This window comes from Danio rerio, chromosome 21, assembly GCF_052040795.2.
Source record: "Danio rerio strain M-AB ecotype USA chromosome 21, GRCz13ab, whole genome shotgun sequence".
NCBI lineage: Eukaryota > Metazoa > Chordata > Actinopteri > Cypriniformes > Danionidae > Danio > Danio rerio.
Genome location: NC_141041.1, coordinates 36687101 through 36759189, shown reverse-complemented (window position 1 = coordinate 36759189; position 72089 = coordinate 36687101). Strand labels below are relative to the sequence as shown.

General features: G+C 38.2%; 2 protein-coding genes and 1 long non-coding RNA gene across 20 annotated transcripts in view; 1 reads left to right on the top strand and 2 right to left on the bottom strand.

Annotated features, from left to right (window-relative positions):
- The window catches only part of LOC147838905 (uncharacterized), a 6522-nt gene extending 3412 nt beyond the window's left edge, over nt 1–3110 (bottom strand). Inside the window, exons 1-3 of the long non-coding RNA XR_015520496.1 lie at nt 1920–3110; nt 399–1606; nt 1–29 (exon numbers count right to left, since the gene is read on the bottom strand). The exon at nt 1–29 is cut by the window's left edge and continues 1193 nt beyond it. This is a non-coding gene — a long non-coding RNA (uncharacterized LOC147838905). The remainder of the gene's footprint in view (nt 30–398; nt 1607–1919) is intronic.
- Nucleotides 3111–18798: 15688 nt separating this feature from the next.
- slc34a1b (solute carrier family 34 member 1b) lies at nt 18799–65157 on the top strand. Of its 18 annotated transcripts, none has more exons than XM_087301536.1 (11): nt 18956–19066; nt 23688–23817; nt 23978–24121; nt 27231–27342; nt 27442–27637; nt 29636–29728; nt 29815–29893; nt 30694–30861; nt 34716–34832; nt 43036–43160; nt 48764–49539. In XM_087301536.1, exons 1-11 carry the CDS (start codon nt 19025–19027, stop codon nt 48848–48850), a joined length of 1293 nt encoding a protein of 430 aa, XP_087157662.1. In that variant the 5' UTR covers nt 18956–19024; the 3' UTR covers nt 48851–49539. The 18 variants fall into 18 exon arrangements, with proteins under 18 accessions (XP_087157655.1, XP_087157662.1, XP_087157656.1 ...); XM_087301530.1 differs by lacking the exon at nt 48764–49539 and adding an exon at nt 62766–65157 and having other exon boundaries at nt 18964–19066; XM_087301526.1 differs by having other exon boundaries at nt 18964–19066; nt 48709–49539.
- Nucleotides 20710–23756, bottom strand: LOC141380028 (uncharacterized). Its single transcript, XM_087301724.1, has 6 exons — nt 23423–23756; nt 23170–23270; nt 22950–22999; nt 22813–22845; nt 22671–22709; nt 20710–22242 (listed from the first exon to the last, which is right to left on the bottom strand). The coding sequence occupies exons 1-6, from the start codon at nt 23455–23457 to the stop codon at nt 22183–22185; spliced, it is 318 nt and encodes a 105-aa protein (XP_087157850.1). The 5' UTR covers nt 23458–23756; the 3' UTR covers nt 20710–22182.
- Nucleotides 65158–72089: the final 6932 nt, after the last annotated feature.

Sequence of the window (72089 nt, the reverse complement as noted above, 5' to 3'; positions counted from 1 at the left end):
CAGCTCTAAAAAGCTTTTACGGCATTGCACTTTTGGTCCCACTTTATATTAAGTGGCCTTAACCAATATGTACTTACACAGTAATTTATATTTTGTTACAATGTACTTATGGTGTAAATACATGTATTTACTGTGTACTTGTCCTTGATGTATGTAGTTACATCTGTAATTAACTTTTGTAATTACATTTGTAAATACACTGTTGACCATCCCTTACACCTTAACCCACCCTTAAACCTACCCATACCACCAAACCTGTCCATAACCCAACCTCTATCCCAACTCAAGAGCACCACAAGTGTTCACAAATACATTATAAACACAGTAAGTACATTGTATTTATTTGTTTATGTAAGTACATAGTAGTTAAGGACACTTAATATAAAGTGGGACCGCACTTTTCAGCCCATCAATATGGAAATAGCCAACAAACATCTACAACTGCAAACAGAGCCCTGCTCTCCCCGAGACTTACATAGCATGCTTTAAGGGGAAGCCTTGCAAAATAACTACTCTCCAACAAGAATAATCATTTTGTTAGAAAGCAAGACTCGCAAAACGAAAATATTTTAAACCATTTTAAAGACACAAACACTATGGATTTAGTGTCACCTGTTGAACTGTAAACAACCAGAGATTATAACAAACCAAATAAACCCATCTCTCAAGCTTGCCGCCCATCCACAGGTCTATAACATTTTAACAGCCTGGGTAACTCGATTGCAAGGATTAAAGCAATCCAATCCGTAAAACATTAGTCCACAACATATTTATATGTTGATAAACATCCATCGATACACTGCTGTCATCCCAACTAGTCGCTGGACTGTTTTCAGTAAAATAGCATCTTTCAGACATAATCACTTGTAATTTCGTCAACAAAATGGCCGCCAAACTTTGCACTTTTGATTGACACTTCATTGAGCCAATAGTTGGAAGAAGTGTCACCGTCCAAGAGCTCTCAGAACATGAGATGGTCCCGCCCTCTCTCCCGATGTTTATTAACAGACAAAGTTGCAAAGACTTTAGCTGCGTCCCAAATGGCACACTATACACTATGCACTCATGCACTATGTACTTATGCACTTACACACTCAACAGGATAGTATATGTATGTAGTGTCGTCCCAAATGGCACACTAATGTTTTTTTCTAAGCCAAAATTCAAACTGTTTCCCTAATGACGTTTGACGGTCACCAATTCAGTGAAATAAACGACTAAATTATCAAATAATACCTGCAATAAATATAACTGCATTCACCATCGGGAGGCGCTATAATCTCTCGTAGGAGAATTTTGCTTTCACGATCCAAAATAAATAAAGTTATATAACATGTGCACCCAATTGCTCCGCCCCTTCCGTTACATAAGCAAACCTGCGGTCGTTGAGTTTACACACGTCATTTTATCGGCTGAATGAGTGCATCATTCAGGTAATTAAAGTGCACTTATTATTTTTAGAGTTTTTCAGTGTGAACACACTACTTACACTATTTATACTACAAAATGGCGTAGAATAGTGCATAAGAATGCGATTTGGGATGCAACTTTTGTGAATGAATTGGGCCGGTTATGCTTCTGATTTTAATCATATTCAGATTCCAAACTTAATGTTATTTAATCATGGAATAAAGTTAAGCCCATAGCAAACAATCCATTGACAAAGTTTCTAATAATGTTTCAATGTATGTTTCAAGTTTAAATTAAATGTCAACATCCTTTTCAAAGTAAAAAAAAATAAAAAATAAACAAACAAATAAATAAACACCGCCATTTCTGATAGCCATTTAACTTCTAAAAATTACCCAGCATATGAAATATTCTACATATCAAACTTAGAAGTCAGATAGTAAAATGCCACAGGGATTTAAACTTATCCCTTCACCTACTCCTCCTTAAAGAGGTATTTCCAGGACCACCAGCGAAGCCATGCTTCTTATCTTTAGCTCTGTTTTTCTCCACCATCCCGTGGGGGGATGAATGTCTACCAAGAAATTGTAAACATTCTTTAGATTCGTGTAAATATTCCTTACCTCGCTAGAGAACTGCGTTCTCACCCTGACACTAATTTTTCTGACTTTCTCATTTCAGGTGTAACCCATGGATTCCACCCGGGCTTCTCAGCTCTCCCTTCCACTAATCTTTTGGTCATAATCTTCAATCAGCGATCACTGATTGAACCCGAACCTGTTGATCATCTTATTTAAAAAAAAGAGATTGACAACCACTTTATGATTGGATCATTCTCTGCCCCACCATTCAAGATTTCATGCATTTGTCCCATAAGCAGTGCAACACAAATTCTCTGACAAATGGATTCTATCTAATAATTTAAGAATTCCCCATCTCATTCAGCTTTTAGATGATATTCTAATCATATCTCCCCCCCACATCACCTCCAGCCAAACAGAGATCACCCCAAAGGTTTTCGCCAATCTAGGTATTCCTCTCGCAAAAGGCTGGACCCAATACATTTATCAAATTTCTAGGCATCAACTTGAATTCGCACTAAAATTCCAAGCATCCCTACTTAGAAAATTGACTGAATTTCTCTTTCCCTTATATTTTAAGAAGACTTGAATAAAACACATAATGTTATCCATTCTCGACCACCTAAATTTCACAATGCCAATTTACCTCAAACTTGCCTTATCCAGATCCCTACCACAGTCCACGATTTAGAAGATCTCTCCAAACCCACCTGCAATGAACTCAGCTTATGGATTGCTTTCCTTAAGCAATGGAACAGCTGTTCCTTCTTCTGCAGTGATTGTTTGCACCCCCATTAGATATTAGCCTATATACTGGTGCTGCCCTATCAGTTGGGTTCGAAGGTTACTCAGAGGCCACTGGTTCGCCACCACATGGCCCCCTCAATCGATTTCCAATCCAATGGTCCACCTTTAGCAATCTCATTCATTGTGATGAGGAAGACACAGTATAATGCATAGAAAAAGGCGTTACTACTCACCAACCTTTAATGCTACTTTTAAGACATCTTATTTGGACATCAGCCAAAAAACTATTTATCATGTCTGCTAAACACTTACCAGGTTGCAAAAACCAAATCACTCACTCTCTTTCTCATTTTCTTTTCAAAAATTCTGTTCATTGGATCCAGAAGTGGACCCCTACCCAACGCCTGTCCCTCCCTTTCCAAAAATGACATAACCTTAAGCCACCCCTTTATAACCTCCACCAAACCCCATATCGCTTATCCTCCAAGTAGTAGTCCTCGGAACCCTTCCGTCACACATCACAGCATGGAACATATTCAAACTCAACCCCTCACTACAACCCACCAAAGCAGATCTAATTTTGTTTAATGAGGAAAGAAAGGGTTTCCTCATACTGCAAAGTAAGATAGATCAATTTGACAGAACATTTCATTTACATCTTCAACATCCCTGCCCTCACCCATCCCCTCCAATCCCCCTAGCCCCCCTTTTTTACTGACCACTCTAATCGTCCAGTATCATGACTGGTTCCAGAAACACCTCAAAGTCCTTCGCCTCTCAAGATTCCTTCCTGAACCATTTTCTAGCCATTCATTCAGAATTAGCATGCCACCAAAGCAGCCATTAACAGGCTATCCCAGCATCAGATCCAGACCCTGGGTCGTTGGTCCTTTGAAGTTGGTCCGCCTCAGTCTTTTCATCTCAGAGAACTCCAGTTGGTTCTATTAAACCTTTTACCCCAATATTGGCCACGCTTTTATCCTCTAGCTAAAGCCATCAATCTGTCCATTCTTACCAACCCCCCTTTATGGCTCAGACTCCCGCAGGAGTAAATATGAGCTTTGGCTCTTGCAGAACCTCACCTATCACCTTCACCTTTCTGTTCCCCCTGCCAGCATTGAGTTCTTCCACTGTTCCCTCCTAGCTCTTTATCCCTTGCCTTTGACTCTCATGTAACTTCCTTGCTCCATCAGCATAAACCTAAGCCCAGACTCCCACAGGGGTCAACACAAGCTTTGGCTCTTGAAGGGGCCACACTTCCACCCTCTCCTTTCTGTACCCCTGCCAGCGTTAAGTGCTTCCGCTGTTCCCTCCTACTGTAGCTCTTTACCTCTCGCCTTTGACCCTCATCTAATTTCCTTGCTCCATCTGCATCACCCTAAGCTCAGACTCCCACAGGGGTCAACAAGAGCTTTGGCTCCCGCAAGAGCCTTACCTATCAACCTCACCTTTCCGTTCCACCGGCCAGCATTGAGTACTTCCACTGTTTCTCTCCCAGCCCTTACCCCTTGCCTTTGACTCTCATCTAACCTCCTTGGTCCATCTTAGCATCACCCTAAGCTCAGAATTCAGCAGGAGTCAACACAAGATTTGGCTCTGGGAAGAGCCTCACCTTTCACCCTCTCCTTTCTGTTCCCCCGTCAGCGTCGAGTACTTCTGTTGTTCCCTCCTAGCTCTTTACCCCTTGCTTTTGACTCTCATCTTTGGCTCTTGCAGGAGCCTCACCTATCACACTCACCTTCCTGTTTACACTGCCAGAATTGAGTGCTTCCGCTGCATAAGTTTACTTATTCTCTATAGTCATTCACCAGTGTTTACATCATTTATTCTGCATTGTAGTTAACTAGCATTCATGTTTATTATATTCTGTATTTTGCATAGTAATCATGTTACCTCCAATGGCTCTCCCCTGTTCTTTCCCCCTGCCAGCGTTGTGTGCTTCTGCTGCTCTAGAATATTTCTTATTACAGAGTTTGTATATTCTGTATAGTAATTGTATAGGATATTTGTATTACTTACAGCTGCTTCCCCCCCCCCCCTTTTTTTTTCCTGTGAGTATCGAGCGCCTCTGCTGCTTTAATTCATTTATTCTGCATAGTAGTTTACTATTATCTTTCCTGTCTTATATTAGACATGAAACTTAATAATTTGCTTAATAATTGTATAGTATATGTGTTACTTCCAGCTACCTTCCTCCTTTCTTTTCCCATTCCAGTGTGGAACGCTTCCGCTGCACCAGTTTATTTGTTTTTCATATAGTCATTAACCAAATGTCTACATTATGTGTATTATATTGTGTATTTCTGCATAATAATCACGTTACTTCCAGCAGCTCTCCAATTTCTTTTCCCTTGCCAGCATTGAGTGCTTTTGCTGTTTTCTTCCAGCCTTTACTCCTTGCCTTGGAGCATCACCATAAGCTCATACTGCCACAGGAGTCAATATGAGCTTTGGCTCTCGCAACCCTTCTATGGTCTCTTTAGGGTTACATTTAATTTACAACAGTTCAGTGGTAATCTGTTACTTGGGTACCTCATGTCCTCCCTCTGTTGAGGTATTGTTCCCACGTGGTTAGCTGGTGATCAGCTCTTTGTCCTGTAAGGCTTGGAGTGGGGTGGAGTCTGTCGTTTCAAGTTTTGAGGCGACAAGAGGACTAGTTGTGTTGACTTCTGGTTTTGTGGTGCACTTAACTAAACTTTCGACGGGAAAGAAAGAAAGAAAGGTATCAGGGACGGGAATGTCTGAGCTGTGTGGGTAACCCATTTTTGTCTGGGTCCAGGTCTGTTCACAGAACCTGAAGAGAAGCTCCTGAGCTGGAAAGAACGACTCTCTCTCTTGGGGTCTCTCCTTTTCCCCTGTCTTTGTTCTTGTGTTCTCTGCAAGCCGGCCTTAGTCTTATAGTCCTGTGTTGGGAAGCTTGGTGACTTGCATACGCGTTCTGGGTGAATGTTAATTCTGTTTTTTAATAAAGTTTCTTAAAATGTTAATATGTTGTGTGATGGTGTGATTCAGCTGATTGATATTGGGATCAACCAAAATGTGATGGTGCGGGGCTGTGGTGGCGGATGACTATTCACCGTAGCAGGTACGTGATGGCTGTTTAACTGGCTGGGTAATGGGGTTTAGCAGCATTTAATCTGTGTTTCTCATGTCATAAAGCTATTATTTCCTGCACCTCCACTGTATTCTTGTACCTGACCAACAAGTGCTCTTAACGCGTCTGATTTATGCGCCCATTGTTAAGTGAGGCACTGCTATGATTGGTGTTATCATTAAAATGACTATTTTAATGGTTTTGTTTGTGCCTCTTCCTCCGTAGGATTCTCCCTTTTTTTCTCTTGATGCCCTTTTTTCTATTCCCTTTTTCTCTTGCATGATTCGATTTATTAGGTTTCATATTTCTCGCTATTGCCGTGATTATCGGAGATCATTTGGGTGTGTGCTACTGCAGTTTATACCACACTGCTAACGCTAATGCCGGTGTTGCTGGCTAATGATCGGACGCCACCAACGCAGCTGTTTAAAGGGGACTGCCCTTTTTTACTCACCAGTGTGCCACTTTGTGCTCCGCTTCAGTCATTCGTTGTTTGTTTATTTGTTTTAGATGTATTGATTTGTGTTAACATTTAGTAGTGCTTTGCTTTTGTTTTGTGAATATTATTTGTAGTTTGCTTTTTGTTTTGTCTCCAATTTATGCAGAGCATTTATTTTGTTTTTGTTACTTAGATTTTCTTTTTGTGGGTTTATTGTTATTGTTCATTATTATCATTACTTTGATGATGAGTGTCAATTGTCTGGATTCAGAGTGTGTATGTAAGACGTTGTAATCACAGCTGTAGCTGTCTCTCAACCAGATCATAGCAAGTAGATTTGTTAACCTGATTGATCCACTTAATGATGTCCCTTTAAGTTATTTGCAGTTATTTACTTTAATTTTGGTTATTTTAGGAATTGAGGCTTCTCCCGGTGGATTACTGGTCTTTTTCCAACTCGTGGTGGTGGTTCTTTATCAAGTGCTGTGGGACACTGAGTGCTTGATAGTGTGCAACGGTGGTTGTGTTGTATTAAATAAGTCTTATGTATAATTTGAAAAAAGGGAAAAAACTTCAATTCTAAAAAAAAAAAAATGTTTTTGACGTGATTCGAGCACAGGCCATCTACACCGCAGCCGAACGCTCAACTGCTGGTCCTTCCCCTAATCCCACTGCTAGCGGGCCTCAAAGTAAAAAAAGAAAAAATAAATAAATAATAAAATAAAATAGATTAAAAAAATATATATATATCTGTATTTTTAATAAACCTTTGGGCGCCAGACAACATTAACTTGCCAAGTAATACATTAAAACCCTGGATAGCTCTGGATAACCCTGGATAAAAAGGAAATGAGAAAATAAAGATAACTCAACACCCACTTTTAAATGTTGTCAACTGTTATATATTTAACACACTGTACAACGAAAAAGTTTCTAAACAAAATATATATATTTCATCCCTGTTCAGTCTTAGATAAAGATCTATAAACAAAATTAACACTTCATAGGTAACAACAAAAGAAAGCAAGCAAACAAACAAACAAACAAACATAAACAAACAAACAATTCAATAAAAATGTGTAGCTGATATAACGGAAACAGGAGAGAAAAGAAATGTAAAGAAACCCTGTGTAATGGAGTTGCAATGTGTGTGTGGACTGTGTGGGTGTATGAATAATTGCAAATGAACTAACGTTACTGAACCAGGGCAAACAACGGCGATCTGCACAGGTCCACCTTTTCATGCGATTCCCAGGCCCCTTGCACACAATCACCAGTGAAGTTGCCTGGCCACCATCTCCACAATCACTTTCACAACATAGTCTTTGTCTTTACACACTCAATCGTCAAAACCAACAGCTCTCCTCCTTTCTACCTTTCTTCTCTTCTTTCTTCAATTCTTCACCACCAATTACATGGAAAGAAAACAACAACAACAAAAAAATATTTTCTCTAGCCTTTTTCTGCCTCTTTTATCATCTCTTATTCCCTACCTGACTTTCTGCTTCCTCCCGACCCTGGAAGTATTTTTCTGGAAGCTCCAGGAAGCGCAGGTCAAAGCAGCACCCCCTAGTGCCACTTAGAAAAAATGGGAGAGCATCACATCTCACCATCACATCTTCGAGTGCACCGTGGTGTGTGCTTGTGCTATGGTAAAGTCAGTCTACTTGTATCCAGTCAATGGGAACCTCAGTCCTATGTTTTTGATTGTTGTTTATTTTTTATTATTGTTTTCCTTTTTATTTAATGATAAGAAGTGGGAGATTTTGATGTGTTCTACTCTCTGTGCCTTTTTGAGGGAAATAAACCTGTGAGCTTTTGTAATTGAGTTATTTCCCTGGGTAACTCCCAGAGTGGTGTAGTCGGTAATTTTTATCCAAAGATAGTTCTAACTCATCTCCATACCTTTGTCACAGTTGCACACGCATTTACATAAAATGTTAACAATTGTTTATTACACCAAATTAGCTTTGCAGGGACATCGAACATGACGTATCTATGTTCTTGTGTAGCTGTGGTAGTTTTAAAGATCAATTGCAAAAGCATTAAAACATATATTAATACATGAGAAAATGACTTGTTGCAAAACACCTGATTACACACAAAGAGGGGATAAAGGTTTACATTAAATGCATAAGCCTTTAAGCAAGTTGTATAAAATGGTGTATGTAAAAGCTTTCTTTAATTTTGATCAGTTTACTTTTTCTAATACCTCATTATACGTTTTTTAAAATGAGGTTTAGGATACTTACGAAATATTCCTTTTTTAATGGATCTTTTCAAATATGGACAAACCCAAGGTTAAGATATTTGTTTTAAATAAATTTATTTTACACTTTTATTCCCAATGGTTGGGTTTATCGATATTTGACCCAAAATTAGTTTACAACAACCCAACATGTTTTAGAATTGAATAAAATCTCAAATTTTGAAACCTTAATTTGACAAATATAAATAGGGAAGCTGGTGATATAATGATGGAATTAATCTCTATAAAATGCTGGGCTGTTGTAAAAAGTTAACTTTAAGTTTAATTTGAAAAACATCCCACTGTTAGCTTTATCAATGTTTGACCCAACGACAACCCAACATGTTTAGCGTGAACTGCATTTCAAACCTGAATTTCTATTCCAAGCACCATTTATTTCTTGTTTGTTTTTTTCCAAAGGCCACCAGCTTCTGTCTATTGCTAACAACCATTCCAGAGTCCCCTGACTGATAACAGACAGATACAGAGTGTTCCCATCATGAGCTTTCACCCACTCCAAATTATTTCTGCTTATTTGGCACTGAAAATTACTGTGGGTCCAATCATTAGTGCTATTTCTCCATTGTCACATCACCGCATGAGTATGACTTGATCCTGAGGGCTGCTTTACCCGGAGCACAGCGCAGGACACCAGAAATAATGTGCTCACACTGACACTTTATGATAAAACCTATCAGTTGTGTCAAGCTTTCATTTCACTGGTCGTGGGTGAACATGTTTGCCAGCTGGACATGGCCTGAATTATACAGTAGGAACATTTGGGGAGAAACAGCTATTTTTATTGAACTCGTCTTTGTTGTTAGTTGATTATTGCGAATGTCTGACTAGTTTTTGTGAAAACAAATACTGAAAAAATAAAATAAAAAACTTATAAGGAATATATTGAGAGATTAAGTAATTATACAGTTATTTTTATATGCAAATGTAAATAAAAAAAAACTCAGCCTTTAATCCTTTCAGGTCCTATTTTTTATTTTTGTATTATTTTGAAGTCACTTTGAGGCTTTTTTATTTGACCAAAAATATAATATAACATTTTAATTGTAAACTAAATGTTCAGCATAATTCATCCAGAAATCATTCTATTTGCAGAATTTTTAAATATGCTGATTTTGCTATCAATTATTATTGGCTTTCAAAATATATAAATATAATCATAAACTGCATTGCAGTGGCGCAGTAGGTAGTGCTGTTGCCTCACAGCAAGAAGGTCGCTGGTTCGAGCCTTGGCTGGGTCAGTTGGCATATCTGTGTGGAGTTTGCATGTTTTCCCTGGGTTTGCGTGGGTTTTCTCCGGGTGCTCTGGTTTCCTCCACAGTCCAAGACATGCAGTACAGGTTAATTGGGTAAGCTAAATTGTCCACAGTCAATGAGTGTGTGTGGATGTTTCCCAGAGACGGGTTGCTGCTGAAAGGGCGTCCGCTGCGTAAAAACATGCTGGAAAAGTGGTTATTACGCTGTGATGACCCCGGATCAATAAAGGGATTAAGCCGAAAAAGAAAATGAATGAATGAATAATCATGAATCAAAACTAAATATATCTAGCACTAAATTCATTCTTTTAATAACTGAATTATTATTTTCATTTTTTTTTGTGAGCACAATTTAGTGCACAGCATGCCATTTTATCTGATAAATGTAGGAAGTAATTCCAAAAGCTGAAGCTTATACGTCGAGCTCAGTGGTTAATCAGCCGGAATCAGCTAAAGTAACAAGATGGTGACCAGTAAGACCTAGCTGTTACTCAAGTGGCCATGCCCTTAATTATGCTGACTTATTGAATAAATGAATTAATTAATTTATATAACAGGGACATGCACAAAATGACATTAACCTCAAAGAGGAAAGATGCATTGTGCCAGGTTATAGCAGGATTGCTATTTTCCACCTGCAGTCCCTGGACAAGTCAAAATTAAACCATAATATCCAATTAATTAAAAAGTCAAACACACAGGCATAATCACATATAAGCTTGAACACTGACAAATCGAAAACATCTCACTTAGTGTGTGCAAATTTGATTTGACAAAAACCACCTTATAGTCAGGTGTAAAAATTATGTTTCATGATGTTTTCTCTAATTTGGAATATATATATATATATATATATATATATATATATATATATATATATATATATATATATATATATATATATATATATATATATTTTATTTTTATTTTATTTATTTTTTTAACGATGGAGCAGAAATATTGTGAATAATTAAAAAAACAAAACATATATTGGAATATTTAATACTATTATCAAAATGTAATAGACTATGTTTTCTTTTAAGATATTGCAGTGATGGCTCAAACGGGATATACATTTTAATGAAACGGATGAGTCATAAAAAATTCACCCTCTCACAGTTGTCATGAAGGGTAATATTAGCTATACGTGCCAAAACCATCTTTTGTACCATGCTGTAAACATGTATTTGTCAGCTGTAAAATTGGCCAATTTACCATTGCAGTCAGTGAACATCTAGAGTTCCTTGAGCCAGCCTCCAAAGGCGAGTCGATGAATTGCAGTTTCAGTTGACTTCACAAGGGAGAGCGGGATGTTGCCGCTTGGTTTTACGCAGCGGATGCCATTCCAGCCCCAAAAACACCCATACACTCTTGTATTCACACACAAACACTATGGCCAATTTAGCTTATTCAATTCACCTATAGCACAGGTAGTGGAGACTGTGGGGAAAAACCGGAGCAACTGGAGGAAACCCATGCAAACATGAGGAGAACATGCAAACTCTACACAGAAACGCCAACTGATCCAGCATTAATGATCGAGATTTTGAGGATTAACAACACAATCTCATGGTAATTCATAACTTTTTGATTTAGTGGCTAATTTGTTTGAATTTGTACGATCTCATTTGTACAATTTAGTACATGTTAATCCCTCAGTTGGTTTAGGGGTTGGGTTGGGTGCCATGCATCCTTTTTGTAAAATCGTACAATTTCATAATTTGTACAAATTAGCCACTAAACAGACAAAGCGTAAAATACTTGCAGTTGAAGTCAGAATTATTAGCCCCCTTTGATTTTATTTTTCTTTAAACAGAGCAAGGAAACTTTCACAGTATGTCTGATAAATATTTTTTCTTCAGGAGAAAGTCTTATCAGTTTTATTTTGGATAGAATAAAAGCAATTAAAAAAAACATTTTAAGGTCAATATTATTAGCCCCTTTAAGCTATATATTTTTGGGTTTTTCTACAGAACAAACCATCATTATACAATTGTAATATTGTTCGTTGTTGTTGAGGGAAGAAGAAGACAGGGTCGGCGATTCAGGTAAGCAAATGCTTTTATTAATTGCAAACGCCACCACACATGTAGCAGTGAGTGTGTGTGTATATGTGTGTTCTCTCTCTCCTCCCGGCTGCTCCTTCTCTTCTCCTTAAGAAGGGTGTCTCTCCGGCTCAATCACTAGAATAAACAGGTGTTATTTATTATTTCTGATTGGCCTGCTGATTAGCCGCCGGGCTCTGAGCATGCTCTCCCCCCTCATTGGGTGTTTGATCATGCTTACCTCTCCACATACCCCCACCGCCCGCCTCAGGCCGGGGAGCCGTCCGGCCTGCAGCCCTCCCCCCCCCCGCCCTGGAGAGGAAGTCGGCTACAGCCATCTGCACCCCCGGTCTGTGGATCACCTTGAATTTAAAAGGCTGTAATGCTAGATACCAACGGGTGATCCGCGCGTTGGTATCCTTCATACGGTGGAGCCACTGGAGAGGAGCATGATCTGAACAGAGGACGAATTCCCTGCCCAGGAGGTAATAACGAAGAGTGAGAACGGCCCACCTTATCGCCAAACACTCCTTCTCTATGGTGCTGTACTTAGCCTCACTCTTACTGAGTTTGCGGCTAATGTACAGCACCGGCCGTTCCGCTCCTGCCACCTCCTGGGAGAGAACCGCCCCCAGACCCCGATCGGATGCGTCCGTCTGTAAAATAAAGGGGAGAGCAAAATCAGGAGCGTGCAATAGCGGCCCCCCGCAAAGTATAGATTTTACCTTTGAGAAGGCCTGTTGGCACTGCTCCGACCATTGGACGGTATCCGGTCCCTCCTTTTTAGTGAGATCGGTCAATGAGCTGACAAGGGCCGAATAATTAGGGACAAAACGCCTATAATATCCTGCCAGCCCCAAAAACTGTCTCACCTCCTTTTTGGTCTTAGGTCTCGGACAGGTTGCAATAGCTGCAGTCTTATCAATTTGGGGCTGCACCTGCCCGTGACCTAAGTGGAAGCCCAGATACCTTACCTCCACTCGCCCAATTGCGCACTTCCGGGGGTTGGCCGTGAGCCCGGCCCGTCTCAGCGCTGACAATACCGCCCTCAAATGTTGCATATGCCGCTGCCAGTCATTACTGTAAATGATGATGTCATCTAAATAAGCAGCGGCATATGCTGCGTGAGGGCCGAGTATTTTATCCATCAGGCGCTGAAACGTCGCTGGTGCCCCAAACAGCCCGAACGGAAGCGTCACAAATTGGTGTAATCCGAACGGCGTAGTGAAGGCTGTTTTTTCGCGGGATATTGGAGATAAGGGGATCTGCCAATATCCCTTCGTTAAATCCAATGTCGAGTAATACCGAGCAGCACCTAACCGGTCGAGCAACTCGTCAATACGCGGCATTGGATAGGCGTCGAATTTCGACACAGCATTGACTTTTCTATAATCCACACAGAACCGGACCGAGCCGTCCGTCTTAGGTACCAAGACAATCGGGCTGGCCCAGTCGCTGTGGGATTCTTCTACTACTCCCATTTTCAACATATTACTCAATTCTTCCTGAATCACTTTTTCTTGTGTTCAGGCAGGCGATACGGCCGGGTCCTAACGACCACGCCCGGTTCGGTCTCGATGTGGTGCTGAATTAAATTAGTTCGACCGGGTAGGGGTGAGAACACGTCAGAATACTCTCGTTGAAGGTGTCGGATATCGATGAGCTGGCTAGCCGAGAGATGATCGCCCCCGGTGACCAGAGCGCCCGGCCGCTGTCGGCCGGTGCTCTCTGGCCCCAGGTCATCCTCATTTGTAACCAGCGTAGCCAGCATCACCTCCTCCGGCTCCCTCCACTGTTTTAACAGATTAATATGATATATTTGACGTGAACCAGCCCTATGCGAACGAACTACCTCATAATCGAGATCGCTGACTCGTCGTGTGACCACAAACGGCCCTTGCCACTTGGCGAGTAATTTAGAGCTGGAAGTGGGTAGCAGTACAAGTACTTTATCTCCCTGTGAAAATTTACGGAGTTTAGTGCCCTTATCATATCGCCGGCGTTGGTCATCCTGGGCCTTAAGCAAATTCTCTGTAGAGAGCTGCCCCAGTGTGTGGAGTTTTGCTCTAAGGTCCAGAATATATTGAATTTCATTTTTACTATTAGAAGGCTCGTCCTCCCAAGCCTCTCTAACAACATCCAAAACCCCTCTGGGCTGTCTGCCATAGAGAAGCTCGAAGGGGGAAAACCCCGTGGAGGCTTGGGGAACCTCCCGCACAGCGAATAATAAGGGCTCCAACCACTTATCCCAATTTTTCGCGTCCTCGTGAACGAATTTACGGATCATTGATTTAAGCATGCGATTAAATCTTTCCACCAGCCCGTCTGTTTGTGGGTGATAGACGCTGGTGCGAATAGATTTAATGCCCAATAATCCGTAAAGCTCGCGCATCGTGCGTGACATGAACGCGGTGCCTTGATCAGTGAGAATCTCCTTGGGGATTCCCACACGGGAGATGAGGCGAAACAGCACCTCCGCAACGCTCTTTGCTGAGATATTACGGAGCGTGACTGCTTCCGGGTATCGGGTTGCATAATCCACCAGAACTAATGCAAACCGGTGCCCGCGTGCGGATCGCTCTAATGGCCCGATGAGATCCATACCAATTCTCTCGAAGGGGATCTCCATAATCGGTAAAGGGCGCAACGGCGCTTTTGGGGTGGCCGGTGGATTTACCAGCTGACATTCACTGCACGCAGCGCACCATCTGCTGACGTCACCGTGAATGCCCGGCCAAAAGAATCGGGTCATGAGGCGATTTAGTGTGGCCGCCTGACCTAAATGTCCGGCCATAGGATTAGAATGAGCCGCCTGAAAAAGCATTTCCCGGCGGCTCTTTGGTACTAATAACTGGGTTGTATTTTCTTTTGTCTGAGTGTCTTGGGTCACTCGATACACCCTATCATTAATAACCGCAAAATACGGATAGGAGAGGGGTCGATCAGGCTGGAGGATTTTCCCATCAATAACCTGCACTCTTTCGAGTGCATGTTTTAGTGTATCATCACGCGACTGCTCAAGGGGAAAGTCTTTACACCGGGAAATTCCCAGCCCTTCCCCTGAGTCAGCGCGTGACGTCACTGCTTAGGATTCCCCCAGCTGAGCGTCACGTCCCCTATCCAGCGATTTCTTCTTCCAAGAAGCACCCGCACATAAAACTCCCAATAATCTATTAAATCCAGGCCAATTAGTTCCCAGAATTAGCGGGTGTTTGAGGTGCGGGTTAACTGCCACCTCTACTCTATGCTTTTTCCCCCGGAATTGAATGTCTATTGCCGTTAGCGGGTAGTGAATTATATCCCCGTGCACACACCTTACCCTTACCGTGCGGCTCATATCCAATGCCGGGTCTTGAAGCAGGCTTTGGTGGATGGAGGTCTGGTTACACCCCGAATCCACCAAAGCTTGATACGTACCCCCTTTCATACTCACAGGTATCCGGTATAGCCCGTCGCGACCGGGGGCGATGACTGGCGCGGCGGGTACGCGGATCAACGCACTCACCTCCTTTGCGGAGCAACTTTTTAGTGCGCTATCCTCGCGCCCGCGGCGCCAATGCATCGGCCCAGACCTTCCCACTATACCCCCGGGGCCAGCAGGACCAACCGATTGAACCGGAGAGAGACCTGACGCTGTTTTAAAAGCAGCCAGGGGTCGAAACTCCACCCCTCCGTCCTGATAGGCGCAACCCTTCAGCGAGACCGGCTGCGGACCCGCCTTTGCGCACTGCTGTCTGGGTGCTGGTGTGGGCGGTCTCCGCACTCTGGGCCTGGGAACAGGACGGGAGAGAGAGAGAGACAGAGAAAGAGGGGGAGAAGAGAGAGAGGTTATCTCGCCGACCCTGGACCTCGCCACCAGGTGATCCTCCGCCAGCTGGATGGCCATTTCCAGATCGTTCGGCCGGTGGCACTGGACCCACTCCGATGTTCGGGAGGGGAGGCGGGCGATGAACTGCTCCAGCACCACGGCATCCATCAGCTGGGCTGTAGTTCGGCCATCCTGCACCAGCCATCTGCGGCAGGCGTCACGGAGCTGCTGAGCGAACACAAAGGGCCGGCCGTTTTCCTCCAGCTCCATGGAGCGAAAGCGCTGACGTTGCTCTTCCGGGTTGCGGCCGGCTCGCTGGATAATGGCTCGCTTTAGGTGAGCGTACACCAGGAGATTCCGAGCCGGTAGCTGCTGTGCGGCGATCTGTGCTTCTCCCGACAGCAGCGGGATGACTCGTACCGGCCACTCGGCCCGCGGCCAGCCACACGCCTCCGCTAACCTCTCGAAGAGGTCCAGGTCTCCTGGTTCAGCAGACTCCGGATTAGCTCGCGGTCCTCTCGCTGGGCCTCTACGAGGACTTGGAAGCGTCGTTCCAGATTTTCCCTCAGCTCCACCAGAGCATGATGTTGTTGTTGGTGGAGGACCGTGAGCGCCTGGATGACTTCCGCACATGGATCGGTAGATGGAGTAACCATTCTGGCAGCGAAGTTTCTTCTTCTTCCCGGGCTTCGGCACCACTGTAATATTGTTCGTTGTTGTTGAGGGAAGAAGAAGACAGGGTCGGCGATTCAGGTAAGCAAATGCTTTTATTAATTGCAAACGCCACCACACATGTAGCAGTGAGTGTGTGTGTATATGTGTGTTCTCTCTCTCCTCCCGGCTGCTCCTTCTCTTCTCCTTAAGAAGGGTGTCTCTCCGGCTCAATCACTAGAATAAACAGGTGTTATTTATTATTTCTGATTGGCCTGCTGATTAGCCGCCGGGCTCTGAGCATGCTCTCCCCCCTCATTGGGTGTTTGATCATGCTTACCTCTCCACAACAATAATTACCATATCCTGCCTAGTTAACCTAATTAACCTAGTTAAGTCTTTAAATGTCACTTTAAGCTGTATAAAAGTGTCTTGAAAAAATTCTAGTCAAATATTATTTACTGTCATCATGGCAAATTAGAAATGAGTTATTAAAACTATTATGTTTAGAAATGTGTTGAAAAAAATCTCTCTGTTAAATAGAAATTGGGGAAAAAATAAACAGGGGAGCTAATAATTCATGGGGACTAATAATTCTGACTTCAACTGTATGTTTCGTCATGAGATCAGGCTGGGATAGATTTGTCTTTCACAAGAATCAAAGTGATCTCAGATCAATTCATCTTGATATTTCAATCTGAGCTGCAAACATGTTTGAAGAACCCAATTAGCCAGTGATCAGATATTATTTTCAAAAGATCCAGGATCTGACAAAAGATCTTAGATTGTTTAAGCAAACAGATAACAAGGGGGCAGAGACTATTAATCACCAGGGAGACAATACCAATGATAGTGTGGCTCAGAAACCACAGGAGCCGAACACAGGTTAAGTAAAAGCAATGTCAACATGAACATTAATACTTTAAAAAAAGCCTTTAATTGTCATTTTATAAGGGATTTATAAAGCATAAACAGTCTTTGCTTTAGATTAGGTCACAAAACCGGATAGAGTTGAGTTAATAAAGCATTTATTAACATACAAATGAAGTATTACTTTATGCCTGAATAATAGATACGATATATACATATACATCATTTATTAATCATTTACTAATACATTCTGGATATCTTAAAAACTCCAAACTACTCTTAAATACAAATGGTCAGTAAATACTGCAATACTGAATTCAGTCATAAACTGCTTACTATTGTCTATTTATATGGAGTTAATGCTTAACAAATAATGAATTTACTATTTGCTAATGTTTAATAAATGATTAATATGGTATAGTCATTGTAAAGTGTTACGAAAGAAAGTTTTAAGTATTTTTTCGGTATTTTTGATTACAAACCTTGATTTGGATAACCCTCTTTAAAGAAAAAAAAAACAAACAAACATCAAAATTGTTAATAATTAAAAAAAAAAACTTTGACCCCTAATGTATAATTTATATAAAGCTTTCATAATGACGACAGCTTTGGAATAATAGAGCTCTTCTGAGATCATTTAACCGCAGGAGTCTCTCATTCCTGAACACTCACAGAATACAGAAAAGAATTTATCACCAGTTCAGGAGAAGGTGAAAGCCTGTTGTTCATTCCTGCATCACACAGTACGCAGTGAATGAACTCATAACTCTGCACGCTTTCTTCTATAAATCTAAACCTCAATAACATCTCTCATTGTGCACATTCTGTGGTATCAGACAATATGACTGAAAAGCAGAGCAGATCTGGACGTTTTCAAACCATTCATCAATGTCTTAAAGAAATCTCACCACTTGGTGTCCCACTGTCCACTCTCTAGACTTTATGGTGGTGTCAAGAGACAATGTCGAGATAATATTTGAAATGTGTTTTAGCACTGAGCTTATAAAGCTTTAAATGTACAGTATTTCAATATACAAACATGCAAAATGTTACAAAATATACACACTACTGGTCAAAAGTTTGAGGTCAGTAGGATTTTTAAATGTTTTCAAATAAGCTTCTTCTGCTCACCAAGGCTGCATTTATTTAATCAAAAATACAGTACACAATGTACTATTGAAAAATGTTATTGCAATATAAAATAATTGTTCAAAAGTAGTTTATCATTAATTTAATCATTTATTGCAGTCATTTTAATGATGAATTTTCAGCTTCATTACTTCAGTTGTCAGTCACATGATCCTTCAGAAATCTCTAATATTAATTATTATTATTGTTTTTATTATTATTGTTGTTATTACTATTATAATTATCATTATTATTATTATTATTATTATTATTATTAATGATAATGGTAATAAAAACAACAGTGACTGGAGTAATCATTTCATTTTTAAACTATATACAACAAGTACTAAATAAATATTTGATACATATTTAACAATTTAACTTTTATTTTTACATTTAATAAATGCTACCTTGATGAACAGAATGATTTCATTTAAATTATTAAATAAAACTAATCCACTGTGGCGACCCCTGATAAAAAAGGGACTCAGCAAAAGTGAAATGAATGAATGAAGGATTATATTACCTTGTAGGAACACAGTGCATGCTGTTGTCACATGTAAAATGTGAAAATGTGAAAAATGTAAAAAGAATGATATCATTTGAAGATTTTAGTAAATAAATGACCTTTATTTCCAGATGCTTTTGTATTTAAATTTTAACTAAGCACTGTATAATGAGCGACTTTGTCCCTCAGATTGAGACTGCAGGTATAATGACGGCTGATAGATGCAAGCACAAACTGTGCATCATTATATGAGGAGCGAAGAGGTATGTATTGATCATGCTGCTTTCTTGGAATCTTGTGTTTTGTTTAATAGCTTCATAATCAAGACTGTGATTGTCGATATAATCATTAATAATAATAATAAGAAAAACCATAAAAGAGAGAGTATGTCGCATTTCAGAGCAGAATGTGTTTATTTATATGTTTAAATTGTAGGCAGTTGCCAAGGAAAATTTCTAGATCTGTTATTCAGTTTGGTTTACATTTGGATTAAATTACAGAATCAAAAATAGTGAATGAAAGTGAAATATTAATAAAATAAATGTGCCTTTTTTATAAAAACTTTACCCATGTAAATGAAATGTTGGATTTATTTATAAAATAATATAATTTTTAAATGAAATGTAAAAATGCATTTTGTTTTCACATTTTCCTTTCATCTAATACATTTTTGGTACTTTCAAAACAAACATGTTCAAATTGCACTGGTGCTCTATCAATGAAGGTTATTATAAATATCGAACAACTATGAAGTAGGCACAGTTTCTCAGTGGTTAGCACTGTTGCCTCATAGCAAGAAGGTTACTGGTTCAAGTCCCAGCTGGGAGTTTGCATCTTCTGTGTGCTCCGGTTTCCCCAACAGTAAAAAGACATGCAGTACAGATGAATTGGGTAAACTAAATTGTCCGTAGTGTGTGTGTGTGTACATGTTTATGTGACATACAGTATCAGAACACAAATCTGTATGGGTATAGGTATGACATGGGTATGACACAGGTATTACAAAAAGAAGACAAAATATGAGGACATTGGTGACATCCTCATTTCTCAAAATGCTTATAAATCCTACAGAATGACTTTAATCAGAGAGTAAAGCTGTACACAGTCTCCTGTGATGGTTGGGTTTAGGTGTGGGGTGGGGCGAGGGCAATATGAAATACGGTTTGGACAGTATAAAATGAATGGAAACCAATGTAATGTCCCCATTTTTCACAAAAATGAATGTGTGTGTGTGTGTGTAAAAGAGTGTGTGTATAGATGTTTCCCAATATTGGGTTGCAGCTGGAAGAGCATCCGCTGTGTAAAACACAGACATCCCAAGTCTCCCAGAAGTTGCGGGAGTATCCCGCTAATTCACAGAGACTCCCGGACGCCCGCAAATGAATGATAATCTTGTGCGCATATGCCCCTACTCAGATACGTTGGTCACTCAACTCCAGAAATAACTGAACTCTTTGGTAACAGCGTACAGTAAATGTCACTTTGATAAATTAGATGTATCGCTGAATAAAATAATTAATTTCTGGATTTTTTGATTTCTAGAGAGACACCTTTTGAAGTCTTGCCATAAAATTGAATTATAGTGTAGTGCACAATTGACAATTGGCAAAAATATCAAGAAGCAAAACTGTTATCAACATTAAAAACAATACCCACACAAAACCGTGGATCATTAAATAACTGGCAGGACCTTTAAAGAGATAATAACCCTTAATTGACTGCAAACCTTTATAAATTTGTTTATTCTGTTGAACACAAAAGATTATGAAAGACTTTCATAGAAATAATATGGAAGTCAGTATAAAAATGTTTTCAAAATATCCTCTTTTGTGCTCAGCAGAAGAAAGATTTTCAGACAGTTTTCTTTTTTAACAAGTGGAGGGTTAATAAATGATGACAGGAGTTTAATTCGTAACTTTATAACTTTACTGCTCACTTTTTAAGAAGTCAAAGTCAAGTGAATAAATCTATATTTAAATACATAAATAGCAGCATATTCATAATGGTAAAATTCTTTAGAACTGTAATGGTGATATAATAAATGTGACATTAAAAACTAATTTATTTGCAATGACATTAAACTGCAGTGAGTTTCAATGGCTGGATTAATTAGGAGAATTGAATCAAATGTGTTTCTGCGTTTTCAAGTCCTGGATAAGTGGAGGAGGGAGAAATAAACTAACAATGCATTGTTTATACTTTCATTGAAGTCACATTAAAATGACTCTTAATACATTTTGCCAATTCAAAAGAAAATGATTTTTGGGAAATATATAAAGTTTACAGACAAAGGCAGTATAGATGTATGGGAAAAATGAAAAGATAATTTTAAAAAGCTTAGTTTCTGGATTTAATTGGTATGGATTTGAGTAAAACATTTTTAGTTAACAATTCCCTTAGAATCTACAGTAACTTACTAGAAGCAGTTCACCAGTAACACTGTAAGTCAACAATCACAGTTAAAATAATGTATTAAAACATTTACAGAGCGATTCATCTTACTGTATATGTATTTACAGTATTCTATATCTTTACTGTAAAAATACAGTAATTTTCACAATGCAACTTTAAAATACAGTAATATACTGCATAACTGCCTAACAGTAAAATAAGGTTAATATTACAATTAAATACTGTGTAAATGGTTAACAGTGAATTGATGTTTTATATCAGTTCTTCTAAATTTCACATACAAATATTGTCATTCAGAGAATTTCTCAATCCAGAAAATGAGATTTTTAAAATGGTCTCTTTATTTTCTTCTCTTCAGGGTCATTACAGAAAGTATTGTTTCCTTATGTCTTTTAAATTTAAAATGTTGGTACACTGTAAAAAAATATTTATTCACTCAATTTAGATAAATCATCTTGTTGCATTATCAGTTAAGTTGAATTTAATTTTCTCAACTTACAATGATTAGTTGACAGAATTATGACAAATGACAAAACTACTTATTTTAACTGGACTAACAAAGGTAATATATTAACTTACATTATCAAGTTAGCAGAACTTGCCAAGTGTAGTTTAAATACATTAACTTACATTTTCAAGTTCACTGAACTTGATCTAGCAGATTTTTTTCAATTGGAAACACAATAGACAACGAAATACCTTACACATTTTACTAAAGGTCTTTACTCTCAATTTAACAACTACACATAATATATACTTACAATATAATTGTCTTTACAAAGTTTTTTTTTTTTTTACAAAGTGAATTAAAAATCATTTCGAGGGAAAGAAAAAATCCCACTAACACATACTCTTGGGAAAAAAAAAAAAAAAAAACTTGGAAGATTATAAAATTCGATCTCAGCAACTTTATTTCCATGTATATTTAAGTGAGTGTACTCGTGCTTTGCAGATATCTGCTCCAATGTTAATCAACAGTCTCTGATTTCCAGGAGCCTCTGCTCAGCTCTTCTTCACAATCTGTGTGCTGTAAAAAAATGACAAACAATAATGCATTTCTTTCTTTACATTACAAAATCTAAAACACTAAAACTAAAAGACATAAACCAAATCTTATTTACATACATATCATTTTGTGTGTGATGGCAGTGTTTCAGCTTTGAATGTTTTATGACAATTCGTTGATTGGTTGTAGTGAAACTTGCAGCTCCACTTAATTTATCAACACCAAATGCCCCACACAGCTTGAAGTAATTGTATGAAGGAAAGCCAAAACATATTTAATAAACAGGTACATATTCAAGATCAGAGTAATCATTAAATCTTTGAAATATAAATTTACAAAAATCTTTTAAAATTACTTGTCTACTGTTGCTTAAATATTTGTTTACTGTATGAATATGATTTACATTAACATTTACATTTTAGCATGGGATATATTTGGTAAAATCTCACCTTTAGTAAGTCAGTCTTCCTCTGGAAATGTGCTTCAACCTTTAGAATGAGAAAATCAAATTTGGATAAATTATTGTAAATATTTGTTCTTAAATATTTGGTTACTGTACACTTATAAATATAAATACTGGTAAAATCTCACCTTTATATAGTCTGTCTGCTCTTTGGGAACAACCTTTATGAATGATAAATAAAATAAATGAATTGTTGTAAATATTTTTCAAAAATATTTTATACACTATATAAATGGGAGATGTATTAAAATTGATGTAAAAATACCTCTAGTAGATTAGTCAGGGAAAACATGTTGAGATATTGCAAATTTAAACCTAAAAAAAAAATAATAATAAAATTACTAAGCTTTATAAATGTAGCCAAATGTATTAGCAAAAATCTAATCTGCTCTAGTACCATTTAAACTTTGGAACAATACATTGACAATAAGTTCATAAGTGTACTTTTACAAGTTAAAACACAAATTTGAAGAAGCATTACTTACCAAATGTGATGATTGAATAATTTAAAAATCTGGTGAAAAATATCCCATGTGTTTGACTTCTTCTGGTGCTTAACTGGTCCATATCCTCTATATTCCGCCACCTGTTGGATTGGAAGTATGGGGCACAAAAGATGCTGGTTTGGCATATGTTTTTAAGTTGAGTCAACAAACATTCTGTTGCAAAGTACAGTAGTTGAGACAGCGAAAACTTAACAGGTTAAGTTCAATGACCAACTTTGTTGGTTCAACTTACAAAATCATGTTGAAAAAACTAAAATGCAGAATCATTTGTTACAGTGTATTGTGTTGTCTTAAAATTAATATAAATATATGCCGGATAACAAATTTAAAAACTTTTTTTTTATTAAAAATGGAAAGAAATAGTACAGGATAAAGACATAAGCAATGTTATTTTTTAAACAAAAAACCATGTACAAAAATCTAAATCAGTAACTCTAAAAAATGTTTTATTTAATTTAATTTGTATCCAAATGATCTAAAATATACTTTTTATTCAGAAGCATGTGATGGAGGCTACGGGAAAACACATATTCATCAATATTTGCAAGATACCTCTTCTTCTTCTCTTTCTGTACATGTTCATCTGTTCTCTGGACATCCTGAGCTCAGCCTTTCAGTTAGCCGGAGGTAAACTTTAACACCCTTTGTTTGTCCCTGTTTCCATTGTTCACTGATACAGTAACTTTTTAAAATATATGTTTCCAAAGACATTGTGAAAACATGGTTAATTTGTAACATCATTATCTCAGAGTGGAAATAAAACTTCTGAAGTTTTGTTTTTGAACAGGTAAGGTCGCAGGGGGCATTTTCAAGGATAATGCGGTTCTTTCTAACCCTGTGGCAGGACTGGTGGTGGGAATACTGGTTACTGTCCTCGTGCAAAGTTCCAGCACTTCTACCTCCATTGTTGTCAGTCTGGTTTCCTCTGGATGTAAGTCAGTATTACAGTATTACTGCAGAATACTGTACATTCACTAGTCACTTTTATCCAGTACTTCTGTTTAACACTGATATCTAATCAGCCAATGACATGATAGCAATCCCATGTGTAGTTAAACTGAACAGAATATTGTGATAGAAAGATCATTTGAAGTCACAATATGTCAGTTTTTGTCATAAGCAATTAGCAATTTTGGTAGCACTTTACAACTACAATACATGAATAATGATGTGTTAATATGTAAACTAAGCATTACTTTATTATGGACTCTGTAAACAATGTATGTTCTTAACTGTTTGTTCTTAATTGTTTTGTTTTATTTATTTTTACTGTCTGTTTAGACAATGTTGTAGCACCTTTTATGCCCAAGACAAATTTCCTCTCGGGGACAAATAAAGTTAAACCTAAACCTAAACCTAATGATGTGTTAATGCATGTGATAATCATGAACTCATTTAACTACTACATGTGTCACATAAGTTCCTATGTAAATAACAGCTACCTTATATACTTGTTAGTAAATGGTTGTTTGTTAATTAATAATTGAATCACTACAATAATTTATGCCTAATTTAACCATCCTGAACTCATGATGCTGTATGTTAATGTATAATTATATTATGACTTTACTTGAAGGGGCATATCATTTTTAACACTTTCTTAACTACTCAAGAATTTCTTATGCATGTCCATCTAGTACATTCACTGTGGGTCTGAATATGCACCCTCTAGTGGCAAAAATACATACCGTGTGTTTGAATGTGTATTTTCTTGTTACAAGACAACTAGACTGAGCATTTTAGAAACTGTTTAACTACTGGAATACACATGAACAAGCATCTTTAGTGTTTACAGTGAAAAGTCCCAAAAAAAAATAAAAATAAAAAAGAGACAACATACAGTGAGTGTCAGTTCTGTGGGTGAAAATGCTTAATTCGGATAATGAAAGACAACAGCAAGTCAAATAAAAATACTAAGCACAACACAACAAATAGCATCACTGAACACACAGCAGATGAGCTACAGCAGCAGAAGTAGAAAAACTCACACTCTTGGTAAAAAACAAACAAAAAAAAAACTGAGGCTACAATCCACGCTGGCCAATCAAAATGGACTAGGTAGGACTTGAAAAAGGTCACTTGGTCTGATAAGTCATGATTTGTAAACAACATGAAAGCATGGATTCATTTTGCCTTGTATCAACAGCTCAGATTGCTTGTGTTATAATGGTGGAGTAGCTTTTCTCTGCACAGTTTTGGGCCTCGTGATACCAACTGAGGATCATTGAGGCACAACAGATTAATGTTGCTAAGCTTATTCATCTTGTTTAGGACCAGATCTTGCACCATTGTCACAAATCTCAAATCATCTCAGACTGGACTTCTTGACGTTGATCACATTAAACTGAAATGGCCTCCAGAGTCTCTAGATCTCAGTCCAATAGAGTGCTTTTGCGATGCTCTGAACAGGAGATTCACATCATGGATCTGAAGTCAACAAGCCTGTGTGAGGAGGTCCAAAATCTCTGAGGAATATCTCTAGCAGTGTTAAATCAATGTTGTGAAGAACTAAGGCAGTTCTGAAGGCAACAGTGGGTCTAACTTGATACTAGCAACGTGTATCTTATAAAGTGTACACTGTGTATAATAGTATTTTTAACATGTTTTTTGTTACTAACTTTCTGAAATAATAGATTCTGTTCATCTGTTTCTACCTTTCACTAAAGCAGCTAGTGGAATGCACATTATTTATATATGAGCAATATCACACAAGTAGCAGTGCAATATGACCGAATTTCAGCACTGTTGGGTGGCATGCGTTGGCATGAGGCCACAGGTCTTAGTGCCCCCACCAGTGACAATATACAGCCATGTTGCAATGCTACCAGTGTGATAATGCCTTTTTACAACAGTTCGATGTCATAATCATGCGTATAAAAAGAAAAAACAATCCTTTTGTACAAGGAACTACTTTCTTCCATCATTCATTCACATCTGCAGTTGACAGTCAGAACAGCAGAAACCGTTGCTACTTCACCAACATCACTTTAGAGCTAGTATTGGAATGATTCTCTAGCGCAATGTCTAAAGTGATGACAAAACAGGCGATTTTTGATCACATTTTAAGATTATAAGGCTGAACGGCATGAAATGCCATTACTCTAAAGGGATTTCCAAGTATTTCTCTGTTGCAATTAGAATTTCACAATAATTATCCCTAAAAAAGCCAGAGCAAAGCAAACACTACCAGTTTCTATGGTATAAATACAGTAATACAAAATGCAAGAGAGAGAAATTAGCTTACAACGCCACTTACCTCATTTATAATGATTTGTTCAGCTGTAGTTTGAAATTTATTCTGAGAAAATGCCATTGTTCTCCCCTAAGTACTTCCCTCTCTGTCACCATCATGTGGCAGAACGTCAATCGTCACTTCTGGTTAGACAGGCTAATGGGAATACACTGAATCCGATGCTTCGAAATTATAAATATTTGAAAGTAGGCACTATACTTATAAATAAACTGCATAGTTGCAATCTAAACAAATATATTCACAACTAAAAAAGCATCAAAAGTAAATTATGTTTTCTAACCGCAGCAATATTTGTCAAACTGTAGAGTGTCATTTGCCTGTCGCTGTATGTGGGTGGAGTAATACACAAGGGTGAAGCGTGAAGAGGTGCTGTTATTTGCAAAATATTACACAGCTATCAGCCATTCAGATTCAAGAACCAGACCAAACTGTTGTATAAAAATAAATATAAAACAGCAGACACAAAGAGTTTGGAGTACTTAATATCCAGCTAACAACGGACATTCTCCAATCCTTTAGAAAGGGTAATATATATATGTACTTTAAAAAATTATGTCATAACATTTATGGTGCATGTAAACACATGTGGCGTCATTTTATTCCAATTATCGTTTGCAGTAACACTGACATTACAAGTTTTAATAACACAGTCTCGTTGCTATGCTGTTTGTTATATATTGCAGTTCCTATTTTTCTCTTTGAAATGGCCCCTCTGGGCTTTTCATAACTGCCCAAATGAAGCATGACTCACATCTATCGATCGGTCTTCTCTGTTTCTTTCATGCAGTGCTGGATGTGGGATCCGCAATCCCCATCATCATGGGCTCAAACATTGGCACATCTGTCACCAACACCATCGTGGCTCTGATGCAGGCAGGGGAGAGAGAGGAGTTCAAACGGTACAGAGAGCACACTGTACCTCACGCTGTCAGCATTAAACCATCAATAAAAAAAGTTTGAAGCTTTTTAATGACAGTTACTGTGTGGGTCTGTTTCAGAGCTTTTGCTGGTGCCACAGTGCATGATTGCTTTAACTGGCTGTCAGTGCTGGTGCTGCTGCCGCTGGAAGCCATCACAGGCATGATGAGGTTAATGTCGGAGGCAATTGTTGAAAGTTTCAATATCGTGACCGGAGAGAAGGGTCCAGAGCTGCTGAAAGTCATCACAGAACCTTTCACCAAACGTATAATTCAGGTAAAATGCTACTATTCGTGTGTAAAAAAACTAAATGAGTCTTTTACATTTGTCAGTATTAAAAAAGTAGGAGACAATGTTCTTCTGAAAAACCTTGAGTCTAGCTATTCAAATGCACTGAAAAAGTACACTTTGAACCATATAAAATGTAAATCAGTCGGAATCAAAAAAGTTTATTCTGCACAAAGGAAAAAAAAAACTACAGTGACTAAAAGGTAAAATGTAATTTTTATAGAACATAATAAATAAATAAATAAATTAATTAATTAAATTACTTTGGTTTGACTTAATCTAAATCCAAGTGAAGTAAATGAAAATAAATTTGTATAATGTTAGGCTATCCTATTGCTAGTTTTTATTTTATTTGGTTCATTGTATGTGGTCACAAAAACTTCTGGTTTAAAGGGCACCTATGATGGACAGAACTGTGTGTGAATTTAGTGTGTCTACAGGTATACTACAGTTATATAAAGACAATAAGTCTCTTTTTTTTTATTTCTGACGTTAAAATAGGATCCAATCCCTCCTATATTGAGGTCCACCACAATGTGAAGTAGGAGTGCCGCACCAACCAAATTGATTGACAGATGCAAATTAACATGTCTTAGTACGCGTATATTCATAAACCAACATGAGGTCATGAAAATATAGCCCTATATATATTTCTGGAGATATTAAGAATTATGTAGCAACAAGTAAGTATAGCTGCAGTTCATCTTTATAACTTAAAACACTACAGGGTGGTATGATGCTTACCAGCTGACCGCTTACCTTGGTATGAATAGCTTTCCTGCTGTTACCAATTTGTTCAGTAGTTCGCCATGTGACTCATTGTTGCAGAAAGGCTTGAATTATCTTTACAACAAATGTATTAAATAACCATTGGGAAAGTTCTTCCTGTAGTTATTAAAGTAGTACTGTAAATTGGCATTTCTGCGTGGAGTTTGCATGTTCTTCCCGTGTATGTGTGTGAATGCAAGAGTGTATGGTTGTTCCCAGTGTTGGGTTGTGCCTGAAAGTGCATCCGCTGCGTAAAACATATGCTGCATAAGTTGGCGGTTCATTCCGCTGTGGTGACCACCGATTAATAAAGGGACTAAGCCAAAAAGAAAATGAAGCAATGAATAGAGGGTTTGTTTTTATATCAAATTTAATAAAAATCAAATTTTATTTAAAAAATGTCATAATCAGAAAGCATAATTTTTCACTTATAAACATGTACTTAGAATGAAAGACAGTAGTCTGACTACTTTCATGAGTAGCTATTTTTTTAAGCGTGGACATAAATTTGATACATTCACATCTAAACATTGTGCATCAGTTGGGTGTGCTGGACCAACAAGCTCAATTCATTTTTTCTCAACTCTTCTTGTACACTTGTTGATAATGTCCTGCTTTAAGGGTCTTTGAGAGTTTGTGTACATCTTTTTTTTTTGGTTAATCTCATTGATTCATCCATTTTGAAAAGTGAAGATGCAAGCTGAGCTGCATGCATTGCTTTTAGTGCACTACCCCCAACCCTTCCCCACAAAGTGACGTCACTAGCTCCATTAGGTGCATTGTGTTTGATATTGCATTTCTGAGACTGCATTCCTCAGCTTGCATATCTTGTCTGCAGTCAGATACTATTGGAGTGACAGCACTTTTAGAAATGTAGCATACAAGTCTTATGCAGCCCCTTTGTTTTTGTGTTTTAATCATTTGTAATCTTTGGCTGTATGCGAAAGAACCAAGTATTACAAGTGTTTTTTTTTTTTTAATTGGAATTACATAAGTAAGAATATATTTAGGATGATTTATCTCTTAAAGCATGAAGTCATTTGAGTGTCGTTATAAATAAAATGAAAACCGGCCATTAGTTTTCTTGTTAAATGCTTTGGAGCTTGTTAAAAGTCATGTAGCCTAATTAAATATCACACTGTTTGCCCTTCAGCACTCTGCTGTCTCTCATTAATCCGAGTTTGAAGTTAAAAGACAATTTTATGTATTCCCTTTCAGCTGGATAGAACTGTAATAGTAGGCATAGCAACAGGGCAAGAGGTGCTGCGCAATAAGAGCCTGATAAAAGTTTGGTGCCAGACACGGATTGCGGTGAGCAACGTCTCTGTTTGCCTACAGATGAAGATCTTTGATGTGCTCTCGCAACGTGTGACGCTATCTAAATTTATTATCAACAGATCCAAAAAAATGCTTCTTTTGTGCCTTCTGAAAACTCAACAGTGCTAACCACATCTCTCCACATGAATGCTGAAAAATGTGAGTCGAAACTCTAATCTTATTTCAAAGCAAAACACAAAGAAACGGACAGTCACGGCAAAAAGCCTTCCTTTGATTGATCGGCGTTTAGTTATTCCATGTATGTGCTTTTTGAATAACACAGTATTGTTAACCATTCTATCATGTCTTTGAATGGCAAGATACTTAAAACCCAAGAAAAGCCATATTCAAACAATGCACCCTTTTTGCTGTAAAGAAACTCAGTCCCTCGGTGCCGACTGTTTGGTTCTTCTTCATTTACTTGCAGCTCCGTCTATGGCTAATAACTGTCATTTATTCTGTATTAGAACATCCTATGATAGAAACGACCACTGAGTCATATGCTTGCTTAAAAGACTAACTACACAGTAACAAACAGGCTGCATTAAGAAGCTAGATGTTTTTAAACTTTCAATAAGCTTTTGAGTCATCCTGCCTCATCATGACTATGAGGCATATTTTTATTATCCTTTGAGCCCAAGAGTCATCATGTTGAAAAAAAAAATTTAATATATGTCTGTTTATGAAGGGACAGTCTGTTGCTAAAGCCCCAATTATAACCTCATTTCTTTTTTAGGATGCATAAATATTGGTTGAATCCCTACAAACACATCCTATAATCATCACCTGATGGGCTAATCACTGTTAATAATGAACACATGCCTGTCAACGCTTAACTGACGGGCACATTTCCACAGGAGACTGGAGATGTAAATGCGTGTGTGTGTGTGTGTGTGTGTGTGTGTGTGTGTGTGTGTGTGTGTGTGTGTGTGTGTGTGTGTGTGTGTGATTTGGAGCAGGCACTCATCTATTTGTGGAGACGAGATTGTCTGATCTGGCTGTGGGGTTGATTCTGCTGGTTTGCTCGCTGCTGGTTCTGTGCACCTGCCTCCTGCTGCTGGTTAAGCTCCTCAACTCCCTCCTCCAGGGACAAGTGGCCAAGGCCATCCAAAAAGTCATCAACACAGGTGGAACTACCAACTTTTGACTGTTAATGGGATTCTGACATTAAAAATTGTAAAACAACTTTCAGATGTACAGTACTATTAACCTCTCAATCTTTAAAAGAAATTTGTGATAATTTTAGACATATCTACTTGTTCTGAGCCTGTATGCATTTCTTTTGATGAACACAAAAACCACACCAAATCTAATCAGGCCCAGTGCGGGCTTGCTCAGCTATGGTCCACAGATATGGGCTCACTTTGCTGCCTACATTAATCCCATTATGGCCTGTTGTGGGTCAGCCCTTTCGCTTTTTTTCTTTGTTTTGTTTTCTGGGCCCATGCAGCTTTTGTGTAGTCAACCCTCCATTTCTTTCCTATGCTCTGTTTCCCATTTGATGAAAAGAGCTACCACCATCTGCCAACTTTTTGAGAGACCTCAAGGGAAGAACTTTGCCAAAAAGGGGCTGGGCGATAATGCAAACAAATTATCACAATATCATGTTTTCTGTTATTCTATATATCAATAATTATTGCATTTTTTTAAACAAAACATTTAGGAATGTTAGTATTTTTTTATTTAACCACTTTATTTTAATTTACCAGCATTACTAAGACAAATCATTTTAATAGTCAAAACAAAAATATGTAAACAAAATATATCTTTATAATAAAATACACATGTTTATGTGTTAGAAACTCTTAAACTTGATCAATAAAATGTAAAGTGTGTGCAATGGTAAAGGTAGAACTACATCAGTAAGGTTGTCAATAATAATGATACACTAGACCTCAAACTCTGTAAACAAAACAAATAATGATAATCAAATCTGAGCTTTTAAGTGAAGGTACAAGGGAAGGGTTAAGTAAAGGTAAGCCCCCCATCATGCAGCCTGCCACCTTGGAGCCTCCTCGCTGTCTTTTTATCCAAATTTGGACCCAACTCAGCACAGAGCTCCAAATCTAAACGCTATTAAGCCAGTCATCGTGGGCCAGAAAATCACTGTGATCCCTAAAAAAAGCTTCCCTTTGGATTCGACCATTGACAATATATATATATAGTGTCAATTAACCCATTTTATCAATTATTATTGAATAGCGATGTTTTCCACATGTGTTGGTGCGATACTTTACTGTAGTGTGCAATTTAAGATAATTGTCTCTAGGAGTCGCCAATGTAAATAAAACAAACACACACAGGAAATGCACGTACGCCAGACATGAAGTTGGCGCGGACCAGCACACATTCTCAGATTATTTTTATTGTTAGGAAATCCAAACGTGAGCGTGAAACCTCGCATGCGCAAAGTTTTTGTGCATACACAGCGTTGATACATGAGGCCCCAGATGTTTTTTAACTAGGTGCACCTAGAAAAAAATTCACACGCATCATGTGTACGCCGCTTGCACAACCACAACGTGCATGTCCATTACATAAACGCATCGTGCTAGTTGCATGCCTATATTGAAAATTACAAATGTACAACCTAAGCCTTTCAAGGCGCGCACTTAGCAGCCACATTTTGATAAAACTATAGTGCTTCATACTGAAACTTTTTTTAGCGATATTGACAATGGTGTTTCGTCAGTAAATATTAATACAGATTTTATTGTCCAGCCCTATGCTAAAGAATACTTTACCACACAAGGTTAAAGCAATTGTTTGGTACTTTTTAGTAGTATGTGTATTAATTATGTTTGATTAGATATTTTGTAGTACCCTTTCAGAGTGTTAGTGTCAGCACTAAGGGGCCAACATTTTACTGCAAACTCTTAGGTTTGCAGCCCACTAGAGGTCTATGCAAAAAGATTTTTTTAGCTGCTTGTTCAAACTACTTATTTCAAATTTGCTGAAACAACACAGTTCCTGGGTTTATTTAGGGACAATTTAATTGTTTTATATTCTATCAACTTGAAATGGTAAAAAAACCACTGAGTTAACTTAATTCATTTGCATTGATACAAGATGAAGAATGTGGAACCCAGCATTTTTTACAGTGTCTTTAGGTTAGTTTTTTTAGTCCACAAGCCTAAAGCAGGCTTGTTTGCAAAGATTGTTGGTCCCCATTGTCTACTTTTTTAAAGAACCCCTATTTTGCATTAAAAAGGTCCTAATTTGGTTTGGGGTCTCTAAAAACAGACTGATATGCATGAAAGGTCAAAAAACACTTCCATTATCTAGTTACATGCATTTATTTTTACCTAATTATCCCAGCGACTCCCAAATTATTTGTTCAGTGATCCATTTATTCCCAATCCCCTCCTAAACGCAAAGCTAATCTGCACTGATTGGTCTGATGACCCAGTCTGTTGTGATTGGTTGACCAGGTTCAGCATGAAACAGAGAGAGATGCCCACCACGACTATGAAGTAGCACACAGAGCATGTAAGAGTCAATGCAGGAATGCAATAAAGCAATGCAGATAAACACTAGCATATTGCTTTACTTTTAACTCTAACCCCCAATAATAACAATGACACATAATTCAGTATTAATCCACACAGTGGCAAAAGTATAACTTTTTGGAAAATTCAATGCGCCAAGCATGTGTGGGAACAGCTGATGATGGCCTTAGAAAAGGCAAACGGCAGAGGATTATGAGTTCAGAAACGAATGATAATCAGTAAAGGAAAAAGCATGCGTCATGCTTTTAGCATTGTTTTGGACGCAATATGTGAGCAGCCCTATACAGATTTAACCTGATATATACAGTGCAAGCACTGATCTATAATAGATCAAGAAGCCGCGCTGAGCATTTACAAGTTACAACACACAGTTAAACACATATTTTGCAAACTACACAAAACGAGGCAACAATTTTAATGACACTTACATGTTATGATCCAGAGGAAGAAGAAACTGGTCCATATAAACTGTAATAGTTACTGACAAAGTCCCATACATAAGAGTCTTTGCTGCTTCTTCCTTTGATAGCAAACAGTTGATGAACCCTGTGTTGCAGCGCAGGCTATTGTTTAAATTATGATAATATGACAGGAACAAACACAGCATACGGTTGGCAATACTGTGGTATTGTTGTGAAAATTAACTTTAATCAACACCTTTTCGTCATGATCAGTCCTGTGATCCTCTTGCATTCAACCGGCACTTCATATTTGGTGAAGTACCGTATCGATGTTGACGCGTCAAAGAAAAGATCCAACCCCAACATGATTCATTTATTTGACTCTGAGTCGACTATTTCGTTAAAGAATTTATAGCTTTTAACACAGTCCACTTTCACATTTAATCCTCAGCTGGATGTTTCCATTCACTTAGTGCTGTTTTACACACTGCAAGGAAAGTCTTTTTGAACCCATAATAGGGGCTCTTTAATTATTTTGAAAGTCAATGGGTATCATTCATTTTATGGTTGCTAACATTAAAAATGCCTTCTTTTGTGTTTTCAGAAGACAGAGACTTGGGTTTATTTTTGATTATGTATGTTAACAGAACAATCATCTAACTAAAGCGAGTAGTCTTGTATTCAGTATTTACTCTCTATGCTTACATCTTCTTCTATGTACAACAGAAGAAAGTCAAACAGGATGTGGAATAAATAATAGCTGAGTAAATGATGAAAGAATATATTTTTTGGGTGAACTATGCCTTTAAAATTGTTGAACTTCTGAGGTTAAAAGGTGTATCAACTCAAAATAAACACTCAGTATTCTTAAAAATGAAACTCTTAATTTAAATGCCTTATTTTAATATTTTCCTCGTGATGCTTTTTGATGTTCTAGCACTTCCTCTAACCCACTTTCCAAGTGCTGCTTTTTTAGAGAGTTTATTCAGTGTTTCTAGGGATCCCCAAAGGGAGTCTGAAGTATATCACCACTTTGCAGCATTTCATAAGAAACAAAACTTTTCCCTGCAGATTTTCCTTTTCCGTTCAGCTGGTTGACTGGCTATCTGGCCATTCTAATTGGTGCTGGGATGACCTTCGTGGTTCAGAGCAGTTCAGTGTTCACGTCTGCCATCACTCCTTTAATAGGTGAGTAAATGTACCTTGCTTACTTACTCCCAGGGTCGTTTATATTGAAGTTGATATTTACCTGCACAATGTTGGTGTTTCATAATAATATGGGTCAGTAGCCCAAAGCTCAACCCACAAGCTGGAGGACAAGGACATACACCATGGTCAACTTAGCTTACCCAATTCACCTAAAGCACAAACTCCACACAGATATGCAACTGACTCAGCCATAGCTCGAATCAGCAACCTTCTTGCTGTGGGGCGACAGCGCTATCCACTGCGCCACAGTGCTGCTTGAGTGTGTGTTTGAAATGTTTGAGATTCTTCTGTATAATTTAACTGTTCCTTAAAATGACTGGAGAAATTCATTACACCCAAGAGCAGCTCAGAGTAATGCACTAATATTTGCATTTAGACACCACTGAGCCTCAGAGGAGTTAATCTTTAGCCCTCACAGCATTGACTGTTGACTTTCACTCATTCGTATTCACTAGTCTATGAGCTCTGGGCTCTGGGAATCAATGGTCTGTTCTGTGAATAATGAGGGAATTTTCCTCAATACCGTAAGTCATGCTCTCGATTTCCCAGAGAAATCGCAGACGTACGTTGTTGAGCATCCGTGAGTAAGAGCAATGGCATGAGAAATGAAATAGAGAGAAGCAGTGCCAAGCCAAGAGAGATGTTTTCTTGATGATCTCTAATCCACCTGCCTCTCTGACGGATAGACGAGCGATGGTCGAACATTACTCCTGGATTTATTGTAATTAGCTACACAGTGATTAGACTTTCTAGCGAGGCATGACAGCTAGATTATGGATCCCCGGCATCCTAATTACACTGCCTGAGAGACCACTAATCCCAGCAGTTTTAGAGCCACCACAGAAGCCTTAATTTGTGAGACTGTATTTTTCAAAAATGATTTTCTTCTTTTTTAAAAAGAAAAATGCAGGTGGTCTTATTAACAGGTGATGAAATTTAGTGTTTGATGACAAATAATTGCATTCACAATTGAGAAGAGGAAAAGTATTTTATTTGTTAAAGTTTTACTATACAGTTAAAAGAGGATCAAACCAGCTGCAACAAATAACGGCTTCAAGATGATTTTAGTCAAAATAGCTGAAAAAGACAAACAAACAAACAAAAACTCATATTTTGGGTAGTCAGAACATTGTTCAAATTTCCGCTGCACCACAGCACCATTTGCATATATTTACATTCAAATACATTATAAAACTCACAATTAGAATGCTTCGCCCAGTATGCAAAGCCTTGAGTTGTCAATACACACTTCTTGTCTGATGTGTTATTCGTGTCATGTGACAATATTGCTTACTGCTTCATGAGATGTATCAATCGCTAAAATTCTATTTATTGTATATATATTATGTATACACTCACCGGCCACTGTATTACTTGCACCTGTCCAACTGCTCGTTAACGCAAATTTCGAATCAGCCAATCACATGGCAGCAACTCAATGCATTTAGGCATGTAGACATGGTCAAAACAATCTGCTGCAGTAAAAACCAAGCCTCAGAATGGGGAGGAAAGTTGATTTAAGTGACTTTGAATGTTGCATGGTTGTTGGTGCGAGGCGGGCTGGTCTGAGTATTTCAGAAACGCACAACCATCTCTAGGGTTTACCAGTGGTGTAGCGCAAAATGCAGGGGCACCACTGCACGGATTACCGACGAGGCCCCCTTGGTCAAGATCGGCCGGGGGCATGGGGGGGTTGGTGGGGACTGGGGGCCCGTTCACTATTCCACTGGGCCTTACAGAGAATGGTCCGAAGATGAGAAAATATCCAGTGAACATCAGTTCTGTGAGCACAAATGCCTTGTTGTTGCCAGAGGTCAGAGGAAAATAGCCAAACTGGTTCAAACTCATAGAAAGGCAACAGTAACTCACTCATTACAACCAAGGTTTGCTGAAGAGCATCTCTGAATGCTCAACCAGTCCAACCTTGAGGCGGATGGGCTACAGCAGCAGAAGACCACACCAGGTCCCACTCCTGTCAGCCAAGAACATGAAACTGAGACTACACAGGCTTACCAAAATTAAACAATAGAAGATAGCAAAAGTTGTTCCCTGTTCTCATGAGTCTCGATTTCTGCTGTGACATTCAGATGGTAGGGTCAGAACTTGGTGTCAACAACATGAAAGCATATATTATCCTGCCTTGTATCAATGGTTCAGGTTGGTGGTGGTGGTGTAATGGCGTGGGGGATATTTTCTTACCACACTTTGCTATTATTAGTACCAATTGAGCACTGTGTCAATGCCACAGCCTACTTGAGTATAGTTGTTGGCTATGCCCATCCCTTTATGACCATAATGTACCCACTTTCTGATGGCTACTAGCAGGATAATGTGCCATGGCTTAAAGCGCAGATTCAGACTGGTTTCTTGAACATGAAAATGAGTTCACTGTAGTCAGATGGCCTCCAGTCTCCAGTCTTAATCCAATAGAGCTCCTTTGGAATGTGGTGGAACCAGAGGTGGGACCAAGTCATTGTTTGGCAAGTCACAAGTAAGTCTCAATTCATTGCCCTCAAGTCCCGAGTCAAGTCCCGAGTCAAGACAGGCAAGTCCCGAGTCAAGTCCCGAGTCAAAGGCAACAAGTCTCAAGTCAAGTCCAAAGTCCTGCAGTTTGATTTTCGAGTCTTTTCGAGTCTTTTTAACAGAAAAATAAAATATATACAGATTAGGTATGGTTGTAAGATCTGTATTGATTAAACAAACCTTTTTTTATTAAAGAACATTGCTTAGATATATAAAAATACAAATGCAATTTTCTGAAAAAGTACTGAACAGTGCTGCGTCTCGTCTCCACAGCATAATGCACAAGAACGAGTTCCACCAAAAAAAGACTCCATTTTGCCTCACATCACACAGAAATTGCAGGTCTACTGCTGTCTAATTCATTAAGTTTAGTTGTGCTATGTTATGTCTTCGGTGATCAACTTGTGATTAACCAAAATTACATAACCTCAATGTGGTAGCAGTAGACCAACTCCTGTATATGCTGCAAAGTTAAATTGAGTGAAATTGGAATTTTGTCAATTGAATCTCGTGTGTGCTAAAGAGATGGAGTTGCAAATCCGTCTAGCAGCAATGTAAAATGGTAGCACATATTGTTAATGAAGTAGGCTACTTCATACAAACAATAAAGTTGTTTTCTTCACATAACGTTGAAGAGCTTTGCTCTCTACCTTGTGTGATGCTCGTGCACAGATTTCCTCTGTTTGTGGACAAAACTGATTGCGAGTTCTCAAATTTTCTCTCGCTCTCAAATATGCACTGCTCACACACAAATTTTCTTGAGCGCTCTCAGAGATTATATGCAAACTCACAATTTGTGTCGTGTTCCCTCTTCCTTTCATGCTTTTTGATATGATTCATATTGCTGCACTGTTTAATAACAATAACCAAAATACTAAAATAGACTTATATATTAAATGTTTAATCTAATAAACCATAACATTTTTGGTTGTTTTATATGATGAGATATTTTCAGTTTCAAACACTTAAAGACAGAGAATAGACCAGTGGTGCCCCCCTGAAAATTTGCTTAAGGGGGGCCAGAAGAGGCCAGCTACGTCAGTGGCACCAATCAATCCACAATAATTTAGTGGCTGCTATTTATTTATTGAAATATTGCATTGTATTGCATTTATGTAAGTAGATTTAAATAAATAATGTCAACAGCAAAATCATATCGGGTTGGCCACAGGGGTGGTTAGAGTTTACACAGGGGTAACACCCCTTGTAAAGGGGTTTACACCACTATAAGGCACCTCTGGAATAGATGTTGGATGTAAAGAATACATTTTATTTTAAAAGCATTTAAACAAAAACTAATGCAAGCAGAAATGTAACTGTGATAAAAATAAGGAAACACTTGATAAGGTATTATAGCCTACTGTACTATTCATTCTTCAAATAAATCTCACTATCTAAGCCTTGCCCTCCTTAGTTACTGTTGCTACGCCTGTCAAGCTTTCATGCCTGGCACATCTATTACAGTGTGTATGCGCTGGTGTCAGACATTCCCAAGGATTTAATTAGTCATTTTTGGCAAACAGGTGAGATATCTGAGAAAGCCAGACAAAAGAGGACTGCAGTATACATTACAGGGGTATATTCACAACATAATAGCAACTGATTAGAAAATAATTTTATCAAAATTGAAGCAAGGTTAGTCTAGCCACCTCATACGCTGAACATTCAACAGCATAGTTCATGCACAGCAGGACAGGTGAAATTATAAAATAATCTAATAACCTAAGAAACTGATGGATTTGTGCCGAATATTAGCATCATTGACCCATAACAGTGTACAGTACCTATTACTGTCAGCATGTTTGTGTGCTCTTTATCCAGTTTTTATTCAAATTTGCAGTTAAGTGGAAGAAAAAAATTGAAATGCACATTAAAGTATAAATAACAGAAGTGAACAAATAGATTTTTCCTACCAGCAAATATTAGTGTATGTATTTATATGCGTTACAATAGCGAGGGTTTAAACTAAGCAGTGCTCACAGGGTTCAACGCTAAGGATTTTTTCTACTGGCCCGATCGGGCCAGTGGTTCTGATTTTTACTTGCCCAGCCCAAATTTTCACTGGCCCCACCAAAAAAAAAAAAAAGAAGTTAATCGCTATTTGAATGTGCGTGTGTGTGTGTGTGTGTGTATACACACACACACACACACACACACACACACACACAGTTGATTTCAGAATTATTAGTCCCCCTAAATTATTAGCACCCCTGTTTATTTTTTCCCCCAATTTCTATTTAACAGAGAACAGATTTTCTCAGCACATTTCTAAACATAATAGTTTTAATAACTCATCTCTAATAACTGATTTATTTTATCTTTGTCATGATGACTGTAAATAATATTAGACTAGATATTCTTCAAGACACTTCTATACAGCTTAAAGTGACATTTAAAGGCTTAACTACGGTAATTAGGTTAACTAGGCAGGTTAGGGTAATTAGGCTAGTTATTGTATAATGATGGTTTGTTCTGTAGACAGTCTGAAAAACAATTAGCTTAAGAGGCTAATAAATTTTACCTTAAAATGGTTAAAAAAAAATGTTTTTATTCTAGCCAAAATAAAACAAATAAGATTATTATCAGACAAAATATCAACATTTCTTTGCTTTGTTAAACATCATTTAGGAAATGTTTTAAAAAGAAAAAACAAAAAACAAAAGGGGGCTAATAAATCTGTATATATATTTACGGTAATTTTTAAAATGTTTAAGGAAAACTATTCAGTTCATCAAGGCTATATTTATAAATGTAAAAAAGGTGTAATTGTTAAATATTTATAAAAATTTTAAATAACTGCTTTGTTATTGTATTTAGTTTCAAATAAAATAATTACTCCAGACATTATTGATTTTATAACTATTACCATTTATAAATATAATAATAATTAATATTAGTGATTTCTGAAGGATCATGTGACTGGAGTAATGAAGCTGAAATCTCATCTTTAAAATCACTGGAATAAATTAATAAATTAAATGATAAACTACTTTTGAACAGTTATTTTATAGTGCAACATTTCACAATTTGTATTTATGATGAAATAATTGCAGCCCTGGTGAGCAGAAGAAGCTTGTTTTAACATATTTAATCACACTGACCCCAAACTTTTGTGCATTGTGTATAGAATATTTTATAAGTGAAAATGTGCACTTTAATTTTAACAACCCACTGACATCGTCACCAAATACAAATCGAGGTCAGACTTTCTCATATATACAGAGCCTCATTTCAATTGTCAGGTTTTGTAGAAATCGATCAATTGAATTAATCAATCTATTAAAGAAACGTTGACTATAATTCTGTATTTTAGGCTTAATTATAAAGAGACATAGCAGATGAACCGAGACTGCATCAGATCAATGTAAATCTTTCTTTCGAGCTGTCAGTGCGGAAATGAACAAAACAACAGGCCTAATACAACATATTATACGATTAAAATATGGAAAAATTAACAGATAGTAATTTCGGTCAATTTTCCTGACGGATAAACCGAGATCAGGCTGGATAAACAGCTCTCGGTAATATTTCAGGATGCTTTCACTTTCGCATTTACCGGTAAGAATGACATCTCGCCCTGCTCATCATTCCCTCTTTATATAGCCGTATATATGGCTATTACACGATCATGATACACTGTGATATAGCCTGGGTCGTTAGTTCGTTGCATTGTTTTGTTTTCTCGCTACAATCGATACGCTCAATAGGACAGAGACCGCGTCTCATTCAGGCGATCTTGGACTGATTGATTTGGCGCGGAAGCGAGCGCAACTGCTGGATATATGCTAAAAAACGCGCTAACGGGTGAAACGAGACAGATTCCGAAACAAACGTCTATGTGTGAAAGCACCGTAAGATTGTATTTGCACACAATTGACAGACAGTCGCAGCACGCAGCTCTGGCTCGATCTGGCAGGCAAAAAGGCAGCAGCTGGCCCGATCGAGCCAGTAACATTTTGTACACTGGCCCGAGTGTCTCGCACGCTGGCCCCGGGCCATCGGGCAGTCCTTATTGTCGAGCCCTGGCTCATAATATCGAGTGGAAAAAAAGAAAAAGACCGCTGGGAAGCATAACCTGCTTTGTTTTTTTTATTTATTTTTTTAAAAGAAACACAGTTTAGATCTGTTTAGGATAAGAGGAGTGTGAGTTATTGCCACCTATCATTGAATGTGAATATCGAAAACAAAACCAACTTAGCTTAACTCCTTTACCGCCCCTCACACAGCTTGATCCACGCTGGCATTTCTCCTCTTGGGCTTTGGTTTTGAAAAGGGAAAAAATCCCACCACCCAGTCCAAACTTTTAGGATAGCGGGTGTCAGATTTTCACAATCCAATTGCGCAACGATTTGGCTTGTTTCCCTCGCTCGAAAGCTTGACAGAGCCTCTGCCCGTAGCTACGATTGGTAAGCCGCGATTGGTGGGTGGCGGTTTTTGGGCGTGGCTTAGCGAAGGGTCAGTTTAAAAGGAGGATCCCGTGAGAGCAAAAGCACTAAAGGTATGAGACCTCATCGTAAACAAAAGTCAAGCGAACGCAAAGAGACTGAATGCACGAGAGAGAGAGAGAGTGAGAGAGAGAGAGAGAGAGAGGTGTATGTTGTATGTGTGAGAGAGAGAGAGAGAGAGAGAGAGAGAGAGAGAGAACGAGTATTGGCACGCGAGTATTGGCTCGATCTCAAGTTCAAATTCAAATTCTCTCTGCGTTCGCTTGACTTTTGTCCACTCCGGCGCCTCATAGTAGTCACGTTGGATACTGTCGAATCAAAACAATCTACCGTGCTTCGATTGGACGTCATGCCGAAAGCGCGCATGCTCACACACACGCGCGCGCATGCTGTCACACACACGCACACATAAACGGGGAGAGAGAGAGAGCGGTCCATGTCAACATACTTTTTTATCGTTGGGCTTTTCATGGGAAGCAGCAAGTCTTTACAAGTCAATAGGGGCAAGTCCTAGTCAAAGTCCAAGTCATTTATGTTCAAGTCCAAGTCGAGTTGCAAGTCTTTTTATATTTTGTCAAGTCGAGTCTAAAGTCATCAAATTCATGACTCGAGTCTGACTCGAGTCCAAGTCACATGACTCGAGTCCACACCTCTGGGTGGAACGGTAGATTTGCATCATAGATGTACAGCTGACAAATCTGCATCATGTCAGTGATGCTATCATGTCATTATGGACCAAAATCTCTGATTAATATTTCCAGTACTTTGTTGAATCTATGCAACGAAGGATTAGGGAAGTTCTGAAGGCAAAGGGTCTCCAAACCTGTACTAGTGAGGTGTACCTAATAAAGTGGCTGGTGAATGTACAGTATATGCATATGCATGAAAAGTCAGGTTATTAGTATCAGAAATTCATTATTTTTTATAAGAATTAAAAATACTATCGTTGTCCATTGAAGTGTGCATACAAATGTCATTTTTGTAGTCAACATGTGCTTTTGATATTCCCAGCATAAAGTAGACTCTGATAAGTGAGTGTGCCATTTGGGACAATTTCATTGGGTCATTTTCATAAGTTAAATGCCAGCTCTATAGCGGTCATACATGTTCATCCAATTTGCTCTTAACAAGCACAGATTTACCTTATGAGAAGGTCTCATTTGTAACCCGAAATTATCTGCTCTGGAGAACTCTCACGTTCATTATGCTTTCAGGTATCGGTGTGATAAGTATCGAGCGGGCCTACCCTCTGACCCTCGGATCCAATATAGGAACCACCACTACAGCTATTTTAGCTGGATTAGCCAGCCCAGGAGACAAGCTAGCAGCGGCCTTTCAGGTGAGGCACTGAGACTTGAACTAATTAAACAGTGAATGAGTTTGAACACCCAACGAATGCTGATCTTAGAATACCAATGCTTTCAAGCCATTTGTTACTTTTGTGATATGTGGACTACCAAGCCTCTACTTGTACGAATAGAGAAATTCAAAAGCCATTTATGAACACTTTTTAATCAAATCACACCAAAGAGCAATTCTAAAATCATGGTGTAAACTAGTCTCTGAACATTCTATATTCCAGACACTAATACTATAGCTATTTATAAAGATGAATCTATGCCTGATCAGCTTTGATTAGTCATATATATGACTGTTGATATAAACAAAGACATATAGATTTTCAAAAATGTTACAGCACAGTGTGAGTGTATGTTGGAACCATATGTTGTTTGATTATTGGATTCTGACACACACACACGCACACACACACACACACACACACACAAACACAAACACACACACACACACACACTTCTACACTCTGGTCAATTAAGCTTATCCAATTCATAGAGCGCATGTCTTTGGACTGTGCAGGATACTGGAGCACCCGGAGGAAACTCATGCGAACACAGGGAGAACTCGCAAACTCCACACTGTTAGATCACCATCTCCATGCCAGATAAATATGATCCAGTCCTGGATTCCAGATCTTGTCAGAAAATGTCAGTTTCTTGAATTGAGTTTATTGAGGTTATTGAATAATCTTAGTTGCGTATGATTCAGTGCTCAGACTTTGTCTGACCAGGATGAATCCAATAAATGTTATTATACCAGAAGCTACAGTAATGGAAATTTAATGCTTCAAAACATTGTACAGGGACAAAACAGACCCTGATTTCGAGACATTTTCTTATCTCTTATTCATGAAAACAAATTTTGCTTGAATCCACAGTCATAAGATTATAACAATATGGAAAAATGTAAATTATAATAATAATTATATAGATCCTTGTATTTTTATCTTCTTGTATCTTAAATATAATAATTTGTTATCATACAGTTTCATGTGAGATGAGCTGCAAGCAGCCATTAGTTTTAGGCCCAATTAGGCCCAATCCCAATTCTACCCCTTAGCCCTTCCCTTTGCCCCTACCCATCATTTTGCGTGTTCCATGAAGGGGTAGTGGTGTCCCAATTCTCTTTAGCTTGAAGGCGCAGGGCTAAGGGGAAGGGCTAGATAGCCATTGAAATTGAGATTTTTCAGGACTACACTCGAAACCAATGGATTTGAAAATTTCCCAGAATACGTCAGCTACAATGGCAGCATGGCTGAATTTCACTATCTATAATCATTAATAATAACTCCTGTCTAGAAGTCCCTTAACATACTTTCACATCTGTCACTCAATGGGTGGGGTGGGAAGGACCTTTTAACAGTGTTTGGTATAATGTTAATGTTGTTTTTGTGTGTTTACATAGATGAACACTGTGTAAATGCACAGTATTACGATCTTATTGCCACATTATATTAAGATAAAATGATATATGCTTTCAGTCGTTACATGAAGATAAATACCAAAATATAGCACAACTGGAATAACTACAGCAGTAGTGATGATCTATCTTATATGAGGTAAGAGATCGCGATGACATGATGTGTGCAGTAGAGATGCGCGGATGGGCTATTATTTCATCCGCAACCGCATGACAAAATTCATCATCCGTCCGCCATCCATCCGCAGTAACATTTTTGACCAATTTTTAAAACCGCACCCGCCCGCCATCTGCTGATTGGGCTTTTTATTTGAATGGCTTATTCCTTTTTTTATTAAATGAATGTTTCTTTATTGATCATTATATAATAGAGAATGACTTTAATGTAGACATGCAGTTAATCCAAACGTGCAAGTCATTAATTGACGACGCTTTGAAGTTACGCTAAAGATACGAGGACGTGTCTTTTCACTTGATTCGATTCCTCGGTCCTTCAGTCTTTTCCTTGCGTCCTTCCCTCGAAAGAAATTCTGGCAAAATAACCTTAGCCTCGGAACGTAAAAGCGAGGCCAACATGTCTAGAATAGAATAGGCTAAACCAATATGAACGTAAAATTATCAGCTGACCGAACTCAAAAGTTTATATTGAACATATGAGTAGCCTAAATAACATAGGCTAATTGGTTTAATATGCCTGACCTTAGGTCTAGTTTGATTTTTTCTTGGCACAATGCAGGAATAAAATAGCATCTACAGTGTCAGGATTCAGACGGGAGTGCCTGCATAGCCACTGCGCCCTGCTGCACTGAAGGAGCGCTCGCTCGCAGCACTTGTTGCTGAAATGCATAGAATTCTCTTGGAAAGGTGCTGTAGTCGTAGGAATGCCTGGCCTTATTTCTCCCAAAAGGAAAGTAGATTTTCCTCTGCTGATCCGTCTATACGGAAGTTCATCCAGAATTAGTGTATCCGATTCCTCCTCCCATTCTGTGAAGTCAGTCCTAGGCTTTTTCGTTGGTGCGCCAGCTATGAATATAAAAACAGTACAACCGCCCGCCACCCGCCCGAATTTAATTAAAATATTATTTTTTCGTAACGTCATCCGCCCGATCCGCGGTTTATCCGCGGAGTCCGTGGCTATAACGGCCAACCGCGCATCTCTAGTGAGCAGTGCTGTCCAATTTCTGAAGGGTTAAATTTTGAAGCCCTTCCCCTTCACACTCTGTTTTAAGGGCCAAATGGAAAGGGTAGGGTACAAATATAGAATTGGAATTGGACCTTAAACACCATTTTTATTGTTATGTTGTTTGTCATCAATGCTCATGTTGCTAACTTGTTCAGATATGATCCTTATATGTGGTACTTATTCAGATCAGACTTCATTCATTTATTTTCCTTCGGCTTAGTCCCTTTATTCATCAGGGGTCACCACAGCAACATAAACCACAAACTTATCCAGCATTTACACAGCGTATGCCCTTCCAGCTGAAACCTAGTACTGGGAAACACCTATACACTTTCACATGCACACATACATATACTACGGTCAATTTAGTTTATTCAATTGACCTATAGCGCATGTCTTTGGACTGTGGGGAAAACTGGAGCACCTGGAAAAAATCCACATGGGGACAGTGGAACATGTAAACATGTAAACATACAAACATTCCAACTGACCCAGCCAGGACTCAGTAACCTTCTTTCTGTGAGGTGACAGTGCTAATCGTTGAGCCACTGTGCCACCCCTAGATCAGACTTTCAAATCTCACACTTGGAATCATCAGCACTGTGGAGCAGATGAACAGCCATGGTTAAGGGGCAAAATGTACAGACTGCAATGTCTGTAGAATAAAATGAAGTTGATAATTACTTTCTATATTACAAAAGGAAAAGTGACAGTAAATCCCTTCAGAACGTAACAATTAATACAGTAAAACATTTTATTATAAATAATAAAAAAACGGCTTCCCCTCAATAAAATAGAATATTGTAATTATTACAATTACAAATGATTGCTACAATATTTCTTAATGACTAATTAGTCATCAGTGGACCTTATTGTTTCTTTTAAATTAGCTAGTTCTCATAATCTTTAATTAAAATCACATTCTCTTTCCTCTTCATAATGACTTTTCTGTTTACTGGTGTAAGAATGGAGCAATGTCTCTTCCCTTCAGCAACCTGTCATACGAGATCACAGCAATCAGCAAACAACGATTTGTTTAATTCATGATAGACAAAAAGCTATCTCTTGCTTTTAAAAGTGGCGCAGTGGGTAGCATGATTACCTCACAGCAAGAAGGTCACTGGTTCAAGCCCCAGCTGGGTCAGTTGGAATTTCTGTGTGGAGTTTGCATGTTCTCTCCATGTTCATGTGGGTTTCCTCCAAGTGCTTCGGTTGTCTCCATAATTCAAAAACATGCAGTGAGGCTAATTGAATAAGTTAAATTGGCTGTAGGGTATGTGAATGTGTGTATGGGTGTTTCCCAGTGTTGGGTTGCAGCTGGAAGGGCATCTGTTGCATAAAACATATGTTGAATAAGTTGGCGGTTTATTCCGCTGTGGTGACCCCTGATTAATAAAGGGACTAAGCCAAAAAGGAAATAAATGAATGAAACATATGTAATAGAATTTGTGATGGATATTAAAATAATAATAGTACTGAGTTTTTTCAGTTCTGAAAAAAGTTGCATCACCCATTCTTAGAGGAGTGTTTCCCAGTGTGTTTCCAAGTGTTTTCCTAACCCAGGCACACCAATAGTACATAATGTCTCCCTTATCTGAACCTTTCATTTCAGGTTTATGAATCTCCTCTAATATTCTGATGATTTGTTTTAGGTTTGTTTGTGTAGGAAGAGGTTGAAAATGTGTACTGTTGGTTTGTCTTCAGAACAGTGTTAATTTTGACAGGAAATTTTGATTTAGTTTCAGTTTAGGAGGTAAATCTCCTGCCGACACCGGACAACGGCTGATCAAACTGAGCTCGGCTCAGTCAGAAGCACCGCTGAAAGCTTCCATCATCCAGGTCAAGTTTCTAGAAGAGTTTATAGACTCTCCAAACACTGCTCCAAATGAATCAATGCTGTTTTTCAGCCTCCATAAAGCACATAAACACAGCTATTCTCTCAATAAAATCCATGTTAGCCGTTTAGCAATGAATTTGCGGATTTAATGTGGCTCGAATGTCTACTGAAGTTCAGATTTTCCAACTCGAGCGATTCGAGTTGGGAAAACGCAAAACGCTCATCTCGAGCCGCTTCATTCACGCGAATCATGTCATTCATGCCGCCTCATTCGCGTGTATTGTGTCTCAGGATGTCTATTCGCATCTTTGCATTAACTTAACATGGAAGTCACTCGCGCTTGATGCTTTTCCCGCGTCTGGTGTAAACACAGCATTAGTCTTTTGACTAAGATTACATTTTAGTTTTAGTCATATTTTATTCTCCTAAATCATTTTAATTTTAGTCTAGTTTTAGTTGACTAAATTTAATAAGATTTTAGTCAACTAATTCTACTCTAGATTTAGTTGACTAAAATATATCTGGTTTAATTTAAGTGTAATTTAATTAAATATTGGTGACGCAGTGGCGCAGTAGGTAGTGCTGTCGCCTTACAGCAAGAAGGTGGCTGGGTCGCTGGTTCGAACCTCGGCTCAGTTGGTGTATCTGTGTGGAGTTTGCATGTTCTTCCTGCGTTCCTGTGGGTTTCTTCCAGGTGCTCCGGTTTCCCCCGCAGTCCAACGACATGTGGTACAGGTGAATTGGGTAGGCTAAATTGTGTGTGTGTGTGAGATGTTTCCCAGAGATGGGTTGCAGCTGGAAGAGCATCCGCTGCATAAACTTGCTGGATAAGTTGGAGGTTCATTCCGCTGTGGCGAACCCTAATTAATAAATGGACTAAGCCGACAAGAAAATGAATAAATAAATTAAATATTGTATACATTTAAACAAATTGTTTAAACTTAAAATAAAATAGTCTGTTTATTATTTATTTGTTTTATTTATTGTTATTATTGCTTGATTATCAACCATCAGCTAAGTGTGAACTCTTGAAAGCCAATAAACCCATATAAAATTCTTTGTTCATCCTGCTTTGAACATTGTCTACCTCAGGTTGCTCTGTGTCATTTCATCTTCAACATTCTGGGCATATTACTGTGGTATCCAGTTCCTCATACCCGGCTCCCCATCCGTATGGCATGCTTTCTGGGAGAGCGGACCGCAAAATATCGCTGGTTTGCAGTGCTGTACCTGATTCTGTGCTTCCTCCTTCTGCCATCCTTTGTCTTTGCCCTCTCTATGGCTGGATGGCAGATTCTAATGGGAATATGTGTACCGGTTGTTGCTGTTCTGCTTTGCATTGTTATCCTGAATAGACTGCAATCACACAAGCCTCACCTCCTGCCTCGGTGGCTGCAAACGTGGGACCACCTGCCTCTCTGGATGCACTCACTCAAACCAATGGATTCCATCATCACAAGAGCCACATTGTGCTGCAGGGAAGCCCAGACCCGAGATCAGAGCCGCACGTCTCCTGAGGATCTGACAGACTATGAAGAGGAGAAAAATCATGCACCTTTGGCACAAAATGGCTCATGTTTGATTTATGATCATGAGACTGAGACTGGGGCTGTTTTTGACTCAATGAATGGCAAGTGCAGCAGGCTGTAGACTATATGGGTGGTGATTCAAATATTTTTGTCTATAAACAGGGTGTCTGCGGGGTCTTAATAAGTATTAAAAGTTGATAGATCAACGTAGAGAAATTTAAGGCCCTTAAAAAGTATTAAAAAGTTTTAAATTCTATTTATCTAGTTATTCAATTTTATATTATTTTTGATTTTAGCAATGTATTGTTGTTTGCTAAAGTTTGCCTGAATTAAATCTACGAATATCAGGATTCTGTGTATTTTTATAAAATCAATAAAATCCTGCTAGATTTGACATCAAGCTTCTTTGTTTACTGCAGTAACCTAGGCAACACCATTATTTCTGCAGCTCTAAAGCAAAGAGTTTAGAATCACCAAGGCGAGACTCGATAGATTGTTTCCTTGCAACAGCAACGCCCAGCAACAGCCCAGCGATTCCGTCATTTTAGAGTAAAAGCAATCTGCCGTCCATTGGGTCTTATTGCTGTTGCGATGGCAAGCAGCTATTTTGTTTTTATTTATTTATTTATTTATTTATTTAAAAAGCGCTTTAAAGCTGAGATACAACCTGAAAGACGGCAATACAACACTTACTATCACAATCATCACTTTTTAATAGTTTATTTGACAGACTTTTAATATGCTGTTTTTGTATTGGAATTTTCATTCCAAAATGGCCGCTGCGTGACACTAGCGGCATCAACTGGTTTCTCAAATTGCACTAAAGTGTCGCCTCTTTAAGGATGATTCAATGCTCTTTGTCTAAAAGCACCAACCTGCTGAATCAGCTAGATTTAATAGATTTTTATTCAGAATATGAATAATGTTTTAGTTTTGGATTAATTTCGTAAATATACTGGAAGTAAAAGAGCCCTAATTATGGGTTTTTGAAAATAACCTTCAATGCAGTGTGTAAAGGCTGATTTATACTTCTGTGTCAAGCGCGCGCGTATGCTACAGTGCAGTCTACACGTTGACGCATAGCCCTACGCCATGGCCATTGGCGTCGCTGACGCACACCTCTCAAAAAATGCAACTACACGTCGCAACAACTTGTAGCGCAAGCTCTGTGATTGATCAGCTTGGTAGCGCTGACGAGTCTGGGCGGGGCCGAGAGCCACGCTAGCCCGATAGAGCGATCGTTTACAAGTGTGGAGTCCTGTGAAGGAGCTCCGGATGGAAAGTTTTGTTTTGTGTTTACCTCATGGTAAAGTTGTTGCACGTCCGCCGGTTTCTGCCTCCAAATGAGCGAGTTTGAGCCACTTGTACATTAAGGAAGCATTCAGGAAAAACAAAACACCAGCGAAGAAACTCAACGCAGAGGTACATTAACAACTCACTGCCAGCTAGCGTTTTGGAAGTGTTATTGCAGAACAACAGAAACAGCGCGCAGTATAAATGCACAACTACGCGTGTTGCATGCGTCGTGGGTTATGCCAATCACTTGATGCAAAAGTATAAACCAGGCTTAAAACAGCTCTAAGTGACGTGAAATATCAGAGTGAGGGAAAGTTATTGTTATTATCCCTATCCAAAGGTAAAACTGTGAAGAGTCAGTGGTTTAAGTTTATTTTTGCAAAAATATCTCAGCAATATAGCCCCAGCCTTGTGCTGCGTTCCTGTCATTTTTCTGATGATTGCTTCAGTAATCTACACGTTTACAACAGGGGATTCGTCGGCCATTTGTTAAAGGAAGGATCAGAAATGGCTATTGATGTACGGGACTTGTTAGAGCTTGACAGGAACTTTTCACTACACAGTTCATGAATCAGTTTCTTCCTCCATTTCACCAGTGTACATATGTGTAATTAAAATGGTTGCCCTCTTGTTTTCTTTGGCTTGCAAATAATACATTGAATTGTGTTTTGTTAATTGTAGCTGCTTGTATTGTATCTAGTTAACTCTTTATATTTTCACATCGCGCTGAAAACCACGTTGAAAATGCGATGCGTGCCACTTTGTTTACAGATTAAAATTCTTTTTTGAGCTCGCGATCTACTGCCGTTTGTCGTTGCTATGCCCACCATCAGCTGTTTCTACACACGTGGGGTCGTCACGTTTCAAAATAGTTCAGCTTTTGCCACTGTGTCAATTAATACTGAATGTGTGTCACTGTTTTTATTTATGGTTTTAGAATAGAGCAATATGCTGGTGTTTAACTGTATTGCTTTAATGCATTCCTGCATTGGACTCAAACATAAACTTTGCACTTTGACTACTTCAAAATTGTTGATAAGCCTTGCTAGGCGTTTCTCTCTGTCTCACGCTGAATGCAGTCGACTAATTACAACAGACTGGGCCATAGAACAAATTTGTGCAGATTAGCATCACACTAAGGAAGGGTTTGGGAAAAGGAAGGGTTTGGGAACAAATGAATCACTGAATGAATCATATGTGAGTCGTTGGGATTATTAGGTAATAATAAATGCATATTATATGACAGTTAATTTTTTTTCCTTGCATGCATATCAGACTGTTGTTGGGAGACCCACCAAAATGTTGCCAGAGTTTCCTGTTGAAACCTAAAGTGGTTTTAAGGGCTTAATATGTATGGAAATAGTCTTAAAGGTATTAAAAAGATCTTAAAAGGTATCAAATGTCACTCTCTGGTTGCTGTTTATACTGCAATATAAAATTATTATGTTTTTTTTTTCTTTTTCAAACATGTCAGAGCAAGGAATTTTTCAAAGTATTTCCGATAATATTTTATCTTCTGGAGAAAGTACTATTTGTTTTAATACAGCTAGAATAAAAGCAGTTTAAATTTTTTAAAATACCATTTTAAAGTCATTATTAGCCTCTTTAAGCTATATGTTTTTTGATTGTCTACAGAATGAACCATTGTTATACAATGACTTGCCACATTACACTAACAAAGTTAAGCCCTTAAATGTCACTTTTAGCTGAATACTAGTATATTGAAAAATATCTAGTAAAATATTATTTACTGTCATCATGGTATAGATAAAATAAATCAGTTAGTAGAAATGAGTTATTATAACAATTATGTTTAGAAATATGTCAGATAAATCACTGTTAAAAAGAAATTGGTGAAAAATATACAGTGGGCTAATAATTTAGGAGGCCTAATAATTATGACATCAACTGTATTTCCTCTCTATGAGATCAAAAATAAAAGTTTTCATTGAATTCCCCCTGAAATCATAGGTGAAAGTTGAGTTCAAGAGTTCACACTTAGCTGATGATTGTTGATAAGGTAGTTTGGCATGCTGTCCCGGGAAGGGCCCCGAGCTCATGAGAGCCTCGAGCCCGGGGCTCCCTCCCATTGCAGGGCGAGAGGGGAGTTTGAGCTCGGGTAGATCTCGAGAACCCCCCTCTCTCCTGCTGCGTGAGGGTTGCTAAGGTGATGCGTTGCTGACAGAATTGAATCAAATTTGGTGCTAATTTGGTTTAGTCAATTTACTTAAGTGTCATGTGTTACGGCCGGCTCGCTCCCGATCGTACCATAAAAAGGATCAGACACACAAAAAGATATATAATTAAAAAAACATTTATTAAAGGGAATAATTAAGTATAACAAACTGTCTAGGGATTTGAAATAAATAAGAAATCAGATGAAATTCTCTCAACAAAATACAAAACAAAACATAAGACGGCAACACAAAAGAGTTGGAGCAAAATGACCTCTCTGTGGAATAACGGTCCACCAGAGGAAGTGCCGTTCTTCACAAAAAATTCATATACCCATAAATTAACTAATTAACGGTGACGTCACATGGCGAGGCCACCGAAAGGTGAGAAAGAGAAGACAGGGTCGTAACACCTCCCTCCTCAAAAAGATTCTGCAAAGAATCAAAAAGAAAAAAAAATTAGCAAACAATTACAGAAATACATCCTTTCATAAAACAGCTCACTCTTCCTCCTCTTCCAGCACCTCTGGGCCCTAGAAGTGCAAAAAGAACAATATGCAATATGAATAGTTATACTCTAGAGAGTGTATCTGCGATCACATTATCTTTCCCGCGCACATGCTTAATTTCAAGATGGAAAGGCTGTAAAATTAGACTCCATCGCATGGAATTTAAAAAAACCAAGGGGTTATGATCAGTATAAACAACAATCGGTGCGACGATCGACCCTAAATAAACCTCAAAATGTTGTACAGCCAGAACAAGAGCAAGGGCTTCCTTTTCAATGGTGGAATAAACCTGTTGAAGACGATTAAACTTTTTTGAAAAGTAGCTTACAGGGTGTTCTACTTGATTTAAATCCTCTTGCAAAAATACAGCACCTGCACCACAACCACTAGCATCAACTGCGAGACGGAAGGACTTCTCAAAGTTGGGAGCTGTCAAAACTGGGGAACTAGCTAACAAGGCCCTACAATTTTCAAAGGCTTGTTGACATGTCTCCGACCACTGGTACTCAATTTTTGGACTCAACAAATCAGTCAAAGGTGAAACAATACTAGCAAAGTTTTTACAAAAACTCCGGTAGTAACCAATCATCCCAAGAAATCGTCGTAATTCACACCGATTACTGGGAGTTGGAAAATTACAAATGGCTTCAACTTTGCTCCGATTGGTTTAACGTACCCGTTTCCCACTATTTTACCCAAATAGGTGACTGTGGCTTTTCCAAATTCGGACTTCGCAAGATTGATTTTTAAATTAGCCTCTGCCAAACGTGAAAATAGGTCTTTGATTTGATCAATATGTTCAGACCAGGTAAAACTATACAAAACGACATCGTCAAGATAAGCCTCGCATCCAGACATTCCATGCAATACACGATTAACCAATCGTTGGAATTTAGCGGGGGCATTACGGACCCCAAAAGGCATCACTGTGTATTGAAGGAAAGAGTCTGGGGTAACGAAAGCAGATAATTCTCTTGCGCAAGCAGTTAAAGGTACTTGCCAATAGCTCTTAAGTAGATCAAACTTACTTACATATTTGGCAGAGCCAACATAATCTACACAGTCATCTATTCGAGGCAAGGGAAAACAGTCTGGTTTGGTAAAAGAATTTAATCTTCTATAATCTGTGCAAAACCGATATGAACCATCAGGTTTGTTCACCAATACACAAGGGGAACTCCAGGAACTAAAACTTGGTTCAGCCAAATTATGAGCAAGTAGGTAGTTCCTCAAGTAGGTAGTAAACCTCTCTTTTTAAAAGCTCTTTTTATTGGATTGACCCTATAAGCATTTTGTTTGATAGGACAAGAATTTCCTACATCAATGTCATGTTCAATGACAGTAGTGCGACCAGGGACATCCAAAAAAAGTGAAGGAAATGACATCACTAATTCAATGATGTCATTTCTTTTTTTTTTTGTAATTGAACTTTTTTATTTATTTTGAATTTTTACACCCACACAACATAAAATTTACAATACAAAATCAACATTCGAGAAATAATGTAAACAAATTATAATAAAAATAATAACAAAACAAAAAATATAACAAATATAAAATAGTACAAAACCATATAACAGACAGTCAAATTGACAACTTTTCAAGTTTCTTTTTATGTGCTCTCCAAATATTGCAAAAAGCTACCCCATTTCTGATTAAAGGTATGGGTGGAATCCTGAAGTCTTGCCAACATACGTTCATATGATGCAGTAGAAGTCATTAGTTCAATCCAATCTTTAAATGAGGGAGTATCTGAGTTCTTCCAATTTCGCAGCACCAGTCTCACAGCAATAATACATCCTGCGACGACTAGTCCAGCCTGTGTTTTAGATATTCCGTTCTGTAAAATCGATGTATCACCAAGAAGACAGACTCTTGGAGAATAAGGTAAAGGTTGTCCCAGCCATTTCTCAAGGTTTTGAATAACTCTTGTCCAGAATGGAGCCACCAAATGACAGCTCCACGTTAAATGTAAAAAAGTGCCCACAGACTGACCACATTTCCAACAGTGGTTATTTTCCATTAATCCTATCCTATACAGTCTTACTGGTGTCCAGTAATATCGATTAATTATCTTGTAATGTATGAGTTTACTCCTAACATCTCTCACAGTAGCACCTATACCAGAAACTACTGCCTCCCATTCACCCTCTTCAAATTCCACCTCCAGGTCTTTCTCCCAGATAATTCTTAAATGATCACTTTTTCCATACATGTTGTTTGCAGCAATCTTATAAACAAAAGATGTGGTTTGCATCGACTTTGGCATATTTAGAAACCCTAATAAAACAGTTTCTTCTGCTCCTGGCTTAAATCCCACAGTTTTTATACTACTATGCAGCTGTATATATTTCCAGAAATCCCCTTTATCTACTAGATTGAATTTGTCTTTCAATTCCTGAAATGAATACAGTGCGCCTTGTCCATATAGATCATCAACTGTTTTCAGACCTTTTTTACACCAATCTTTCCAATAGACTGTTTTTTTTCCTATCTTAATAGCAGGGTTATTCCATAATGAAGAATAGCCTTGTTTATGATGGGACAAATTAAATATCTTATGTATTTTTTTCCAGACCTGCTGAGAGTGTTCCAGTATAGGGTTAACTTCCCCATTCCTAATAGAAGATAAAGATTTCTGAGATAAAGCATCAATAACCCTGAATGGGAAAGTTAGCGTTTTCTCTATTTCGATCCAACTTATACCCTCTACATTATCACCTGACCAATGTTTACATATTTTAATAATCTCAAATGCAGTATTATAAAGCTCTATATTTGGTAATGCCAAACCCCCCTTTATTCTAGTGGTAAACATATTTTTCATACTTATTCTGGGCTTCTTCCCTTCCCACAGAAAGTCCCTAACTAGTTGATTGTATTGCTTAAAGATGGATACAGGAAACTCCAAAGGGATCATCATAGAGATATAATTAATCTTTGATGATACCATCATTTTAATTGCATTAACCTTCCCCCACAAAGACAAATTTAACACTTTCCATTTATCAAAGTTTGTTCTAACATTTTGAAGCATAGGGGTTATATTCATCTGAACAACATCATACAAGTCCCTTGAGAGCCTAACACCTAAATACTTCATCCCAGTTGGTATCCATTTAAAGGAGAAAGCGCTCACATCAGCCAACGAACATCCCACAGACACTGGCATTACCTCAGATTTCACCCAATTAACTTTGTAACCAGATATTTGAGAAAAACGTTCGATAGTATCCATCATAGGAGGTATAGATGTCCTTGGATTTGAAAGCAAAAGAAGAATATCATCAGCATATAAAAAACACTTATATTCCCTCTCTCCTAACTGGACACCATTCACTCTCATGTCATTCCTAATTGCAACTGCTAAGGGCTCCAGAAACAAAGTAAAAAGCAAAGGAGACAGGGGGTCCCCTTGCCTGGTGCCTCGCTTTAATTTAAAGAAAGGGGAGATAATGCCATTTGTAAGAACGGCTGCACGTGGGGCGGAATATAGCACCTTGACCCACTTAAGAAAAGTTGGCCCAAAGCCAAACATTTGCAACGTATAAGTTAAATAGCCCCATTCTACTCTATCAAATGCCTTCATCGCATCTAATGAAAAAGCAGCAACTGGATCATTCTCATTGCGGCTTTGCCAGATGAGATGAAGTAGTGACCGAAGATTATCAGAAGAAGATCTCCCTTTTATAAAACCTACCTGGTCGCTATGTACGATATTGGATAAAATGCCCTCCAACCTCAATGCTAATACTTTAGATAAAATTTTACAATCAACATTTTCTAAACTAACTGGTCTATAACTCCCAGGATCATAAAGATCCTTATCCTTTTTAAGAATTAACGTAATTAGCGCATCATTAAATGTTGGGGGCATCTGCTCCAGTAACAAGGTTTCCTTATACACCCCTTCCAATATTGGTGCAACAATGTCAATGTACTTCTTATAGTATTCGGCAGGAAAGCCATCTAAACCTGGTGACTTAGCGGCCTTCATTGACATTATCGCAGCCCTAATTTCAGATTCTTCTATTGGTGCATCCAACATCTCAAGCTGGTCTGAGGACAAGGTGGGAAGTGTAATTTTGGAGAAAAAATCTCTATATTTAGTACAGTCTGGGGATGACTCTGCCTCATATAGTTTACTATAAAACTTTTCAAAGACCTTATTAATGTCCATGTTTGCAGTCACCACTTCATCTTTTTCATTTTTGATAGCTGAAATTAAGAAACTAGCATCCTTTTGTTTCAATTGCCTTGCTAACAATTTATCAGCCTTTTCTCCACTTTCATAGAAAGCTGTGCGCATCCTAAACATTGCATACTCTGCTTTTCTATTGTAAATATCATTAAGCTGATATTTCAGATCGCAGACTTGTTTTAAAATATTATCTGAAAACTTTAGTGATAATTGCCTGTCTAAAACTTTAATTCTGGCCTCAATGTCCTTAACTTTTTCCTTGTCAAGTCTTTTTACCAAGCTAGCATATTGTATTACGTTACCCCTGACATAAGCTTTTGATGCTTCCCATACCGTTCCCAGCCTCTCTGTGGTACCAACATTAATCTCGAAAAATTCCTTTAAGTCAGCTCCCAATTTTGTACTAAAATTTAAGTCCTGAAGCAAGGATATATTGAATCTCCATCTGTTTTGTTTTATTGTCTTAGATTTAGTGTCTAATGTCATCTCCACTGGTGCGTGATCTGACAAAGCAATCACGCCTATCTTACAGTCTACTACTGACTCTACTAAATCACCAGAAACCAAAAAGTAATCTATTCTTGAGTAAGATTTATGATTATGTGAAAAGAAGGTATACTCTCTCTCTCTAGGATTGACAAGCCTCCATATGTCCACCAACCCCAAATCTTTCATCATTAATTGTATAGCTAATCTGTCTCTGGGCATATTTTTATGGTAGGTTGTTCTATCCAGATAGGCATCTTGCACCTGATTAAAATCACCTGCAATTATTAACTGATTACCTGCTTGTCCCCCAATCATCTTATTAACCATATAAAAAAATACACTATCCTCCTTATTTGGAGCATAAATATTGCAAATATTAACTTTTTGCCCATCAACCATGGCTTCCAACCATATAAATCTCCCCTCCTCATCCTTCTTTTGCTTAATCATGACAAAATTTACCCTCTTATGCACTAATATTGCTACCCCATTCCTCTTACTATTATATGAATTATGAAACACCTGTCCCACCCAGTCACGTTTAAGTTTTTCAGCCTCTGGACCCATCATATGCGTTTCTTGAATTAAAGCAATGTCCACGTCTATAGATTTAAGGTAACCTAACCATTTTCTTCTTTTAACTGGATTATGAGAACCATTTATATTCCAGGATATTATTTTTAAATATTTAGCCGTTCCATGCATGTCTCCCAACTATATATAAACACTTGCTGTCTGTAAAAAACATACATACAAAAGTAAAAAAGTAAAAATAAAAGACATAAACGAACTCTGTAAACATTGACTTCAAGAACTTAAACCCCTTGAACCCTCCCAAGTTACATCCTTTCACTAAAAGAAGGCCCCTCCCCATACACGAGCAGTGAAGCGCTGATGATGGAACCACCTGTCGACCCCGCCCCAGAACGTTCTTGTAAATCGCATGTTAACACCCCATCAAACTTGCTGTAGATCCCTTTGTCCTTACATTGGTTGCAGACCTAGTCTGTTTGTTTTTATCTTAGCATCAAATAACATAACTTTTGTCCCCAGAAAGCAACTTCCGTACCTCAGTCCTTTTCAGACAATAACATCAGCGCCTTGTTATGATCATCAAAGCTCACTCGCTGTCCTTTCCATGTGAAGCGTATTACTGCAGGATACGCCAGAGTAAAACGGATATCCAGCTCGTGAAGCCTCTTTCTGACCGCTGTGAACCGCCGTCACCGCCACATCTCTCGTCATGTCAGGAAACAGCGATATTTTAGAACTCCTCCACATGATACTGCCACCTTCCCGCACTTTCATTCTCACTGCTGCCATAACCCTCTCTCTTTCCAGAAAACTGTGAAAGCGCATAATAACGGGGCGAGGGGGCTTGTTTTCATCCGGCATTGGAACCAAAGATCGGTGGACACGCTGTAACTCCGTTTCGGAGATATCCACATCCAGAGCCTCGGAGAGAATCAGCCTTACACATTCCCGCAGATTACCATTTTCGGACTTTTCCTTAAGTCCTATTAGACGTAGATTCATGCGCCGCTCCCTATTTACCATATCCGAAACCGAATCCCGAAGATCTGCACAGTCTTTAGCACTTTTTTCGGCCATTTGTTGCAGGCGCTCGTTCTCGTCTTCAAGCACTCCAATTCGAGCCTCTGCCTCGTCAAGCCGTTGCGCCATGGCGGCCGCGTCCGCCTTCATCTGAAACTGCGTAGTCTTCACACTCGTTACATCTGCCTGCAAAGTTGACAAATTTGCACTAAATCGTGCCATTTCATTTTTAACGCAGCCTGTAACTCCGCGAACCCTGGTGGTGTAGTAACGTGTCCCAATCGAGCGTCTTTTTCTCGAATCTCGGCAGGCCCGTCACTCGCCATTGCGCCCTGCTTTGCAGCTCGCGCCTTCGATGTAAACTTGGATGTCATAACCGAGCAATTGCAAAATTATTTTTTTATATTCAATTAACGCTGAGCTATTGTACTAATAGTTAACAGTGGGGTGCTAACTTACTAAAAATAAATAAATTAACGAGGTCAAGCCGGAGCTAGTCTTCAGCCCTCCATCTTGTTCAACGGTCCCACGTGACTCCCAATGATGTCATTTCTCTCATCTTCCGTCAAATAAGACAGATGGCCAGACAAATCAGAAAGAATCTGAGAGTTGTTAAGGCGTCCATCTATTTTCCCTTGAGACAGAAGACTCCCCTCCTCATTTTTCTCAGATAAGTCCTCACCCATACTGCAAGACAGAGAAGGGAACACAGAGAGATGTTCTAAACCAGAATGATCACATTGGGGCGCCACACTGACAGAGGCAGAACAAACAGGAGCAACAAAAGGTTTCAAAAAATTAATGTGACAAACCTGAACTTTCTTCCGACGTTCAGGAGTATTCAACAAATAATTATTGTCTGAAAGACGTTTAGCTACGCTGTAAGGTCCAGTGAATTTTGCTTGGAATGGATTAGTAGGAAGAGACAACAATGCTAAAACCTGATCACCTGTCTGAAAACTCCGAAATTTTGCCTTCTTGTCAAAGTGTTGCTGCATTTTCTTTTGTGACTTACCCAATTTCTTTTTAGCAACAGCTTGCATCTCATAAAGTCTACGACGAAAACCACTTACATAATCTATAAAGTTGTCAGGAGGTTTAGATGAATGCCACACATCAGCCAAAACAGTAGTGGGCCCTCGTATTTCATGTCCAAAAACTAATTCATTTGGGCTAAAGCAAATACTTTCTTGAGTTACCTCACGTATAGCTAATAGCAACCATGGCAGGCCTTCTTCCCAATCACCATCGAGCTCCACACAATATGACCTTAAAAGAGACTTCAGGGTTTGATGAAATCTTTCAAGCGCTCCCTGGCTCTGTGGATGATATGCACTAGAAATATTGTGTTTAACTCGAAGTTGACGGAGGGCTTTTGCGAACTGTTTGGACATGAAGTTAGAACCTTGGTCTGATTGAATCACTTTGGGGATACCAAAGATAGACATAAAATCAGTAAGGGCCTTCAGAATGGACTTCGTAGTTATAGATCTCAGTGGGTAAGCCGCAGGATAACGGGTAGTCTGGCACATAATGGTAAGGAGATAGTGATGACCAGCCCTGGAACGAGGTAAAGGACCAACACAATCAATAATCAAATGGTGAAAAGGGTTAGATGTCACAGGAATAGGTTATAATGGAGCGGTTGGCACTTTTTGGTTTGGCTTACCAGTAAGTTGACATGTGTGACAGGAACATATAAATCTGGCCACATCTCGTTTTACTCTAGGCCAGTAAAACTGTCGCATAATACGATCATAGGTTTTCCAAACGCCTGTATGACCAGCGAGTCCTTGATGGGCCAACTGCATCACAGATTCCCTAAAAGCAAGAGGGACTACAATCTGGGTTCTATACTTTAAACTGTCATCAAACATGGCCACTCTCCGACAAAGTAGACCATCTTCAAAAAAATAGGAAGAAGAAAGATCACCCATATTAGACCCTGCTTGGGAGACTACGGTTTTCAATGTGTCATCAAGCTGCTGTGCATGAATTAGTTCCTCTCTGGGAACCTGCAACAGAGAAGTTAAAGGATACTTATGAACATCAGAAGGAACAGTATGTAAAACCTCAGGGGCATCAGAGTCTCAGCTTTGGGGTGAATTTGTAATTTCGTCCAGATCAGGGGATAGTGAAAAGCAGATATTTTTGTCTTTTTCAGGACTCTCTGGCAGATCACATGTAAATTCACCCGAATCAACAGTGGAAAAGAAAGTGCTACCAAGTGAAACATCTGTAGCTTGGTCTTCAGACAGTTGTTTTGCCATTGATCGGGTGACTGCACAGGCTGTAAACAAATTAGAGAAGGTGTTACTCTTTTCAACATCAGATTTACTAGGTGCAGATATTACTATGGGCAAAGCAGTCACGTTACTCTCTCCATAAACATTTCCCCCAGCTAAATCATTTCCTAAAATAAATGTAATTCCAGGAACTGGAAGTGCAGATCGAACACCAACTACAACATCACCAGAGATTATGGTTGAGGAAAGATGAATTTGGTGTAATGGCACGTCAACAAATCCCATTTCAAACCCTCTTACCAATACACAATTTCCAGTGGCAGTTTCAGAACTTAAAGGCAACATTCCTTCCAAAAGAAATGACTGTGCTGATCCAGTCTCTCGGAGGATACGCACAGGGACCATTTCCTCAGAACCTAATAAAGACACAGCTCCTTCAGTGATAAAGGGTGTATAATCAACAAAATCATTCACCTTTTGGTCAAACAATGCACCACAGGAATGAGATAAATGACCAGCACTTTCTATGAAAGTGTCATCTACAGTCGATGGGGTGACAAGAGAAACAGGTTTTGAAAATTTCTCTTTCTTTTTCAGAACAGGGCATTCAGATATTTTATGGCCAGACTTTTTGCAATAAAAGCAGATGAGGTCTCTTGAAACAGTGGTTTTTCCAATATTACCAACAACAGGTGCCCTTATATTTTGTCTAAACACAGCAGGCTTTTGTTTAACTTGACAAGACCTAAACTTATTCATGTCACTTCGAAAACTGGCTAAACTAAATGTGCCCTGATGAGTTAAAACAAATTCATCAGCCATAATGGCAGCATCTGCAAGTTTACTCACTTCGTGTTCATTTAAATAAGTAGCTACAGCTATTGCAAATTCAACAAATGTGCAATTTTCAGTTTTGATTAAATTTCAAAATTTTTGACGATATGCCTCAGGCACCAGTTCATATGCATGCAATACAGCAGTTTTCACAGTTTCATACTCACCACTTTGTTCCAGGGTGAGAGCAGAATAAATATCTTGAGCTTTTCCTGTGAAAACACACTGCAACAACAAAGTCCAAAACTGTTTTGGCCATTTCAGCGATAAAGCAACACGCTCAAAATGATAAAAATATTTCTCTACCTCTTTTTCAGAAAATGGCGGAACTAATCTCATGTTACGATGAACATCAAACACTAATGCAGACGACTGTTCTGGCACCGGATGCACGTCAGCTCGCGGTGTTTCCGCTCGTTTTGCTGCTAATTCCAACTCCAACTTTAACTGAAACGCTCTCTCTTCCCGTTCTCTCTCTAACTCAAGTTCCAATTTTCATACAGACAACAGTTGCTCTAGTTTCCTAGCTTCAAATTCCCGTTCTGTTTCTCTCTCTTTCATAGCGCGACCCTACCGATCAGCACGGAGCTTTTCTGCATCTAAATACAGCTGTTTCTCTTGTATTGACATCTCTGGGAATTTTAACTCACTTTCCACATCAATATCACAGGAAGAAAACACTGAAGATTCACAAAGAACAGCAGTTCTTACCTCTAAAACTCCCCTTTCAACCAGAGATCATTTCAAAGTTGTTATAAGGGTGTCCTTTTTTTCTTATCATGTGTAGTGAGATCGATACTAAAACGCTCGGCAATTTGTATTAATTCTTCCTTTGTACAACGCTCAATTAAAGCTTCCGAGGGACAAGCATAAAAATCATCGAGTACTGAAGACAGTTTTGTATTAGCATTCACGAATACAACACAAATAAACTAACAAACACTCCCGTACTCACCCGGAAACTGCCCTCTGTACAAAAACTACAATTCCCATAAGCCACTGCTTCGGAATGAACTACAACTGAACGTTACGTATCTACCCATTCACAAAAAACTTCAAAGACTTACTACAAGTCGGACACGTAGGTACACGAGGAAGAGAGAAGCGCACGAATCACAAACGCCGTCAGTAACAGAATATATTCACCTTTATACTCAGAGAAACTCCAGCTCCTATCTAAGAAGAAAACTAACTAATTCCTATCTAGTCTTCAGAGGTGTACCAGGCTCGGGGCGGCATTAAACGCTGAGCTCAGTGACAATCTGTCTTTAGACCAAAAGTCCGAAAGCGTACCCCCGACAGAGATTAAAATCTCCACCTAGGATAACCTCCAAAAATAAGAAAGGCAAAATAATAAACAAAACAACAAACAGTGCACCGATGGAAGGATTGTATTCACAACCCAGCTGGATACACTCTTTCTAACCGGAGTTTGTAGAATATAAAGGTGAATAGCCAATCCAAAAAAAACTACTCATCCGCATAAAGGAATGCCGGACGAGCCACCCAATTTATGTTACGGCCAGCTCTCTCCCGACCGTACCATAAAAAGGATCAGACACACAAAAAGATATATAATGAAAAAAACATTTATTAAGGGGAATAATAAAGTATAACAAACTGTCTAGGGATTTGAAATAAATAAGAAATCAGATGAAATTCTCTCAACAAAATACAAAACAAAACATAAGACGGCAACACAAAAGAGTTGGAGCAAAATGACCTCTCTGTGGAATAACGGTCCACCAGAGGAAGTGCCGTTCTTCACAAAAAATTCAAGTATATACTTTCTCCACCCATAAATTAACTAATTAACGATGACGTCACATGGCGAGGCCACCGAAAGGTGAGAAAGAGAAGACAGGGTCGTAACACATGTTTTTGGGAGTGTGGGAGGAAACCGAAGGACCCGGGGAAAACATGAACTCCACACGAAAATGCTGACCGTTTGGGTCGATGCCCAAACCGGAGGCATTTTGCTGTGAGGCCGCAGTGCTAGTCACTGGGCCGCCGTGCTGCCCTGTAGACAAAGAAGGAGGCGAAGAGGTGGAAGGGGGGATTCTTCAAGACGAAGATGACTAAAGGTAAGGTGTTTGGTTATTTATACTTGGTTAGGAGTAGTCTGATTGGTGGTTCGTACATTAGCTTGACTCGGGGCCAGCCGTGTCAATCATAAGCATGTGATCCTCTCGAAATTAGTTTATGAATAAACTTATTTTGATATCCACACATTAGTCTTAATGCAGTCTGATGGCTAGTGTGCATTAAACAATGGCAAAACTTGAATTCAGAAGATATACGATTTGAAATGTGCAGCATGTAAGAATTATAGCCATTCTACCATTATACTGTATAAAACAAAAGTAGGGATGCAAAGATTTTTTTAAAAAATTTATTTATACATATTTTTTGTCCTAAAGAGAATAGCTGACCATATGAGCCAAAATTAAGACTATGCTGCCCCAATCACTGCAGGTGTCATCATTTTTTGCGGTGTAAAAAAAAAACTTTTATACCACACTCGAAAAGTGCTGCACCATGCAACCTATTAGTTTAATGGCTTTTTGCTGTGCAAACCAAAGCACAAGAGAAGCAGAGCACACCATCGACAAGCTTTGCATGGATCACGGTCAAAGTTCAATATTCCGCACTATGGATATGCTGCTCATGTACACATAGCTACTTATTCATTCATGAACTGCACATGCTCACTGGAAAAAACAAAGACTACTCAAATAATCACCACTCAAATCAACAATCATGACAGCTTTTCGTATCTGCTAAGTACAAATATTTGATAAATATCTTTTAAAGGCCAGTTTAATGAACACTCTAAATCATAAACATCCAAAGCTTAAGCAAAGTCATAAATCACAAGCATCAATTCCAACCATGCTCTGTATGTACCTTTTTGGGAGTGTTTTTGAAGCCAATTTTGCTTACCTAACAGAGATTCCTTAATGCAATGGAATACAAATTAGACTTCTCTAAAAAGGTGTTTTAAAAACAGCTGACTTTAAAATTTGTCAGCCACTGAAATTGATCTTTTATCTTAGTTTTTCTTCTCTATATTGTTGTTTTTAGTCTTTTTTAGTTGTTCCAAAATATATTTATTGCTGAGCTGCAGTAGTACTGTAAGCTTATGTTTCATGCAAATAATCAAATCAATGGTAGCAAATCATATCATTGTAAATTTTGAAGAATAAATACACCAAGCAATCACATTTCCTTATTGCAGAAATGCTCAAACTAGGCCTTTGCTCAAAAGTTGGCCCATGGTAACATTTAATTTGGCCGACCATCCCATCTTAGAAGGGAAGAAGAATAATGGGAAAGGTTGGGGCGAATGCATTCAACAGAGATTGTCATTTTTAATATAACATAATCTTATGTTTGTTTAACTGATAAACTACCAAAAAGCAAACTAAAATTAAATGTTTTAAGTTAAAAGTTGTTAGTTAGTCAGATTTTTTTAGATGTTGACACATAGAATATATGTGCATGCCATGGCATGTTGCTAAAACCACACTTATAGGACACATATTTCACTTTCAAATGATAAAAGGTCATTTTTGTAAATAAAAAAGCTACATTGTTTTACAAATTAGAATGTTAATGTTGTATTGTATTATAAGTCAACTATAAAAAAGTTTTTGTCATTAATAATACGATTAAAGTATTTTTTCTATTTCTTTTAAAATATTAATACATTAGGAAGTTACCATGGCAATTTAAATTTAATACAGTTTGGTATATTTAGCTTTGGTCCACCACCTCCGATAAAGTTTGGTTTTTGGCCCTTTATAAGAAAAAGTTTGGGCACCACTGCCTTATTTGCTTGCAGTAGCATAAGTGAAGGCAAGAACTACAGCATTCAGTGTCATTGTCACTGTCAGTGAAACAAAACAGAGAAGAAGAGAAAGCAAGATAACATGATAAAACGTTAAAGTATGTCAGAAGGTTTGCTAAAAGAGACAGTACGTCTTGAAATCTGTGATGTTTCATTTATATTCGCTGAAGCAGTGTAAGGCATCAAAAACCTGTAAACAACTTAACACATGAAAATGAAACCCAGGAAAACCAAATTTAGATTTTCAAAACTTAGTTAGCAACAATAAATAAGCATCTTAAGTAAAGCATTTAGCTATACACATATAGTCACCTTGGAATTTTAATATCTATTTGCATTCTGAAAGATTTTGAGATATTGAGCTTCAAATTTTTTGCATTTCATAGCAAACAGTATGTATATACGTGTGTATCGTTTGGTTTTTTTCAAATAAAAGTCCTAAAATGTAAACAACTTATAAAAAACATCCCTTAATATAAATAAGATGTAATTTAATAAGACTATGTCAATTACTCAGTTTTAACAAAAATGTCAGATAGAACAATGTCTTCAGGGAGACCAAAGTTGCTGAAGACATGGAATGCCTTGGTCGTGTCTAGAGCAGAGGGCAAACCGTTTAAGGGAATAAATCTACAGGCCTTGGAAAACCTTTCCACTACGACCAGGATACAGGTGAAGTTGTTAGAAGATGGAAGATCTGTGATAAAGGATGAGTAGGAATAGGTAGCGGCAAGAGTTTTTCTTGAGGTAACTGGCGAGGAGTGTTGACCATGGCACTGACTGAGCAGGATCGAACATGGGGGATACCTCACGGGTCATATTAGGCCACCAATACCGGGCACAGAGTAGCGAGAGGGTTCTCTTGCTGCCTGGATGTCTAAAGCCCGAAGATGCATGGACGAGGATCCAATTTAGAGCGAATGGACATGGTGAAATCTTTATCTTCGGTCTGATCTTCTGTTATGGATCAGAGAGAAGACAAAGGCGAATTAACAGAAAGAATGGACATTTAATGATACTTAAAACAAACAACGTTAAGGAGGGTTAATCAGAAAAGAAATATAATCAATACCAACATAATAAAAGAAAACAAAACAAACAGAACTTAACTTCGGGTGGTAATTGAAACAAGATGATTCTGGTGGAGGTAAACACAGTACAGGATTCACAGGACATGATAACAAACGAGATGACAGACAAACTGATGAGCAGGCAGACCAGCAGACAGGATACAATGACAGGTAAATGCTATTAAGCTGAAGAGAAAAGAGTTTGGGTTCTAACAAGTAGATCAGACAGTGAATGAGTGATGCAGTGAATGATTGTGCAGGTGCAGTATATGAATCTTACGGTCCGGAAGACTTCCTGAACACCAATAGACTACTTTTATGTGTTATGTGAAGAAATGCATAGATGCGTAGATCACCACAGAAATGTCCCTGAAAAAAAAAAAAGGGGCAGACCGCTTTTCTGTACCCACGTGACTCGCCTGAGTCCATGTTTTTTTTTATTTTCTGGCAAATTAATATGGAATCAGAAAAGATTCAAAAGAAATTCACACAAAAGACACAATGTACACATGCATAGCCAAATTCACATGCATGAAATCAAATTCATGTGCGCAAAATATTTATTTATAATCACAAAAACAATTCAAATGCACAAAATAAAAATGCATTTTCATAAAATATATTTCACAAATGCAAAACACCATTTGCAAATGTATAAGAGTGTACAAAAAGTTTTGAATGTTTAAAATTTGCGAGTTCATCCCAAACGACACTTTGCACTCCTTTTGAGTGAACAGAGAAAGAGAAACGCTGACTTCACTATTAAATTCCCTGATTTTCACTGAATAAAAACTTCATTTTCATTATATCGAATAAATTTAAACAGGTTGTTATTGTGCTTTTGTTGCTTAATATGTAAAATGTACATATCATCCAACAATCAATTATTAAATTATATATAATAAATTCTATTATCTAAATTTAAGCATTTAAAAAAAAACATTTTTTAATTAGTTTATTTTTTTCACAGGCTGTAGTAAACTTACTTGCAATTAAATAAAAGGCAAACGCTGCAGTAACGGTGATCCACACTTTGAGGGTTTTGTTTCATTATCCACAATGGTGTTTTGCATTCATGAAACGTATTTTATGAATATGCATTTTATTTTGTGCACGTGAATTGTTTTTGTGAATATAAATAAATATTTTGCATACATGAATTTGGTTTCATGCATGTAATTTTGGCTACACATGTGTATATTGTGTCTTTTGTGTGAATTTCTTTTGAGTCTTTTCTGATTCTATAAATTAAACTTAATCTAAAAGGTATTTTGTTGTGCGTTTATGCTGTGCCCCAGGTGTATTCAAAAAGGTGTATTTTATAGTCTTGGCGGTTCCTAACAGTTGGGTGGAGTTAGATTTGAAATTCTTTTATCTAAATCTTTTTATCTAAATTTTTTTTTTGTTGTTGTGTTTTGTACGTTTGTTAGTTATTTGTTAGACTAGTCAATAAATAATGCTATAACAACATTGAATTGTCTCCCACAGAAAAGGTCACTCTAACGGTAAAGATCCTTGCCACCAGCTTATTAAAGTTTGATAAAACTTCTAAAGTATTCATCAACTTTACAAGAAGTAGTTATAATTCCCTTTCTGAACAAAAAAAATTATTACAGAGTCCGCTCAGATGAGCGGGCAAAGTCATTGTTATATTTGTTATATGTTATAAGTTAATTCTGAATATCAATAATAATAATAATACTTGTTATTATTAATTATTTTTATTTATAAATTGAGGTCATTTTGCTACATTGCAGTGCTTGAGGTCATTCCTCTACATTTGTGTCCTAATATTTACTCAACTTCATGGCTCAATGTTTTTTTTTTTATCCATTTAAGGGCAACAATATTCTGAATTTGATCAGAAAACTCTTCTAATTCTCACATAATAAAAGAACAATCAACAGCATTACGTGATTCAACAAAGAAAGAAATAATGAGGTAATGTGTAGCATATTCATGCAAGTATTAGTCTGATGGGAACACCATCTTTTGCCTGCATGAGGTGCAGAATTGTATCACCGAAATTATGAATATGACTGAAGTAATGGCCTGTCATGAACTCATTCAAGAAAGAGTTGCCGTTTTTCAGTCAAGCTCAGTCCGACTAGATAAAGACTTTTAAAATGACTTCCCCGAGTGGCCCCTGTGGCTTCTACTGACAAGTCAATTTCAAAATGCACCGAATGAGTCCTGGGAAGCAATGACACGCATAGTCAAGCACATAAATGGCTGACTAAGTTATGCTTTTTAAGACTGTAATGGCCATTTTTCACATGATATTACATTGATTGATTTATGAGTTATTGATGGTTTTTTTTTGTTTAAAATAACATATTTATTCAATTATATAATTCAAAAAACAAATATACTATTATTTATATAATATAATAATGATCAGGTGAATGGCAATATTAGTATTATATATTTGTGTGTGAGAAATACAACTATATATAACCCAAAACCCTACTGTAAATGCATAAATAGTAGTAGTTTCTGTGACAGTTTTTTATTGATAGTGCTGCAGAAGCTAAAGATGTGACCTTGCGTCTGTGATATGTTCCACAATGAGTATTTCCAGGAACAGCACGTATGTGGGCTTTCAGAACCACCCACACAAACAAGATGCTGGAAAAAGCATTTTAAACTACTTGGTCTTGGTGCAATTGAACTTTTATTGAGGACCTTTAGTTTATTTCTCTCCAATTGTGATTAAGAGGCTGCTGGAGGAAAGAAAAGGCCAGGGCTTTTACAACAACAAAAATGTGATTAATTTCAGCCTCTGCTTTATACAGTGCTATTTACTTGATACAGGTGCTAAGAATGGCAAATTACTAATACCTGATATATTATTTATTAAGTACACCTTTGTAGTACCGGGTTGGACCCCCTTTTGGCTTCAGAACTGCCCTAATCTTGTGTGGCAAAAATAAACAAGGTACTGGAAATATTCCTTAGAGAATGGTCCATATTAACTTGTTGCAGTTGCTGCAGATTTGTCAGCTGCACATTCATGATGTGAATCTCCCCTTCCAACAAATACCAAAGGTGCTCAATTGGATTGAGTTCTGGTGACTGTGGAGGCCATTTGAGTACAGTGAACTCATTGTCATGTTCAAGAAAACAGTCTGAGATGATTTGCGCTTCATGACATGGTGCGTTTTCCTGCGGGAAGTAGCCATCAGAAGATGGGTACATTGTGGTCGTAAAGGGATGGACATGGTCAACAACTATATTTAGGTAGGCTGTGGCGTTGACACAATGGTCAATTGGTACTAATTGACCCCCACCAGCAGCCTGAAACATTGATAAAAGGCAGGATGGATCCATGTTTTTATGTTGTTGATGCCATATTCTGACCCTACCATATGAATGTCACAGCAGATATCGTCATCAGACCTGGAAACATTTTTCCAATCTTCTATTGTCCAACATTGGTGAACCTGTGTGAGTCAGTCTTGTCCTTAGCTGACAGGAGTGGCACCAAGTGTGGCTTTCTGCTGCTGTAGCCTATCGGCTTCAAGCTTTGATGTGGTGTGTGTTCAGAGATGCTTTTTTGCATATCTCAGTTGTGAAGAGTGGTTATTGCTTGTTTATTGAGTGGTTATTATTATTATTACTGGCCATTCTCTTCTGACCTCTGGCATCTTCAAGGCATTTGCGCCCACAGAACTGCCGCTCACTAGATATTTTCTCTTTTTTTGGACTATCCTCTGTAAACTCTCGTTGTGCGTGAAAATCCCAGTATATCAGCAGTTTCTGAAATACTCAGATCAGCCCGCCTGGCACTAACAACCATGGCACGTTTAAAGTCACTTAAATCACATTTCCATCCCATTTTGATGCGCGGTTTGAACAGGGACATGATGTTCATCATAAGTTTAAATCATATGCTTCAAAATCTAGTCTGAGAATCTACTGTGACTTCAGCGGTACTTCATTTGCCACAATAGTTTACTTAATAAAAAAAAAACTCAGTGGAGTGGTGCAGCAGAGAGCACTCAACAGGCTGATATCCAGTTCCACCAAAGAAAACATTGCATTTACAGTAGGAGTCTTTTAATAAGCTGTCTACTGCAGTGATCACTATGCCTGTTACTCAATATGCGTTCTTCAGCCGTCTTGTGTCCTCGTGTTACGTCATAATCAGCTGCCAAAGTTCAGTTCCAATACTCAAGACCGCAAGAACAGAGAACGCGTGAAAATTACCAGATGTGTTCTTGATATCGAGGAAGCATGCAGACTTGAGCACCGAACTTGCTCTTGAAGTCCCAGAAGTCATTGCGACTGGAGGTGGGAAGCTCAGGACTTTCCCTAAATAAAATATATACATTACCATGGGCATCCTAATGAAGGAATAAACACATTAAGGGTGTTTGTTTGCTGAAATTCATATTAAAATCTGTTTTATTTATGTTGTGCAACGTATATTTATAAGGTTTATCCATAGTATATATTTTGAAAAAGGGACAAAGAACAAAAGGTTGTGTGAATTCGCTGTAATGTTCAAATAACTTTACATTTTAAAACCTGTGAAGGTCACGTGACCATCAGGAAGAATGCAGCATCCCATTTCTCACAGGACGGTTGGTAAGTTTGTAAATTGTCCATTTTTAATTTGAGTTTGAAATGCTGTATTCGTTAAACTTTGTTTGTCCAGCTGATATCTTATTCTGGACCTGAATCTTTGAAGCATGAACATCCATTTGTATTGCTTCTTC

Coding starts and splice junctions, on each gene's coding strand:
- slc34a1b (XM_087301526.1), top strand. CDS start 19,025: ATGCAAGCACAAACTGTGCATCATTATATGAGGAGCGAAGAG. Junction 23,818..23,977: donor AGCCTTTCAGTTAGCCGGAG/GTAAACTTTAAC, acceptor GTTTTTGAACAG/GTAAGGTCGCAGGGGGCATT. Junction 27,343..27,441: donor GAGAGAGAGGAGTTCAAACG/GTACAGAGAGCA, acceptor GGTCTGTTTCAG/AGCTTTTGCTGGTGCCACAG.
- LOC141380028 (XM_087301724.1), bottom strand. CDS start 23,457: ATGATTCTGCATTTTAGTTTTTTCAACATGATTTT. Junction 23,271..23,422: donor AGTTTTTTCAACATGATTTT/GTAAGTTGAACC, acceptor CCAATCCAACAG/GTGGCGGAATATAGAGGATA. Junction 22,243..22,670: donor GGAAGACTGACTTACTAAAG/GTGAGATTTTAC, acceptor ATTTTTTTACAG/CACACAGATTGTGAAGAAGA.